The following is a 72,089-nucleotide window of genomic DNA, read 5'->3' on the forward strand; positions in this document are numbered from 1 at the left end:
GTGAGAGAGAGAGAGAGAGAGAGAGACAGAGAGAGAGAGAGAGAGAGAGAGAGAGAGAGAGAGAGAGAGAGAGAGAGAGAGAGTCTGTCTGTCTGTCTGTCTGTCTTTGGTCCTGCCTGATTTATATTTTGCTCTATGTGAATCTTCTCCTTCTCCCTTTCTCTTTCCTCTCTGAGTTTCAGTCCCTTATTCAGTCTCTGGTCGTGTGTCTTAGTATTCTGTTGTTGTTGTTTTGTTTTTTCTGTTGTTGTGATAAAACATGCTGACAAAAGGAACTTAAGAGAAAGGTTCCTTTAGCTCACATCATAGCAGAGAGGCCACAGTGGCTGGGGCTGCTTGCATTGCATCTGCAGTCAAGAAGCATAGGACAGAAATGCATGCGCAGCCCTTCTCCATGTTACAGTCCATCCAGCCCTGCCTGGGGAATGGTCCTGCCCACAATTAAGATGGATTTTTTACACATCAATTAACATAATCAAGATAATCCCTCACGACTACGACCAGGGGCCCATCTCCCAGATGACTCTAGATTCTGCCTAGTTGACAATAAACACTAGCCATCACATCAAATATCCTCCTATATCCTTGTACCTGCATTGTGCTTCCCAACACTGATCTCAGTCTGATACTCAGGCTCCTGACCTGCCAGCTCCCAGTGAGTGGCTCTGGACACTTCCTCGTGGTTTCTGTGTGAGCAGATCTGCTGCTCCCAGTTCTTCTGGTGTATGTATCCTCCTCACACTGGCAAAGCCTATAAATTTGGGTGGTCAGTAGTTTGTATGGCAATTCAGCACAGGAGCCCATTTTCTAATTGTGAGAGCAGTAACCACAAGCATACATGCCATATATTTGTGCTCAGATACAAACATGCATGCACACATGCATTTTGGTGGACATGTTGACAAATTACTGCTCTGCCTTCAAGACTGCCAGGATTGCCACAGTAGCCATAGAAGAAGACACTGAATTACCCTTCCTGGTGTTTCTCATATATAGGGAATGATTTACAGAGGATTAAAAAAGCTTCACCATCTCCACCCAGTTCCCAAAGAACATTCTAGTCCAACAGCTCCCTGTGGGCTTGGTCAAGTCCATTAAACCTTCCCGGCATCTAGGCAGCTTGCTCATTCTCTTTCTTTCTCTCGCCCCTCCCCCTCCCCCATACTTCTATTTCATTTTCTTCTTGTGCTGATGCTTAAACCCCGCCTTTCTCCTTGGATCTCTCCTTTGTAGTGTACCGAAGCCTTTATCCCTGGGCAACACATCATGCCTGTGTTTCTTGCCCCCACAGGCCCCAGCAGCCTGCTTTAGACCTTGTAATTGTCTCTCCAATTGTGCTAGAATCTTTGGCAGTTCCTTACTTCACGAATTCTTCATCAGCACAGTGAAAGAACATGGATTTAGGAGGGAGAGGCTCCCTTGTGAAAACCGTTCTCACACCTTGCAAGTCAGTTACCTGGTTTGGGAGGAAATTCCCCAGAAGACTACCCCACAGCAGGAGAGGTGGCGCTTGTGTTTCTGCCATGACACGCTGCAGAATTCGGAGTGCTTTTAAATCTATTAGGCAATTATTTACTCTCTCTTGCCTTTGTGCTTTTTGTTCTGTCGCTGGCTACTGCCTCTTCCTCCTCTTTCCCCCTTCATTTTCCTCCTTCTTCCTCTCCTCCTCTTCCTCCTACTGAACTCAAAAAGCTTCTATGCTGTTTCCTTAGCTGGTGGGTAGTAAGTAGACTAGAACTGAGTCCCCTAGAAAGTAATAAAATCATTGTCTCTCTCCCAGAATTTCCAGGAACCATACGTATGGATCAACACCATCCCATGGTGCTAGTTGTGGCATCCAATAGCCCATCCCTCCTTGGGCATGAACAAACCCGGGGTTGGAGCTTACACGCTGTGTGACCTTGGATAAATTCTCAACCTGCAGGATGGATTTCTGAGCCCCTCACTGGAGGCGAGGGCAAAAGAACAGTCTACCCAGGATGGTTGTGGGAATGAAATGAGGCATTCAAAAGACAAGCCAGGATGGGGGCTCTGTGAATAGTGGGAGTGCTGCTTTGTTTTGTGGTCTTTTGTAATGGAGAGATCTAATCCAGCTCTGTTTAACGGATTGGAGGACTTGTACAAATCTCTTAAGTGCAAGAGGCTTCCATTTCCTCCTGAGAAGAATAGCTCTTGATTTCTGAGTTCTTTTCTGCCTCTCAAATGCAGCTCTCACTGCAAGGCCAGCTAAGAGGTGCATGGAAAATAGCTTACTGCTCTGGACAACTGCAGCTAGTGCCCGAGGGTCCCGTGGGAGCCACTGGAGAGCATGGTTCAGAGTTGCCTCACCCGAAGGTTGAACGAGTCAGGCTTTGATGCACTGTTTTAGTTTGTTGTCTGTTACTACAATAAAATATGAGAGTCTGGGTAATTTATAAAGGAAAGGGATTTGTCTGGACTCTCAGTTATGGAGGTGAAATAGCACCAGGATCTTCTTGCTACCTAATTTCATGAGGCAAGCCGAGAGGCAAGATAGGTGCATACGGAAGGAGCATGTGTGCACGAGAGAGGGGAAGGGAGGAGACAAAGGAGAGTAAAGAAATAATCCTCCTAATAGATTTCCAAGCTTCACTTTGCAGCTTTGTGCTGTCAGAACAGTTCCCTTCCCATAGGATCTCTCCTAGTCCTCTGAGTATGATGGGAATCCCACTGTCTGCTCCAACACTTCTACGCAGGGTACCAAATTTCAGCATGAGTTTCGGCGTGGACAAACTGTTTTAAACCATCGCAGGCACCACCTTCCTGTCTGCCATTGGCGGAGAGCTGTTTTTCCCACTTCAATTGTTCAGGAGCCTGGCACCAAGCCACAGATCTCTCTCGCCCAGAGTCCTTGCCTGACCTCATTTGTGAGAGCATCCTCAGGGGCTGGGGCGAGGAGATGGCTCAGTGGGTACAGTGCTTGTTCTAAATTGAGTTCAGATCCCCAGAACCCACCTAAAAAGCTGGGTGTGGCAGCAGAGGACTCGAAGCTCTGGGGAGACAAAGACAGGAGGCTCCCGGAGGTTTTCTAGCCAGCAATCTGAGCCAGCACAGTCTTCAGGCTCCCACGCAGCTGGAAACAGCCGTGTGTGCTTGTGGCCTCTGAATCCCAGTAGTTCTGAACAGCAGGCAGTCAAGGAGAGCAAGGGAAGGCTTCAGTGTGAGCTGAGCGCGGCAGGCAGCTCCAGTTGTTACCTCCTAGGGGCTCTGGGGCAGGAGAAGCAGGCACTGCTGGGATCGAGAGGCCCTGCTCCCTGTGCTCTACCCTCTGCATGGAATTTGACAGGTGGTCTTGTTCACCCCCTCCCCCCCACACACACCTAGACGGTGATGGCGGCTCTCCCAAATGACCAGACAAACGACAGCACTCATCTCCTGCCTACAGTGTAATCTAGACACATGGGAGTGGGGAGGAGCACATGGGCAGCTGAGCTCTTATTCTAGCCAGTAGCATTTTCCTGACCTTGGTTCTTGTTTATCAAAGCTTGGCAGAGGAGGGGAGGGGAGGGGAGGGGAGGAGGAGGAGGGAGGGAAGGGGAGGGGAGGGGAGAAGAAATTAGATAGATAGACAGACAGACATATAGGTGATTGGTGATAGATAGATGATAGATAGATAGATAGATAGATAGATAGATAGATAGATAGATAGATAGATAGATGACAGACAGAGGAAGGAAGGAAAGAAAGAAGCAAGAGGAGGAAAAGGAAGAAGGACACAGAGCACACAGCCCTAAAGGATTGAGGGAGGATTAGTCTTCCTTGATTTAAAGGCAGGGCTGAGGAGAAGGGCAGACATAGTTCTCTTCCTGGCTCCCTGGCAGAGTCTCTCAGCTCTCTCTGATTCCTGTACCCCAAGGACATCTGAGAACAAGCCGGAGATGGTGGCTGCACGCGTAGCTGTAATAAGGACACTTGTGTATTTGGACAGAGGCAGAGGAAGCACAGAGTGCAGCCCTCTAGGTGTGCTCTATTGATAGATCTCAATCGAAAACAGAAAATGGCCCTAGCCACAAGGACACCATCAATACCAAGACAGCCATGGGACTTGGGGTGTGGTGTAACTGAGGACCACAGGACAGCTCGATGGCTCTCTTGGCAGACAGCAGAGAAGGCTGCCATCATCTCCGTTTCAAGCCTGCATTTGAGCAAAGAGCACTTCACCTTCCTTCTTAGTCTACTGACAGAATGGGAGTGGCTCTCTTCTGAGAGGCGGGGCTTAGGCCAAGCTCAGGGCTAGACACATAAATGTGTGGCTGAATGTGCCTGGGCACCCATCCTGGAGGCCTGTCTTGGTTTGTGTGGGTTGTTGTGCTATAAACACCATGACCAAAAGCCACTTGGGGAGGAAAGGGTTACAATTTGGAGTCTAACCTGAAGGGAGAGGGCAGGAACCTAGGGGCAGGAACTAAAGGATAGACTACAGAGGAGCACTGCTTACTGGCTTGCTCAGATTGCTTCCTCATACAACTCAGGGCCACTTGCCCAGGGATGATACCACCCAGAGTGGGCTGGGTGTCGCTGTGTTGATCATTAATCAAGAAAATGCCTTACAGACTTTTCTGAAGTCCAATCTTTTTTTTTCTTTTTTTGAGACGGGGTTTCTCTGTAGTTTTGGTGCCAGTCCTGGATCTTGTTCTGTAGACCAGGCTTCCCTCAAACTCACAGAGATCCGCCTGCCTCTGCCTCCCGAGTGCTGGGATTAAAGGCCTGCGTCACTACTGCCCGGCTCCTGAAGTCCAATCTTATCGAGGTGGATTTTTTGTTTGTTTGCTTGTTTTGATTGAGGTTTCCTCTTCCCAGATGACCGTAGTGTGTGTCGAGATGACAATAAAACTAACCAGCACATTGGCAAACAGCAATGTGTTCAGAGGAAGCAGCTCCTCAGAATAAAAAGAGTTTTACCATGTTGCTGTGATGTGCTTTTTAAATGTGGAGACAATCATCTACAAAGAAGAGGCGACTTGGTATCAACACTCAGAAGCCCATAAGATGTGTACTTCTAGCCTATGATGTCTTGGACACCACAGTGCTGTTTTAGGAGTCCTTAGTGAGAGATGGTCTACCACTAGACAAACGTTTAACAGGAGCAGGTTGAGACATTTTAGCAGTCACAGAGAGCCTGCAGTCTGTTGGGAACCAGCTGTTGGACATAAAAGTGTTGGAGATAGCCGTGGGGGGGGTGCTGGGGGCGGGGGAGGCCATGGCTACCTTGGACACAGTGATGGTTGGGAGCCAGTGGCTGTCTAATTGAGTGGAGGAAGTGGGGGTGTCTGATGGGGGTGTTCTGGGACCTACAGAAAAATGTCTGAACAGCTTCCCTTCCCACTCGTCTCCATGGCACAATGTATAAAATGTAAGGGAAATGCCTCACTTCAGCTTCGAAAGCAAAAGTACTCCTTTTATCCACCGAGTACTCCAGACCTGGAGGTGAGCATTTGTGCTAGAGCGTTGTTCACATTAGCTCCATGGGTATCTGGGTTCCCTCCAAGTACTCCATTTGCCGCTGAGGGACTATTTGGAATAACGAATACCATCAGGAGACATGTGGAGGTACTAGCCATTCTCTAGACCTCTTTCTGGAGATTCCGAGGTGGTGGGGGAGAACAGAGGGCTGGCTCCTACACTACAGGGAAGACAGTGGCCTTGGCCTTGGGTAGGATTTCCTCTGCTCTGATGTACCTGTAGAGGGTCTTTTGAAGGCTGTGCCAGGTGACTTCGCTTTTTTATGTTTTCAGACACAAATGACTCATGGTTTTTCGGTGTTGAAAGAAAGCAGGGCACTGGCTCCTGGCTGTTCTTCCAGGAAGGAGCATTCTCGTTTTCATGTCAGGTGCAGGGTGGAGACAGTTGTTTAGACAAAGGCTGTTTCCCTTTGTTCCTTGGTAACAGAACCATAGTTTGTTCAGTGGCAACGTATGCAGGCTCCAGGGATAAACTGTGCTCACACCAAGGCAACTAGAGCAATTCTGCTTTCCTTCCCAATTGACTGACACCTTGTGACATAGTTCCGAGCAAACAGATATAAGAAAATTGCGGTGGAGGGATACTGAGAAGTACTAGCTCCCGGAAAACAGAGGCCCACAGAAAAATATGGCCCGTTTTCCCTTGGCTGTTTCCAGTTTGGGACGTTGACAAGGACGGCTCCTCTCTGAGGCTGGAGATCATGGGGCAGCACACGTGAGGAGAAGGGGATTAGGTGAGGATTGTGTAATTGGAAAGTCTTCGCTGGTTTTGTCAAGCAGCTCAGTGGAGCCCACCTTCAGATTGCTTGTGAAATGAGAGAGAGGCATGTTCACAGCAAAGGCCACTGGTGGGTCGGCTTTTCTGTCCAACTCAACTATATCCCAAGTACTACTCCGTACTAGTGATGGAGACTGGGCGACAGCGAAGTGAACACGGTGAGCATGCATGCGACCAAGTCCAGCAGGTGGCAGAAACAAATGATGTGCCGGACGGAGCACTGAACTTGACTGCCACCACCCCTTTTTCTATACAGATTCATAACCCACTATGAGTGGTGTCCAGAGATGCTAGTTTGGGTCTTGACTCTGTGATCTGGGGCATCACTCGCCTCTCTTTATAGAGGAAACAAGAAAGATGAAAATAGACTCACGATCTTCTGACATTCAGTTGGCATTGGTTCAGGACAAAGATTTGGATTACCTTTCTTTTGCCACTGAAAAACCTTCATGTCTTAAAATCTATAAGACTATAAAATTCATTTTAAAATAAAATATCTTTAATGTGAGCTAATATTTTACTGTGGTGGGAAGAGAAATGAATGAGAGTTTTAAAAGGTTTCTACTGTTTATTAAGAAATTTTAATAAATGTATATTATATCTATATAATTTTAATTGATCCTTTGTGGACAATTTAGAGCTTCCCCCTCTAGCAGAGTTTGTGTTGAGAAACATGGAACTAGGTAGATCTTTAAGATCCCTCCCAGCACTAGCATTCTGATTCTAAGTAGAAAGGGTGTTGGAGTGTTTTGCCAATATAAAGAACAAAATGGCGGCCTCAGCGAGTAGTGTTCTCATCTCAGGGATCTCACATCAAGAATTGAGATGCCATGCTCTCCCGGCTTCCTGATTGTTGTTGAAGGCCACACACCGACTTTCCAGGTCATGGGGGCTATTTGCCAATGCCATGCTTCACTCATGACCCTCAATGAAAACCAGAACATGTTGTTCTTTGGGAATATAACAGAATGCTCCAACTGAAGAACCCCACGAGATCCTGGCCCTTGTCAAGTCTTTTCTGTGGCCTTTTCATTCTTGTTTCAGTAAGAGACTGAATGACTGAGAATCAGATTGTCCAGGGATAGAGAACTATTTAGCGAGTTCTGCTATGGTCTTAATGCTACATGGAGACATAGCCTTGTTTTTCTAGGATGTCTGTGTACCCACAGTGCAGAGTAGTTGTTATTACAATAGGCAAATGCCAGGCTCTTTTGGACAGGAGGAAAGCAGCTGACACACAAATACACAGACATAATTATTTTCCTCTGGAGTGGGACTGCTCTCTGATTTGATTAAAGCAGACATGATTAGCCCATCTCAATGACTGTTGAGGCCTCTCCCTTTCAGTGTGGCCTCGGAGAGCTTCTTAGATTGGATTGTCTTGACATAAAACCACAGCTAAGCTTTGGAAATGGAGCCCAACATCCCCAATGTATTTCAGTAAAAGCCTAGGAGTATCTTTTTTAAATATAGAAAGCCAAGAATTTAGCACATCATGACTTTTTACCACAGAGCCAGTCATCTGCAGCCAACCAATCTGGAGTTCCACTGAATGACCTGCTTGTTTAACCCAGAACAGCTACTCTGGAGAGGAGAAGTTGCCAGTTCTGCTCTTATTTAGGCTAGCAAAGGGTTTGGAGGTATCCTCCAAAGCTTCTGCAATAGTGACTTGGTCCTCAGTGTAATAATAGTGCTGGGCTGGTAGTTCCTGATGACATGATTAAGTAATGGGAAAACCACTCTCTGAAAGGGTTAATACAGTTCTCAAAAGACTGTGTTAATTCACTCACAAATGGATTACTCCAAAAGAATGAGCCGAACCTTCCTTGGACTCTTCCTTCCTCGCTCTCACACACACCCATTGGGCAGGAGGCCATCTTCCTTTCCACTTCTCTGCTGTGTTGTGACACAGCCAAGAGGGTCCTTGCCAAACATCTGCCAAGCTGTTTGGACTTTCCAGCCACCTGAATCACGAGCCAAACCAACTTCTTTTCTTCATGCATTACTCACGGACACAAATTTTGTTACAGCAACGTGATTAAACTAAGACATCTGGTCTGACTCTCGCTAAAGAGATGGAGCAAAAAGACAAGGCTGGCTGAATACACCTACAAGGGCTATCTTAAGAGGCAAAGGGAGCTGAAGAAGAAATAGAAGCAACCTCAAAGGCCACAGCACAGCACTCTTCTATGAAGGAAAAGACTGCCTGATACTGATGCTAATGCCAATGAAAACAAGATGGGAGAAAGGAGGCAGAGTCCCCCTAGGTTCACACAAAGCCTTATGTTTACAAGATCTATAAGCCACTAGACTGTAGTGGGTAGCTGTTCCAGCTTTGACCTGGAAGTACTACCCCTACTGAGACTTCTGGTAAATGCCACAGCTACTTATGACATGCCCCCAGGGTAGGGCTAGGACGGGAACCCTTAAGACCTGAGATTCGGATTTTGGGCCCTCTTGGTTCCTGGTGATCCTGGATGCTAGATGGCAGACTGAGCAGAGTTCTCCAGAGAACCCAACTGGACTACATACACTTCACCTCTCCCAGATCCTGTCACCAACCCATTTACTGGCTGTAAGTTACCCCAAAATAAACCTCCTTTTTAATTACGTGGAGTTGCCTTGTTAATCCCCACAATAATAGACTCCTCTTTTTCATTAAAAAAAAAATTACAAAGTCAAGTGGACCAGATATGGTCCTCAAAGTTCAGCTCCTTTCGCAAGAAGATAGGCAGCAAAGTAAACCCTAGAATTTTCAGGAAGTTCACTGAATCAAGAAATATAACAATTGGGCTCAGTGATAGAGAAACATACTGATAATAGTTAAAAGGTTGTAGAGGTACAGGGTGATTTGGAGTTTCTAAACCCTCATCAGCTCTCAAAAGCACACAATTTGTGCTTTAATGTGATCTCAGCCACAGAGCGCTATGGAACTGACAATTCAAACTCAAGTCTGAGTACTGTACGTTTATAAATGCAATCTATAATGGCATTACTTGGTGACAAGTGGTGTACCTTATTGTCACAAGTTTCCGTGGATTTGGTAGGTTGGTATTGTTGTTTTTAATCCTCTTCAAATTTATGTTTATTTATTTTGCATGTGACAGAGGGTACATGTGCCATTGTGTGTGTGTGTGTGTGTGTGTGTGTGTGTGTTTATAGAAGTCAGAGGACAACTTCTGGGAGAAATTGAGTCTTCTACTATGTGGGTTTCAGGGACCTAATATAGGTCATCAGGGTTGGTAAAAAATATCTTTACCTTCTTAGCCATCTAACCATTCTTTCTTTCTTTTATTTTATTTTTATAGCACTGGGGATGGAATTCAGGGCCTATGATAAGGGCCTATGCTACTGAGAACTGGGAATGGAACAAACCATCTGAATTCAAGGCTTACAAGCTGAGTACTACCCATTACCGATAGTTATTCATTCATTCATCTGTTCATCCTCCCTCCTTCCATCTCTAGCCTTTCTCTATTTTCCTTCCATAATGCTTATTTATCAGCCTATCTGCTCATTTAAGTTCATTTACTCAGTATTCATCAGGCTTCTTTTATATTACAATATTTTAGGTTCTTGAGATAACAACAACAACAACAAAACACAGCTTAGGCTTACCCAGGCTTTAGGGCAAATGAAGCACCTGAGAATTAATATCTGAGCTGAGGTACTCCCCACCTCCCCATAAAAATTCTCTCCAGAGAACCAGAACCAATGTGTGTGTGTGTGTGTGTGTGTGTGTGTGTGTGTGTGTGTGTGTGTGTGTGTGTGTAGATAGACATAAACAGAGATAAACTGATTTATTTTAAAGAATTTTCTTGAGTGACTAGGGAGTCTGAAAATCCCAAAATGTACAAAGTAGGTTGGCAAGCTGAAAACCCACAAGCTAGCTTATGTTCTGGAAAGAATTCCCTCTTGCTTGGTCACTGTTTTGTTCTATGTACAGCCTCAACTGATTGGATGAAGCCCATACATATAAGAGAGGGAAATCTGCTTTATATAGTGCCTATCTTCTCAAATGTTAATCCAATCCCCAAACACCTCCACAAAATAGATGAACCTATCAAAGTTGGCTAGAATCTATCATCTCAACGTTTAAGTCACAATCGTGCATTATTTCTAGAAATAATGTTACAAGATCACAAAGTTTTCTCCAGGTGTTTCTACGAATACTTAGAAAGTGTTGACTGTGTCTCGAAACACATACAATCAAGTTTTGTAACCTTGGCATCTTGGTGGAAGGACACCACCAGAAACTACCGGAAGAGCGAGTGATCTTTGTTCCAGGGCCTCACAGAAGTCATGGTTCCCTTGAGAGATGTGGTTACAGCCGCAGTTCTACCACAAAGCATTTGTTTCTTGGCAGTTTCAACTTTGAACTCCTAGGGTACCAAAATTGCCTTGAGCTCTGTGACAATGAAGACAAATGGAGAGACAGCTCCAGACGTGGGGACTGTTTTTCCCTTGGGTCTTGGGTAGCTCCACTTGCTGCCATCTTGCGTACCCTTGTCATAAAACCAGCTTGCCTCATGTGGGTCTTCATCCAAATGGACTGAAGGACTCGCTGAAAATATATCACCAAGAACATCAAAAAGGCAAGCTGGCCATATGGCAAGCCTTCCTTTGAGCTGGTTATCTGCCCTTGGACAAAGTGCTTTCACAATATCTCCTCTTTCCAAAAACTTATATTTCCTCCACTTCTTACCTGCAAGTGTATACCTTCATCAAGTTCTTTGTTAAGAAAGTGAAAACAATAACAGGGAATCCCATAGTTTTAAACACTAGACCAATATAGTTATTTGCCTTCTTTACTTCTGTGTCAGTACTGAGTTACACTGGACACTCCCAATGACTCATCTTCCTGGTTCTTGAAGAAACATTTGACACACTTAGTGCTTTCCTTGTTTTTGAAATGACTTTTGTACAGCACAGGGAACAAGTACCAGAGCGAAGAGAGAGCCTACAGAGAGAGAGAGAGAGAGAGAAAATGTTTGTCAGCGCGTGTCTGATGGGGTTAATTCAATACTTAGAATATATTAAAACTAAAAACATTAGACAACCCCAAATCAAATCATGTGATCAATAAGTAGGCAAATGAATCAGAATTTTTCATGTCAGAGAAATAGACATCAAAAGCACACCATGTTCCTGAGAGTCCATGTTCCTCCAGTCAGAATGGCCACCATCAAGGAAACAAACAAGCGATGGAGAAGGTGTAGGGAAAAAAAGCCCACATACACTGCTAGCCTCGAAGTAAACTAGTGCAGCCAGTATGGCAATCAGTACGGAGATTCCTCTAAGCCAAAAAGTGGAGCTGACACACAAGCCAGCTGTACTTGCCTTTGGTGTCTATCTATAGGACTTTAAGTCCTTGGACTGCAGAGATGCTTGTGTGTTAGTGTTTATTGCTGCACTAGTCATAATAGTGGAGACAGGCTACCAGCCTAGACAGCCTTCAACAGATGAATGCATAAGTAACGTATTGTAGTTTTAGTCAACAGAGTTTCATTTAGTCATTAAGAAAAAGGAAAGTGGCTCCAAAAAGCCCCCTCATGCACCAGGGATGGATCCTGATCCCACTGCCAGGGGCCCCTTAAGCAGACCAAGCTACACAACTGTCTCGTTTATGCAAAGGGCCTAGTCCAGTCCCATGCAGGTTCCACAGCTATTGGTCTAAAGTTCATGAGTTCCCACTAGCTTGGTTCTGTTGTCTCTGTAGATTTCCCCATCATGATCTTGACCCCCTTGCTCATAGAAGCCCTCTTCTCTCTCTTTAACCGGACTCCCGGAGCTTGGCCTGGTTCTTGGCTGTGGATCTCTGCATCTGCTTCCATCAGTTACTGGATGAAGGCTCTATGATGACAGTTAGGGTACTCACCAATCTGATTACCGGGGTAAGCCAGCTCAGAGCTGACTTTTTGCAGCCTATGGTGGGACACCTTGCACAGCTTTGATATGGGGGAAGGGCTTGGAGCTGCCTCAACTGAATGTACCAGGCTTTGCTGACTCCCTATGGGAGGCCTTACCTTTTTGGAGGCAGGGATTGGTGATGGGTTGGGGGGAGCAGAAGGAGGGATGAAAGGGGGATCTGTGGTTGGTGTGTAAAGTGCACAAAAAAATTCTGAATAAAGAAAAAAAGACAATTATGTCATCTGTAAGAAAATAGAACTGGAGATCATTATGTTAAACAAATAAGCTGGATTCATAAAGGCAAGTATCACATGTTTTCTTTGATATGTACACTCTACACTTACAAATGTGTATGAGATATGAGGGCAGAGGGAGGGCTCTTTAGGAAGAGAAAGGAAAATTGGGTGAATCTAAACCAAGTGTACAACAGACGTGTGTGTGTGTGTGTGTAAAGAGAACCTAACAATACTAACAGACAAACCTTTCACCTTTCTGCTACCACGCCCCCTTTTTCTCTGTGACCTCCATACAACTTCTATAAAGCAAACATCAATGTTTAGTCTCACAGAGTCTTCTAAATTTATTTGCACCCATATTTCTAGGTTCACAATACAGTTCAGATTTTTACCAACAACTCAACTCAGACTTGTCTCCTCGAACTAGGCTCGCTGTCTACTTCCTAGTGGTTCGTCGTCGTCTTAGGTCCTTTAGAAGCAGACTGAATTCTACATGCAGGGAGTTTCTTGGGGGGGAGCTCTCTGTGTAACAAGCAATCCGGGGGTGGGGGGAAGCACACAAGATGAGCCTCCAGACTGCAAAGGGAGCCTGACGCGATGGGAGGGGCAGTGCAGCAGGAGAAGGCTAAGGGATTTGGAAGAGTCTCAGACTGCAGCGCTGTTCAAGAAAATGTTCATGGCCTGGCTTCAGCAGAGGCCTGTGTTGATGTCCATGGCTCCTGTCACCATCAAAATCAGTGAGGACAGGCCTGCACAGAGTCGGCTCCACCCCTCACTGGCTGCAACACTAGAGAGAACTAGCCCTTCCCCTCACCAGCTGCAGAACTCAGAAGAGCAGGCCCTGTACCTCACCTGGGCAGCAATCGATGACCCTGTTGGCAGGGGCACAGGAGAGCTGGCCCTGAGGGGTTGAGGACAGGAAAGCTGCCCCCGCCCCCCTCGGATGCCATGTGGTGGCATGGGTGATTGAATTATGCCCTCCCCCCGACTCCTTGCCACCTGCAAGGAGGGAGAACTGGCCTCCAGGGAACGAGAATGGAAGAGCTGGCCCTGCATCTCACCAAGTGTGGCAATCCAGAGAGCGGGACCTTGCACCTCACCTGGGCAGAACAGTAAAGAGGGCCCTGGTGGTGTGAGTGCCAGTGAGCTGAACCTGAGGGCATGAAAGCAGAACTGGCCTCGATCTTTGCTGCCTGCTGCATTGGGTGAGCTAGCCAGGGCAGTGCTGAAGAATTAGCCCTGGTGGTGATGATTAGGGAAAGCTGACAGGCTGACCAACCCAGCTACCACCCAGACCCAGACCCAGGACTATGAGTTAGCCCACCACAAAATCTACCTCATCTAGGATGAAGGGGCCAAACCTGCAGATCCAAAGCTACAGGATCTCTATGACACAAGGCAACAACAGGATACCCAAGAGGAGTCCCAGTGAAGGCCAGTATCAATAGTGTAGCAGAAGTCAGAGGCCTCGAACCAGACCAATGACTTATTATAATGAACATTTACATTGTTTTTCTTTGGGGAGGAGGTTGCAAGAGCAGAGGGTGGAAGAGAGGGGATGGGGAGATGAGTGGGATCTGGGTGCATGATGTAAAATCCACAAAGGATCAATAAAAAGTTGAAAAAAAAAGAGAAAATGTTCATGCCTGTGCTAGGGAGTCCCTTAGCCAAAGTTATCTGTCAGAGGACTCCCCATATTTTATAGGAATGAGCCTGTGGAGTAATCGGGGTGCAGGAGAAGATTGTTGGTAATGTGGTTTCATTGTGAAGTGTAGAATCTTATTTCATAAATCTATTTTGCTTCTTACAGCAAGAGATCTTAATGATACATTGCATGACGTCAATATTAGCTAATGTCTGCTATTGACCATCTGATAGACAGGCCAAACTTAACACAATAGAACTCTATTGTCCATATCATGTAAGTGTTCTTAAGTTTGTTCTGTCTTGGCAAATGCCCTCACTTTCCTCCAGATGCTACATCCAAGAGCATAGAACTCATTCTAGAATTGACTCCCTACTACCTACATGCAGTCTACCAGTGAGTCCCACTGGCCTTAGAAAGCTCAAATCCATTTTCTTTTCTCCATTTTCACCATCAACATCTTATCCCAAGCCTCCTTGTTCTCATGTGCCCTCCTCATTGGCATCTCCATTGTCACTCTTGTCAACTTCTAGCTACCTTTGGGACACCTAAAGTATCCAACATAGACCTAGAAATGATAGTAGGAGCATATTGCCCATTTGTTGACTGCTAAGTGGGTGAATCTCTTTTTTCCACAAGGCCTCAGAACTGAACTAGCATGTGTTATTGGTGGCCATGTTAGATAGAAATATGTTTGCAGCACTTAATGGTGGCTTTGCCAAATTCTGATTTGTTCTTACTTTTGGTGGACCGAGAAATTCAGAAGTAGTTGGCCAGTGCAGGAATGTCTGGGATTCCACAATGCCACGGTGTCCAGAAGAGTCTCCTTTGTGTTTCCTTGGGTGCTCCTAAGCTCCCTATGGATGACTTCCATCCAGTTGCATTTATATTTTTATGGCTGCTTTGCCATCCATGCAACTAGTGTCTGCTCTTCAGGTAAGAAAAATGGAGATGCCAAAGACAGATGTTGTAAATTGAATGACTCTCCCTCTTTCAAGAGCTGTAGTGGCTTGGCTTCTCCAGTATTCAGACTCTTCAAAGAACATTAGTGTGTAGGAGGTAGGTGCTCTTAAGATGAAGGCCTGTAGAAGGGAGGGGAAGAAGTGTGATTGTGTAGAGGGGGAAGTAGGGCCATGAAGCCATTCCAACATCATTAAAAATCTAGAGTTTGGGTCGTCAGCTATATCTGCTCCATGCTGACAGGTCATTGGAGGCCAGTAAGAAGGTAATTGCTCTGTTGGAGACAACCATAAAGGTGTTGACACCCAAAGGCTGTCTGTCAGACGTATTCCCAACAGTTGAGGCAACAAGCTATTCATTCCTAAACCTCGGCATCACAGAAGCACCATACAGGCTTTCCTGAAGACCTCACATACCCAGACTCACTTGTGTCTTTTGATCGGAGCCATGACATGCAGCTGTCTTTAGCTATAAGACAGCTGGGATGTGTGCATTTTAGCTGGGCATACTGCCACTTAGAATAAAACAAAGTCTCCATTAATAAGAAAACGAGGTAGAATGTTTAGGGCATTCAGGCGGGCCACCAGCAGTCTTTGGCAGATCGCCTGTTCTTCACTTCCTTGTCTCTTTTCTCTTGACTCACCTCGTGCCTTAGCATTAAAATAAATTAAACAAGCAAACAAAGCAAACACATAAACAAAACAAACATGAATAAACCTCCTTACTCCTTCATTAGCCAATAAACAAAAGCTTATGAAAATCTCATTACAAAAGCACATACAAATTCATGCATATAGATCTTGTGCAGAAGATGGCTACCACCATGCTGAGCATATTTTGGTCTTCACTGGGCCTAAAAGAGCCAGTGTAGACATGTAGACTCTATCTTTTGGAAACGGACAAATAGAATAAGGAAACAGACTAATATAAAATAGCCTGATATAAAAGACCGAGGTGGGAAAGGGGGCTCTAAACAAAGGGTACTAAAGAGAAGCACTCTGGTCTGTGGCAAAGATTCATGGAAGGATGGAGAAACAAGGTACTGGAGACATCATATGGAAGTGAAAACACTAGATATTTTCTAGGAGCTGGATGGGCAGGGAGGTAATGACTCTGAACTTGAGGGCTGAGCACTGAACAGTCAGAATCTCAGTATGAAGGAGGCAGCTTGAGGGACAAGGCCAGGTAATTGCAGCAAAAATAGTTCTGGCAAAGGAGCCATAGTCCTTTAACTGGCTCTTGGCTCTCATTGCCCAGCCTAGAGGTGCTCTGCTGAGTTGGCCTCCATGCTAAGGTAAATAAGGGCCTCTGACAGGACTGCTGAAGAGAGAGAGAAAGCGAGGAGGCCTGGAGCCAGTGGCAGGTGAGCAATGCCTATGAATGAATTTCCATAAGCAGCCCTTTCATAATTGTCTAGACAGGAAATGGAGAGAGTGCTCAGTGGAAAACATCAATTGTGCCCACACAGTCAGCAGCTCTGGAAAGATGAAAGCTGCAGCCATGGAGATACTTACAGCAGCCATGGAGGGCAGAAACGGCACTGTGGCTGAGTCACAGCTGGAGCACTGACCCAAGGCACGGCCACTTCTTCTCCAAGCTTGCTTTCCTCGTCTTACTCATGGGACGCAGGGGATCTTGTCGCCTGCCTCTTCAGTAACTACTTATCTTCTTCATCCTTTCCTGAACCCCCTGATGGTATTATGGGCGGTCTCTCCCCTGTTCAGTGAGGGTACATACTGAAAGGAAGTAGGTCCCATTCCTGTGCTCACAAGGGGAGACACCTAGTGATTCCTGTGTGTTGACTGACCTGGCTCCATTCCCTTTGCTTAGTGATATGGGCATATGATTAAATTCTGGCCAATGCTATGACAAGACAGACCTTTGCAAGGCTTCTGAAAAAGACTTACACATTAAAAATGATGAGCAAAGATTTAAAGCCTCTCATATCTTCTGTTTGACTTTGTGTTATTTGCAGATGAATTTCATTCTGGCCACCATAAGACAATCTTGCCAAGGACAAGACAATACACCAGGAACACACAAGGAAAGACAGAAGGAAATGAGACATGGGCAGCAGGTATGAACGACTGAATTATCAACCCCAGCATAACTCCACTTTGAAACTCCTTATTACATAAGAAAACAAATCTTTTGTCATTTACATAAAGTTCATGGAGATTTTGTGTTATTTGCAGCTGTAGTAAATACAATTTATAAAGAACTCTTGACAAATCAGGGTCAAACACAATGACATGAGAAAGTACCAACATGAGTGGCCAATATACTAGGTTCTATGTCATAAATTTATATTTTCATAACACACACACACACACACACACATATTGGGGTTTCATTTTGTTATAATTTCTTTCATAATTCCACTATGCATGTAAAAAAAACTTAAACATTTTCCAATCTTTAGCTCTGTCTGGGGGTCATCACCAATCTGGGCATTTATTCAGCCAATTCAGTATTTGACCTGCTCCCTAATAACTTCCGACTGTTGGCCCCGAAGTACTCCCCAGAGCATGCATCCCAGCCGGAACCCACACTGTGGGGCTTGGAACATAAAGACTGAGCCTTCAATTTTGGCCTAAGAGTTATTCTTCCAGGAAAGGAGCAAGGCATCTTAAAGAATAACGTGCCTTTGTAGAAAATGGAGTTTAGGAAAATTGGGATTTACTTTGCTTAGGGGTTGGTTTCATGTCCATATTAGGGATCTCCAAAAGCAGCCGTGAATTTACAAGTTCAAGAATCTTGTATAGTTTGTCCAACTTGGAAATTAGTGCATGGACTCCAGATGAAACAATTGGACAACACAAAAGCAATGCACAGTATAAATATTCTTATTTCCTAACTACTTGTCAGCTATTTCCAGCGAGTAAATATTTACACGTTTCCTTCTCCCCCTGCGGAAAGCAGCACTCACATATATGGACATAAATATTTTGGTGTATGTAAATATTTACTTGCACGAGCAATATATTTCTTTTTCCAGTCTCCCTTGTAAGTTCTTTAATAACAGAACAATTCATGCTTACAAATAAGTTCGGATCTTGCAGTCCTCCTGGAATGCTGTGCAAAAGGGAGCCATTTTATGAGGATGGTAGATTGCTGCTTAGCCGGAATGACTGGGCTCAGGTTAGAACGTGGCATGCTACTAGTTGTGTGACCCAGAGCAAGTTGTTTAGTTCTTCTGAGCCCTGAATCTCTCCGGCTGTAAGTGAGGAGAACAGCAGCATCTACTGTGTAGCAACGCTGAGAAGATGCAATGATTTTGTGTATACAAAGTGCTTCCGACACAATCTAGCATATTGTCAACCTTAATAAATAATATTCAAATATTTTACTGTTGTCGGTCACTGGAAATAAGTATATCACTCTTTTCTAGATGGTATTGTGGATGCATCTTAATTCTATCTAAGTATCCCTTTTATATCATTCAAAAAATTCAAATGCTAACAATGCGAGCAAATTGCTTTAGACTGGCTTTTGATTATTCTCTACCCTGCACTGGTGAATGGCTATCATTTTTGAACATTTACTTTGTGCCAGGCATTTTGTGCTTCCAAAGATAATGTTGTATTTTGTCATTACAGTAACCTTATGAGGGAAATAATATTTGTGTCTTCATTTCTCAACTTGAAATTGAGGTTCGGTGTGGATAATTAACGTGTCTTTGGTTAAATAATGTGCATAGTTGAGTTGAGATTTGAACCCAGATATCTTGAACGTGAAAGGTCCTAAATCACTATGCCATTGTGGTGCTTCCAGTGTTTGCACAGATCCCATGCAGGCGAGGATCAGAGTCAATCAGCCTTTTCCCCTCTACTTTTTCTTCCCCTTCCCTGTTAGGAAAACAGATTAAACTCCATTTTACCTTCTGTCCCCTGGGGTAAATATGTCATCGGCAAACCAACATGTCCCACTTTAATCTTTATAAGTGCCATATTGTAAAAGGTGCTTGACTGGATAGTGCAGAGCACACCACACCCTATTGTTGGAATTTTAGCCTGGATTTATTTATTTATTTATTTATTTATTTATTTATTTATTTATTTATTTATTTATTTATTTATTTTTATTTTTTTTGGTTTTTCGAGTCAGGGTTTCTCTGTGTAGCTTTGCGCCTTTCCTGGAGCTCACTTGGTAGCCCAGGCTGGCCTCGAACTCACAGAGATCCGCCTGGCTCTGCCTCCCGAGTGCTGGGATTAAAGGCGTGCGCCACCTACGCCCGGCGTGGATTTATTTTTATTACTGATGTCTAGGTAGAGAGATTCCCTGCTCTGGATTTAGTATTGCATTCATGTTGTCCAACTTCTTCAGATGGTATGTTGAGTTGAAATCTTGGGTTACAAGTATATGGTTCCTGTTATCAGGACTCCCGCCCCCCAGACATCCTTAGAATGGCCTTCCTTGTTACATGAGGTTATCCCATCCTTCGGCCATACTGTTCCTTGTTTAAAACCTCCTCTTGTGCTTGGTTGCCAGGCCTCTCAACCATCATCAGACAAAGGGCAATGGTATTTTTCAGTCCTTCAGGATCTTGCAACATCTCTATATAGTTATAACGTAGAGATCAGAGAACTTTTGTTTTCACTGTGTATCCTATCACGTACATCCATAAAAACTAATAACTAAATGGACTGGAGGCCACTTGCTGCTAGCAGTCATGGCTAGTCTACCCGGCCATGTCAACTGACTTAGGCAGACGGACTCTGCCTCTCTATCTTCTTCCAAACCTCTCAGGATTGTAGCACATTGGCAGAAGCCTTGTTCTAAAGACATCTTCAAAATGCAGTTGGTAGCTTGTCAGTGTCTCCATGCAGAATTTTAGAAAAGCAAATCCAATTACCCAACACAATTCTCTCACACACAACTTCTCTGAACCATATTTACAATTTTTTACGTGAAAAACACACCTTCTTATTCTCTTGGGCTCTCTCTCTTAGATGAAACCTGTATTCCAGTTTGTGAACCAATTAGAAATGATGACTAATTGCTTCAGAAAGTATTTTGGAGTACCTACTGCCATCAGTACAGCATGCCAAACACAGAAAGAAGGCTTGGTTCAAGTTTGTGAAAAGTGTTCAGTCCTTACAGGCAAAGGAATGGGAATGTAAATGATGGAATCTAGAGTCAGAGATGGTGAAACAAATGTGTGTTTAGTATCTATGGGATCTGAGACAAGCCATCAAAAAGACAGGTTTCTAACCATGCTAAGAGAACTGGATTCATTACTTTCTGTAACAAAAATACCTTACAGAAGCAATGTAGGAGGAGAGGTTTATTCTGGCTTATGGTAGCAGAGTATATAGTCCATCATGGTGGGGACAGCATGGGAGAGTGCTTTGTTCTGTGGCAATAGGAGCTTATGGCACATTCACCTCATGACTAAACAGGAAACAGAGAACAAGGCTGGAAGTGGGGCTGGACCATAATCCCCAAGGCCTTCTTGCAGCTAAGCCCTATCTTCCAAGGTTCCACAACCTCCTCAAATAGCACCATCAGTTGGGGACCAAGTCTTCAAACGTGAGCTTATGGGCTCATTTCATATCCAAACCATAACTAGGATGATAAAGAGGTAGAGGGGAGAACAGATTACGTTTAAGGTTGGCATGAAACTTGAAGGACACTCCCTCATGTTTCTACTGTTACCTAACAAATCGCCCCAAATGTAGTGGCTTGAAACAACATTTTATTTGCTAATCCTTCTCCAGTCCAGGCTGAGATCAGCTGGGTGACTCTTCTGTGGGCCTTTCTGGTAATCCCTCTTGCAGCTAAATTCAGCTAGCAGTTTGGCTGGAGACTGGATGCAGCCGAGCTTTTCTCTCTCCAAGTGGTCTTGGAGTCTCTGTCTTTTCACATAGTTCTTCTTAAATGGGTGACTCAGGATCCCCAGAACACAGGAGCAGGAACTGTCAGGCGGTCTTATGCGTTAGGCCCAGAACTGTCCAATTGCCACTGTCATTGTGATCTGTTGATTGATCACAGCTGGGGAACCAGCCCAGAGTTCCAGGGTGCGACAAGAGCTTGACTAGCAGGAGGCTGGGTGGACTGGGGCGGACATATGGTGGACCCACTAAATGAAACTGGGAGAGGCCCTGGGTAAAAGAAGAAATATAAGAAAAAGGCACAGAAGCACGTGAACCCATGGCTTTGGGGAGAAAGTTTTGTGTGTTAACAGGTGGGAGGGTTGCGTGGGAACATGGACAGGCAACAGGAAGATCAACTGTGAACTTCTCTGAGTATGGTCTCTGTGGGGTCTTTTTTTTCTGACTTATCTTTCTTCTGTTGACTTTATGTCTGGAAATGCTTTCTGATTTGCTGAACTCCCATGTGATCCACCTCTTCTTTGATGTGTTAGGTTTTGGCCATTATGAGAAGATATTTGAGGTAATCAACTCAAAATGAGGGAAGACTTATTTTGGAATACTGTTTTAGAGAGACATGTCCAATTCTGGGCCCACAGGCCACATGTGCCCCAAGACAGCCATGAATGTTGCCCAACACATTTGCAGATGACACTACTGCAATGTCAAAAGGTTAGGTACCCCCAGTTTTAGAGAGATCAGCCAATGATTAGTGGCTCTCCTTGCTTTGGGACCGTGGCAAGACAGAGCAGCATGGGGCAGGGGAGTGTGTATTAAAGTAAACCTCATGAAAGTTGATAAGCAGGGGTGCTGGAGAGATGGCTCAGAGGTCAAGAGCACTGACTGCTCTTTCAAAGGTTCTGAGTTCAATTCCCAGCAACCACATGGTGGCTCACAACCACCTGTAATGAGATCTGGTGCCCTCTTCTGGCATGCAGGCATACATGTAGACAGAACATTGTATACATAATAAATAAATAAAATTTAAAAAAAAAAGAAAGTTGATAAGCAGGTGTGGGGTGGAGACTGCAGTTACAGCATCTCCTTGAAGGACATGACCTCAGTGACATAGCTTCTTCCCACTAGGCCCCATATTCTAAAGATCCCAGCACTTCCCAGTAGCACCACAGACTAGTGACCAAGCCATCAACATATGAGCCTTGAGGAGACAGTGACGATCCAAACTCCAACAACTGATCCTATGAATCTAAAGGTTATGTCAAGTTACTGTCTGGTCACCAAAGCCACTTTCTGTTTTGCCTGGTCACTAAGGTAGTCCACCATTCTCAGCTTCTTTTGCAGCTAAATGTGGCCACGACATTTGAGTTCTAGTGGAATGGTGATACACAGTAGCACAAGACTTTGTCCATATTCTGATGCTTGATCTTCCACAGCTTTACCCTTCTCCAATTTACTGAAAATAGAGAACTCCGGCAAGAATTTCCTGCTGAAGATGACAGTGGTTCACAATGGAGGGCATCTGGATTCTTGGATCACTGAATAAGCAGATGGATTCAAAACAATTAGGTTCATGGTGCCTGCTTGCCACATAAGAATGAAACGTTTTCATTATAAGCCCAGAGCTGTGAAGGTCTGTAAGTTACAGCAGCCAGCATTACCTTAACTAATATAATTAGGAACTGAGGAGGCAGAGAACTTATTAGCATCACCCTGAGGAGCTAGGAGATATGTGAGGGAGGAGATTGAGAAGAGGGGAGATCAGTAATTGAGGCTTAAGTAGGGCCATCCAAGTATGGGAAGAATTCTTTGAATGAGGTCATGATAATCTTCCTTTCCACGAGGCCAAATTTACCTGGAAGAACATCTGGACTCATTGACATACTCCCATCTCAAACTGTATTGTACTTTTAGTATTTTCAAGGGCCTTTGACAGCTTGTAGCCTTGGAAACACTCTATGAGAGTGTATTGACAGGAAAGCAATGTAGCAGCTTTTTGGACAAATGAAAGAACCAGGATTTCATATTAACATAAAACACTGTGTATTTGGTTCTCTGTTGTAATTTGATTGCTCAAACAATCCCTCAAAGTTTCATCGACAGGACCTTTTGTTTTCCTGAGTGGAAAAAACAGAGGCTGAGTTAACATAAAAGATCTTACAGTTAAGTACAAGATCCACATCTTCTAATTCTCGGCCATTTGTAAAGAAAATATATAGAACCTGTTGAGGCCACGCCCATATTCTACACAGCTACCCCGGTTCAAAGCTTCTCATTGGACAGTTCTGGAGGGCACTACATCTCCTCCCCTTCAAGAATCCATGTCTCTCAGCTTGCCCACTTGAGGGCTGGTTCCAGCACCCTGGAGCTTACTTAGCTCAACATCAGCACGATTTGGAAATGCAAGGAAGTCTATACAATAAGAAGAGGGGACAAGACAGGAGTAAATATTCTACTCTTCTATTGCCCTGCAGAAGCTTCCCAAGAGAACAAATGCCCGAGCCCCGGCAAATGTCTGCAGCTCCTTAGTGCACCCCAAATTGACTCTTCTCTCTGACCTGGCTCAGTCTCCAAGCAACCTCACCTCTGCTTTGCAGGATCCTCCCCCACAGCTAACCAGCTTCCCTTGTGCCTAGTTTCAGCCTGCTCCAGGCACTTGCCTTGGAGTAGGGGAGTAAGAAGCATGGGAGGGGGAGGAGGGGGCGGCAACTCTTTTTCTTTGGCTCTCCCCGAACTGGCCTCAGACAACCTGTCCTAGCAGTGAGCAAGGTGAAATGGTCATGTGATGTTCTTACCAGACACGGCCTGTCAGTGTCTCTGCCCTGTCCCAGGCAGTTGGTGGCCCCTGACAGTTTGGGCTCCCCTATGCATTGGCGACTTTGCTCGGCTGCCCAGCTGGCACCAGGAATGACAGTGAGCAGCTTTGGTTCCAAACAGCAGCAGAGGCTGCCAGCACACCAACTTCTGCCAGCAAATTGGGGGTGGGGTTGGGGCAGGAGAGTGCGATCACTTGCTCCAGCTGCCACAGTCCCCAGTGTCCCCTGTATCCTCTAGTCACCAGGGAGGCCGGGGTGATAGAGATGTTAGCTTAGCAGTAACTGCTTGTTGAGACAAGTTTAGTGTGGCATGGTGCCATGGGGAGGAGCAAGGGGACCTTCACCAGATGCCAAAGGGCCCATAGGCCCAGGCCTCATATGCTGAACCACAGTGGCCAGTTATGCAAAAATGCTCTTTCTCAGACCAGCTGTGTTTACTTATTCTGAAATCCATTCATTCACCCATGGAGTGATGCTCCTTATGTGTCTGGCCATGCAACAAGGAACAGTGACAATATGCTTTCCTCCTCCTTTGAACCAAACAGAGATAGATCTTGATCAAATCTCTACAAAGCTCAGTGTAGCCCTGGCTGGCCTGGAACTTGCTGTGTTGATCAGGGTGCCTCAAACCCACAGAGATCTATCTGCCTGTGTCTGCCTCCCAAGTGCTGGGATTAAGGCATGGGCCACCCACACCCGGCTTGATTAAACCTTGACCATCTGTAGTTATATGGCAGCAGGTGGCTTTCCTCTTACTCTAGCCGAATCCCAAGACTGTATCAAGACAGTGTGTTGTTGAGCACGGGCTTGCACTTGTAATTCTGGCACTTAGGAGGTAAAGGCAGGAGGATCAAGAGTTTAGGGTCATCCTCTAGTACATAATGAGTTCAAGGCTAGCCTGGGCTACGTACATAAGACCCCATTACAAAACGCCACAAAGTCAAACCAAAAGATAGTTTCCTTTAGCGTGGTAAAAGCTCCAGAATTATGAAGACACGGCCTTCGCTCATCAAGAAGAATACAACATTCGAAAATCCTGTCAGCTAGCCAAAGTCCAGCAGTTCTTCTCTGTAGGCCAAGGAGACATAGGTCAGCCTGTGGTGACTCATAGAGAGGCTGTGAGGGGATTTTCCTTGGGGAGGGGGGAGGGGCTCTTTGCGTCCCTAAGTTTACCTCCTCACAGTCTGACTGGCACTCCTGAGTACAGGCAGGCAGAGTTCTGCAGGTGCGCTTTCCTCCTTTGGAGGCAGGGAGGCATGGTATGGGGGCTCCTAACGCCTCTAGCATCTTCCATATGCTTCTTGCCTGGGCTGTCATGGATCCGGGAGAGCTGGGGCTGAGGCTGGGGCTTCCCGCTTGTCTAGGAAAGGGCCAGTCATTGTTGGTCTCCAGGGCTACTCCGGCTCTGGTTCTTGCAGATACTATTTGGAGCAGCTCCCAAGCCATTAAAGCCTTCCTCCTGGGGAACTCCACAGCTATGGGAGAGGAGGAGGAGAGGGGTGGAACAGCCAGTTCAGATTCACTTCAAAGCAGAAGTGGAACAATCCCCGTTACATTATTAATCCCCGGAGCCATGTCAAGTTTCATCTGTTTTCTCTCAACGAGTTTTTACAAGCTATATTTCCTAAAAGCTGCAAGACCTACAACCAAATGGTGTCTTTCACATGTGTGTGAAAATCTTGGGGTAACTCCTGCAGGGCCGAGGATGGGGCCACAGGTTCTAATCTTGCTTTTGACACAACAAGCCAGGTGTGTGAGACTGGGTGAGCCATGTTTCCTCTCTGGGCTGCCGGATCTGTGTTGGTTAGCTGTGGCATGTAAAAATGGTACCCAAAGTATCAGCAATATACAACAGTAACAAGTAACAGTAACACATCTGGTGGGCGGCAGGGATGGGGCTGAGTCTGGGCTTCGGACCTTTGGCTTCAGATCAGGGGCTTGGTTGAAACAATTCTGCTCTGCCTGTGCCTCTTCATGTTCCTCCTCAGACAAATAGGCAGGCAGGTGTTGTGACTTACATGTCCAGTCCTTCCCTAAATTCACATGCTAGACACTGCATCTCCTAAGCAGCAGTGCTGGGAGCTGGCAGCCCTCTGGGGAGTGTGTGCCTTACAAGGCTCGGCTTTCATAAGTGGACTGACTCATGTTGCTCTCGAAAGTGCTCATGGGAGTGATTGCACTGCTTTCTGCTATTCTGCCATATGAGGACAATTTGCCTCTCTTACCTTCCTTTTTTTTTTTTTTTTTCTGTCATGACAGGAGCACACAGCAGAGGTTAGAGTCTCTGTCTTGGACTCCTCGGTTTTCAGAGCTACCAGAGAACTAGATGCCCATTTTTCTACAAGACCCAGTCTCATGTATTCTGCTATAACAACACAAATGGCCTAAGACAACTGTCCTATGGAAAGTCAGAGGCACCATGAAGAAGGGGAAAAGCCCAAGGCTCCACCAACAGCAAAAGGAAGTTACACGGTCACACCTCTCCCAAAAGGCAGGGAATATACTCCAACTATGATGTGCCTTCACCCCAAAGTGGGGCGAAGGATGCGGAACCGTGATGTAATTGGCCATAGTCTCCTCACCTATAACACAAGGAAATGACCAGGTCACAAGTTCCCCTGGGGCCTCCTGGCTTAAGTATTCTGTAAGGATAAATACCGACCTGGAAGCAGAGAAGCGGAAAACATGCCAGTGAATGACAGCCAGCAAGCAATCAGTCTGTTGTGCCTTTATAAGATGTCTCTGACTGGAAGAGCCAATGGCAGCCCACAACAAAGATGCAGTTCTTGAAGACTGCTCACCTTCCCCACATAGGGCAACTGCTTTGCACAAGCTCAGCGTATGTGGACACTGAGATAGAAGCGCAGGTGAGCCCCTGCTCTGAATTCCCACACCTGTCCTGGCCTCCCTCCCTCGTGCCAAGGTGAGTGGACCTGCAGCAGGGGTTGAATGCTCCGCACTTCTCTCTGTGTACGTGTTTTCTGCTTTGGAGGCAAAAGGAGCGGCTTCCTGCCAGAGAATATGCAATTAAAAAAAAAAAACAAATTATATCAGCAGGACTCTCTTTGCTGGAAGTGTAAACTTGATAGAAATCAGAAATGCAAATGGTATTCAAGTGCGGTTAAAACTTCCGCTTTCCAAAAGGGGGAAAATTAATTGCTTTTATACTTACCGTAGTGATAAGCCGGAGGCACATGCTATACACAGAGAACGGCATCCAGAAACCTTCCAAAAGGAGGAGGGAAGGGAGGCAATAAATCTCCCCTAGAATGCCTCGTGTTCCTCGCTGCAGATGTGCACGGCATGTAATTTTCTAGCCATGCAGTTCAGGGACCTGCCAAAGAGCTGCAACTGACTTGCATGAGGAAGGCTTGGGAAGGTTTGGGAGAACATTTGCACATGACAGAGAGCCAAGACAGAGGGTAGTAGTAGCCAGTATCCCTTCTTTGCTATGGGTTTTAGCTGCCAGGGTATCTGAAGCCTTTGCACTTTTTAGAATGCATGTTCTTGCAAGAACACTTCAGATCCCCATATGTGAGCCATCCCCCTCCCCTCCATAGGTAGGCCTTACAGGAAATGGCCAGGGATACAGAGCATTAGGCCTCTCAGGAATGCAGAGACAGGTTGTCCTGGGACAGTCTGTGTTTCGTTTTGTTACTCTGATATGTAGTTTGCTAAGTAGGCAACATCACTGACTCTCCAAAGTGTCTCAGTGGTATATATTTGAACAAATTGTTTGCAAGCATCTCCGAGAGAGAAGACACGCATTCCCCTTGATCTAGCTATTCTACTCCTACGTCTCTACTCAAGCGAAATGCATGCCCAGGTTTGCTAAGAGAACACATATAAAAATAGTCATAATAGTAAAAAAGGAAAAAAAAAAGAAAATCCTGGAAACAATTCAAATGCCTATCTGCAGGAGAAGAGATAAATAAGGCATGTCATAGTCACACAATGGAACAGTATCAGCAATGGGAACCAACAACCTCCAATTAGATGCAACGATACAGATGACTCTCACAAACAGTGTGATCGAGAGCAGTCAGACGTGAAGGAGTATGTACTCTATGACTCACTGATGCAACATTCTGGATCCAGTAAAATTAGCATTATACTGTTAGAAGGCAGAACGTGGGCCACTGTTGGCCATAAGCTGTGAAAGGGAGAGAACGCAAGGCGATTTCTGGGACCGCGCTGCTTACCAATTGAATCCGAAGTGTCCCCCGAAGGCCTCTGTTAGGACTGCTTGGTCCACAGCTGGTAGTGCTCATTGTCAGATGCTCTGGAAACTTTAGGTGCCGAGGCCCAGCTAGAAGAAGCAGGACACTGGTGACAGGCCTTTGGAGGTTACAGCAGGTCCCCAGTCCCTTCCTCAGTCTCTGCTATGAGGGGAAGCAAGTCCATTGTCACATACTTCTGCTGTTAGACTCCTGAAGTGTAGGTGGGCAGGCGACCACAACAGAACCCCTTGACACAGAATAGCAAAAGTGCTTTTCCTTTATGCTGTTTACAGTGGGTCTTTTGTCACTGCAAAGTGAGAGTGGGTCACCTCCAAGTTCTTGGTCTATGTGCTGCGAGGTCAGGTGTGCTGTGTTTGTGAAATCTTACAACACTGTACATTGGTGATTGGTGCACTTTTCTGACTGTTCATCTCGATCTGGTAAAAAGACCAAATGATCTGGCCACAAAACACCTCGTCAACCCCCATTCCCTCTCCCATCCTTGGCTTTGTCTCTGTTTGATACCTTGAATTGGGTAGAAGGAGGCACATCACTGTCCAACTCTTGTGTGCATCTTTCTTCCTGTCCTAAAATGACAGATTCAATGAGCTCCTGAGGGTAGAGTTCTGCTGGTTAGCAGTACCCTTATAAGAGGAAAGCATGCTTGCCCACTGTCAACAAGGCCCGGGGGCCAGTCCCCAGCACCACAAGAAAATAAGGGAAAGGGAAGTCAGACTCTCTCTCTGTCTCTCTCTGTCTCCTGTCTCCATCTCTGTCTCTCTCTTTCTGCCCCTCCCCCACTCTGCTACAGCACATTAAACAAGAAGAAACTATCTGCAAATCAGGAAAAGTGTCCTCACCAAGAACCTGACCAAATTGGCACCCTGATCTTGGCTGCCTAGACTCTAGAAGCATAAGAAATAAATATTTATTCTTTAGCATTCCACTCTGAGATCATTTGCTCCAGTGGCCTGAACTAATAAGATACTTGCTCAGCTGAGGGTGGCCCACCTTTAGGTCAGTCCTCATAGAACTCTCCAGACACAGGCTATCTCTGGGTCTCTGCAGTTACAATAAGCCTGCTTTCAGATGCAAAAGGCCAACCAAGGCTGTCTAGTTAGGTCCTGACTTTGGCTCAGAGTTTGGTTGCAGAAGCTTTCAGAATGCCTTCAGTTTCCTTCCTGAATTGAGTTCTTGAGAAACTTAACGGTGCTTTACACATTAAAGTGAACCAACCTGGGCACGGACTTAATTCTGTAGCCTCTCTTTCCCTAGGCCCACACACACTCTTTCCTTCATCATCATCACAGCAAGGTCGTCTTTCACATCTGTGAATCCATTCAGTTGGCATTCCCCCATGGACCTGTGAACATTTTTGATTGCCTCTCTAAGAGCCTAGGAACCCATAAAGGCAGGATGTGTGTCTGACTTGAAGCCCTGGCCTTTCCCATCCTTGCTGTTCTTATAGTTGTTTCTCCTTTCCTGAGATCTGTTCTGCTGAGCAGTGTTGTCTCTAATATGTTCTAGGTAACTCTTCTCTCCCAGTTCTGCTATGGCCCTTCAAATACCCATCAGTTTTTTTAGCTACACCCTATCTCATCTTAAGGATGAATGAACATAACACCATTGATAATCTACCAGTCAGACAGTCTCAACAGAGGGTCATGCTATAACCAGAGATGTCTAGATTTCACTCCCTCAGATTCCATGAACTTTTTCACTAAAAAAAAAAAAGAAAAAAAGAAAAGCAAAAGAGAGATAATTTCACATGTAGGGGAAATCTTTACAAGTCAATCTTCTAGAATGAGAGAGGAGACAGTTACTAAAGGCTAGGAGGAGGAGGGTAAGGGGAATGAAAAGACATTGAGCAAAGGGTACAAAGTTTTAGTCAAACTGAAGGAATAGCTTTTGGTGATCTGTCACATTGCATCATGACTACAGTTAATAAAAACATTGTGTATTTCAAAATTATTAGAAGAGATGTTTGACATTTTCATCACAAAAGATGATAAATTGGCGGGGTGATAGATATGTTAATTAGCTTGATTAACTTTTTATACTATAGACATAGATCAAAACATCACCTTGTATCCCATAAACATACAAGATTATCTGACATTTAATAATAAATAATAAAAATGAGATACTTTATCAAGGTTTAAGGTTATCAAAGTCTAAGGTTCTACTTCAGAGACAGAAATATTCCTAAATGTGGAGATACCAGCTAAATATCCATCAAACACATTTTACTTTGTAGTCCTGGACACTCACCTGGACTACATTCCCCAGCTGCTCTTGGGGCCATTTAACTGATTTGTGACTGATTAGATAGAGTCAAATGTGATGTAAAGTACTTCCAGGTTTGTCTGATACTTACTTCTCACATGGTCTTTGGATCTCTTTCTTCCATTACTCATCCTGCTGGTTGGAAGTTAATGTAGAGAGCGATGTTGGAAGACTAAATATTCTCAGCATGGTTGCCCACTAGGGATTCCAGGAAAGCCTAAAACAAAATTCTATGCCCATATTCCATGCTCAGTCAACGAAATTAGAATTTCTACTGTTAAAGAGACAGAGCTGCCTATTGGTTTGAAACTCTCAATGACTACTTAAAGCTAAGTCCCTTCTTCTGCATGGTTTTAATCTGAAATGCCTCCCACAGGCTCATGTGTTGAATGTTTGGTCCCCAACTGGTTGATGATGCTACTTTGGGAGATTCTGGAAACTTTGGGAGCTAGGCTCTTGCTGGTTATTGGGGTCTTTGAAGATTATACCAGGCTCCCAGTACCTTTCCTCTGCTCTGCTTTCAGATTGGCATGAGTTGAAAAATCTCTTCCACCACACATTCATGCCAGCATGAAGTTCTTCCCAAGTGCATGGAGTCAAACAACCATGAACTCAACCATTTGAAACCGCGAGCCCAAAATTGTCTTTCTTTCCTTAAGTTGTTTCCTCAGATGCCTTGGTTACAGTTGTGCAAAGTAACAAACACCTGCTTTAAACTGGACTTTCCTGGAAAAGAAATAAAATTCCACTCTAGGACACTAGAGTTAGCTTTACTGAAACTAATACCTGGGCAGCTCTGTTCCTGCCAACAGACTACTCATATCCTAACTCTTCTTGGCTGACAAGAGACTGTTGATAGGAAGTGAGTAATGAGGTTTACAACAGGACAAGGAACACGGACCTCTATCTGAGCATCTAGGAAGTGCTTGGGGTTCTAGGTTTAGGAAAAGAAAGTGAGACAGCGGTGTAGTGAGGAAAACAGAAAAATGCAGAAGAGCAGCATGAAGACCTATGTAAGTCTGATATGAGAGAGCAGGCAGTTGTACGTACGATGGGCAGTTTGTCTGGGTGGGCTGATGCACACCCAGTGCAGACTAAATCTGGAATCCTGACTTTGGAATCTGGCCACTTGGATTGTAGTGCCCTTCAACTGGATATCCTTCAACCTTGGACTTAACGTGGCCCTGCTCCTGCATGTGGAGACATGTTTCACTTGAATGATGGAATTTGGCCTGCTACAAAGGTTTTGTATTCTTGTGGGTTAAACAAGAATCACTGTTTAAGGATAACTATAAGGGAAGCCTATGAACTGAATGCTCTTGGCTTAGCTAATGACTTTTAATTCATAACAGTCATCACCTTCTTTTCCTGTTTTCTTCCTTTTATCTCCAGCCCCCATTTTCCCTTCCCTTTCCCTATTAATGTCTCCCCTTTCTTCTCCTCACCTTCTTCCCCCATCTCCCTTTGACCTTCCCCTCCCTGTTCCTTTCCCAATTCTTGTTTCTACACATATCTTCTTTCTCTTGTCTCTCCCCTTCCCTCAACGGTTCTTCCCACCCTTCCTCTACTGCTCAAATTCTTCAACAAAAGTAGCTTTCCACTCCTGACCTACCTCTAGAAATTGGGAGCATCCAAGCTACGGGGCGATGGTGGATTGGCTCATCATTCATTCGTTTAACACTGTTAGCATGGTGGAGAAGATCAGGCAATGGGCTACAAGTAGGAGCACAGAAGCAAATAAGATGGTATTTGTAGTGGAAATGCTGCCTCATCAAGGATGGATGCCGAGAGTTGTGCTGTCAGCATCCAGGGATGAAGATGGTGAAATCTTGAAGAGTTAGCAGCTGCTTCATGTCTAGCAGAGAGCGCCTAATATCCCCAGGGAGCAGATATTTTTTGTCTGTGAGGAAATCGTCACTGAAGCCAGACATTTTAGTTTTGTGGCTCTGAGATAAATCGGGCCCTGTGCTGTGGAGAGGGCTCAGCAAAGACTGCCCATCGCTGAGGACCAGAGAGGAACAACTTGATGTTCTCTAGGGGAAGCATGGCAAATGTCCATTGGGAGCAAGAGATCACAAAGGAGAACAGAGACTGTAACTTTGACTCTTCTCTTTGAGGGGGCTGGATGATTTTCGAGCACCCTGGTAGACTGAGGGCATAATTAGATTCAGAAGGCACTCAAGGACCCAGTGTTGGTCCATGAAGAGGAAAATAGGGGACTGAAATGCTGAGCTGAGTTGGACACTTCACTTAGGCAGCACTCTGACACTGCAGGTGTGTTGGGGACATTGCCTGCCTATGTGTTTATCTACCGTAACTGATGTTTTCAAAAGTGAGTTTCAGGACTGGAGAGAAAGCTCAGCCAGTAAAGTGCTCGCTACATAAGCATAAAAGCCCGAGTTCAGCTCCCCAGCACCCAGTAGAAAGCTTGGGATATCAATCCATGTCCAGAATCTTTGTGTTGGGGAAGTTTTGAAGCTCTCTGGCCTGCTCCCCTGGACGAATCAGTGACTTAGGGTTCAGTAGAAAGTTTGTCTCAAATAATTCACCTGGAGAGTGACTGAGGAAGACACCCAACATTGACATCTGCTCTCCACACCCATGCACACACACCTGCATGTTCAGGTCTACATACACACATGAACATGCATGAAAACATACACCTCCCCTCCAACACACATACAAAATAAAGTGTACTAAGGAATCATGGCTTTCTGTAGTCTTGGATCACTGTGGACAAATGAAACTCCTGAGTTATTTTCCTGGTCCCCAAAGCATGTCTTAGACCAGGCAATCCCAGCATTTTCCTTTCTTCTGAGTGATGATATTACTGACCACACACACACACACACACACACACACACACACACACACACACACGCATGCATGCACACATGTACCTGTGTGGAAAACACACATAAAGAAAGATGATGCATAGTCCATGAATGGTTAGCTCAGGGAATTACTACAGAGCAAGCAGCACTCAGGTGAAGACCTGTCTTTGAAGCACCAAGGCCTCCTTCATGCCTTCTACTCACAGCCCTTCCTTGAATCCTGCACAGCTTTTCCTAACACCACATTTCCTCTTTGTCTGCTTCTGAAACGTGTGCATGAATAGATGCCTGTGGACTCTTTGATATCTGGCTTCTTTTACTCAGCATGATGTGTGTGAGACAGATCCATGCTGTTTCTCCCCTCTTATGCCTTGTATATGTGTATACCCTGGTTCTTCTCTCTACTTTGCTCTCCGTGACATAGGTTTCTTCTGCTTTGGCTGCTCCAAATCTGAGTATTCTGGAACACGTTTCTCAGAGCATTTGAGAACTGTTTGTTGAGTGATGGGACCCGACCATGACTGGATGAGAGTTCCTTGGATTTGCAAGCTCCTTTACCAAGTGATCTCAGATCCTGCTTTGACTTATTATGGGATAAAGGCAGACAGGAAAGCGAAGTAGCAGGTGCTAGAGAAGATACGTTGCAAGATGGAAGATGGCAATCAAAATAAGTTGAACATTGACAGAGACATACTTCAGACTAGCTGTCAAATCATATATTTTGTCCCCTACTGTGCTGGGGTATGAATAAGAAAAGGCTGAATTCCATACATACATGAAATTGTCGAAGATCAAAGGTGATGGGAAACAGAAAAGGCTCTCAGAAACAGGGTCAAGCTTAGTCATTTGCTCGGGTCCCTTCAGAGAGCTTGATGGAACTCTGCTTTGCAGTTTGCCTTGTATGAACTTGCCCAGGCCCGACTTCCATGTCTCTTGTTGAGTCACGGCTATGCTCCACCCACTCATCCACTGAGGAACAGTTTGCTCCTCTCAGCTCAGACTCCTCTCTCCCTACAGCTAATGACTCGCTTCTGCTTCCTGTGGTTACTCATAGATGGTTACATGGTGACCCACTCACTGGCTTTGCTTGATGCTGCTTTCAGCTCTCTCTTCTAGCTTTCATTCATCCATTTAACACATGCTTATGACAGGCACTCAGGGAAAGGACTGGCACTAGCTTCCTAGCCAGAACCTAAGAGGAAATTTTGGCCCTGAGATGCCCTTGTATTCCCCACTATACATTGTGGTTCTGATGCAAACTTCCCTTCTGAAAGGCTCCCCAGGCATTCCCTTTCTCCACTCTGGAGATCCTCTTTGAAAACTAGGGCAGGAAAAGTCCATTTAGAGGCAGTGAACCTCACAGTGCTGGACCACTGACAGTTACATCCCTCCTGGTAGAAGAAGGTGGCCTAGCTTTCTTCCTTCATCCATCAGCCGAAGAAGAGATCTTTAAGCAGCTCCAGAAGAACAGTAAGTGTTCTGTTCTCTTTGTTGTTCCCCTCCCAGGGGTTCTGCGATTGTGCCAGAATGCTGGAATCTCAAACATGGCCAATGAGAGAGGTGGGAGGGGTTCCAATTAGCTTAAACCAATGTAGATGCAGCCCAGACTCTGACATCATACTGGTTTACCCAGAGCCTGGCTGTGGAGGAGACATTGTTCTCCACGTGGAAGTCAGGGGTCCTTTTGACCCACGGAAGACAGACAGCACAAATGTCCACAGGAAATGGTTTGCATGACCTGATCTGGGGGTGTGGAGGAAGGGCAGAAAAGAATGACAGTCCCTGGCATTCCTTTTTCCTCTGTGTGCCCACCCCCAGGCCACCCCCAGCCTAGCCAACTCCAACTCAGGCTCCACTGGGAAAGCCTTCTCTCACCTCGTGTGTTTCTGGTAGAAGGTAGCAAGAAAAGTTGGGGTGTTAGTTTCTCCTCTCCACAACAAACAGTTTAGATAAAACTTAAAGGGAAGAATTATTTTGGCTCACAGTTTGCGAGGCTCACAGTTTCACAGTCCTGACTCCATTGCTTCTGGGTATGGTGAAGCAGAGCAGAATGGTGGAAAGACATGGAAGAGCATGTATACTCATTTCAGGGTTACCAGGGTGAGTGACACAAGATGCAGTCCCTAAGGACATGCCTCCAGTAATTCACGTCCACCAGCTAGGCCGTAGTTCTTAAAGCTTCCAGAACCCCCGTAACAGCACCTCCAGCTGGGAAGCAAGCACCCCACTACATAAGTCTTTTTCGCAGTGCTCATGTCTAAAACATAGCTCTATGTGTGAATGATGAATGCCTATGTGTTCATGTGCAGGCCTACATTGGTGTTTACTCAGAGGGACTGAACAGTAGAGGAGGCAAGTTACTGAGTCCAACTCCCTTGTTTCTCTGAGGTAAATTGATGTCCAGAGAGGAGATGTGGACTGCTTAGTCACTTAAGTCCTTATATTAGTAATGCTCAACCTTGCTTGTTAAAATTATCTGGAAGAGCTTTTAGGAAGTCAAGAAGTCTGGGTCCCTTATTTAGGGACTGTCATTGCAGATCTCAGCTTCCACAGTCAAGGCCGGGGATTGATGACCATGAGGCTGAAGCCCAGGGTGCCTCCTAATCATGGAGAGTGGAGACACAAAATTTGTAAGCTGGATTCAAAGTGTCACAGTCCCTCCCGTTCCCACTCAGAAAAGCTTGGCTCCCGGAGCCCAGTGGATATCCTGGACTGCTCCAGGAAACTCCGAGAAAACCCATTAACATGTCTCACTCAGAAGCCATCTTTTGGAGGGTGCGACAGCCCTGGGAGTTGGGGAGGTAGCAACATGGGATGTGGGACTAGAGAGGGAAGGGCATTAGAAAGGTGCTTCTTTCCAACTGGGTCCTAAAGAAAAGACACAGGACACAGGGCCGGGGTCAAGGAAAGGGCAAGTGCATTTACTGACCACCTCACCCATGGATTAAAGTTCATTGCTTCTGGCTCAATCTTTTGGGACAAGGAGACTTCAAAGGCAGTAGCCCTCCTGTCCTTCTAGGTTGGACGTGACAATAAGCCTGGACAGTTGTCCAATGCCCCCTTCTCTGCTGCTGTCTTGCCTGCTACCTTTCTTGGCGCTTGTCCGATCTGGTTCTTCTCACATTCTCGCTCTCAGACTCCGGACAGTATACAGGTTGTGCATGGTGCAACCCCTCCACCTCCTCCCAATCCCAGCTCCCCCTCCCCCACAGATCTCTTCTCTTTACTAAATTTCCTGCAAGTCCCCGTATCCCTGACTGCCTCCAGAGAGAAGAAACCTGGCCTCTGTAGGTTCTGACCCACATCCATCACCCTTGGCAGGGTGGGGCAGGGCCAAGGCCAGGTGTCTACTTCTCATGAGAGGCAAGGGGCCCCCTTTCCAAGTGAGCTGCCCGAAAGAGTTCACAAGCCCCCAATCTCTTGCTCACCACAGTTTTGCCTTGCCAGATGGAAATTGTTCTCTAGGTTCACCAAAAGGCCAGAGACGCGGTTTCATAAATAAGCTTAGCTCTACTTTTGTGTATTTCCTTTAACTTGGCAGGCTCCCCTCCCCCAGTACCATTTTCCTGGCACTTCATAAATACCTCCTTATGGCACCCTTCCACAGCTCACAGCCTCAAGCACTTTTTAAAAAGCAAACTTCTGGGCTCCCCATCCCCCACCCCATATCAATCCTATGCTATGTGCAGTGGCCACTTCTGTGAGAAAGAAAATTGAGGCTTGGGGAAGAGGTCTGCGGCAGAATCAGATTTGAGTTGAGGTCTGTGGGTCCCTCGCCAGTGTGGTGCTCCTGGATCTTTCCTCTCATAGAGCTCTCCCAGCCTCTTCTAGTCATCTGCTCCTTTCAGCATCTGCATCAAGGCTTGTTGTATTTGCCCTAGGGGAGTGCTTGCCTGGCATACCTGCCTTCCCTCTTGGACCTCACCTCACATTGGTCCCCTGGACTCTTTCCAAGCTACTCTTCATCTCACGGTGCTGCCTGGCCCAGCACAGCCTGGGCACCTGCAGTGATGGAATATGTCCACGTTAGCATTCTCCATGGCTTTGCCCTACATCTATCTCACTGGCAGGACCTGGCCATGCAGCATCTTCTCCTTTCTTCCTGCTTCTGTCAGGCCCCATCATTCAGAAACCCACTTGATATAGGCTACAACGTCCCATTTAGGTACAGACTAGCTCCCATTTAGTTACCCACCAGCCATTGGCCGCACTATACCCTCTAGCTTGAGCAGGGCCTTAACAAAATAGCCTCATCAACAATGCAAGACCTAGTGGCTACTGGCCTCCTCTCCATCTCCGGCCTCCACCCTCCCCCCTCCTCCCTCAGCCCTCAGGGACAGCGATGAGGAAATTGTCCTGTAATCGCATTTTACATGCACGTGGATCGAGTCGCTTCTCTCATCTGGTTATCTTTGGAAACACTGGGAGGGAAGAGGATATTAAAGAAATCCTCCTCTGCTCCATCTTGGGGGGAAAAAAAAGGCAGCACATTTTGAGTCACTACCTTATCTTTAAAGAAACCCGACATGGAAAAGGCAGGGTGATACGATCTATGACTTCATCAGCTTGTTCTCTGAAGTTGTTTTAAGCTTTCCCATCCCCCTACAGGCCCCTTCATTTCCTGTTTTCAGTCTCTAATGGCAAGGAATACACAGGCTCTCAGAGCTAAGTGAGCCTTGGGGGGGGGGGGGTGGCGGGGAGCTCAGTGCAGGAAGCTGACCAGAGAGGAAGCTTTTAAGGTCCAAACTGGAATCTGGCCACAAGTTAGGAAATCTTTTGAATTCTTATTTTATTTTTACCTTCACTTTGTGGTCAGTGGTTCTGGGTGCTTTGTGGTCTTGGAAGAGTGGCTGATTGGAAAGACTACAGGTTTTAAGTGAGAAGGAAAGGAGACTTTCTGATTTCATAACAGGAATTTTCAGCGGCTTCTTTCAAGATGCTCCAAATGCCTCCCAGACGTTCTTGCGTCAGCTCTTGTCTCCTCCCACGGTGGAGGCCATGGAACTGGTACCATCTGAATCATTCCATGCAGGGGAAAACAGAGACACCCACTTGTTCCTGCTTACCCAGCAAGTCGGCACAACATTGTGACAGTTGTTTTCCCAGGCCCAACCAGCTTCGGGTGGTGTGTGTGTGTGTGTGTGTGTGTGTGTGTGTGTGTGTGTGTGCCACCCGAGCATTTGTGTGAGTACATGCATAGGCTATGGCTCATATTTACAATGTCAAGAGTAAGGAAACCCTTTGACTCCAGTTGCCTTCTGAGCAGGTGGAGTTCCTGAGTTCTGGTTTGTGCTCCATCTTTTTTTGTCAGTAGAAGGGTCTTCGGGTGGGCTTTTATTGGTTGCCATGGTAATCGTACCAGCCATTCTCTTGTCAGAGTGGCATCCTCTGCAGGGGCATCACACAGAGACGTTCCCATCTGCCAAGCTCATTTGAGGGGCTGAGCACATGGTGCCTTCCTTGAAAACCAATTCTCTGGGGGCCCAAGCTCTTTCTCAACCCTCGGCTGGCCTTCTCAGTTCTCATCTTCACTACGTCCGTGGGGGCCTGAGCACACACAGACAGATCTCAGGTTAGAGAGCAAAGCTGCCACCTGCTGCTGAAGAGGAGACTTCTCGGGCGTGCATCTGAGGCCAAAGTTTAAGTCTTGTTGCCTGGAAGGCAGACATGGGACAGGACTGGTCCCTTGTTCTAGGGACTGTTGTAGGTCTTGTCAGTGTCCTACTTATATGCTCTTGCCCTTCCCATTTTAGTGAAATTTGAGGAGAGGAGGAGGAGAGAGGGGAGAAGCCAAAAGATCAAGAGCAGTGACCAAGAGGCCAAGAGGCCCAAAGGGCCACATAGCTAAAATGTCCGGGTTATATTGGAATCAGAGAAGCTGGGGGAAGGGAAAGTCCAGCCCAGCTCCTGGGCTGGAGAAGTTTAGGTTAGGGGGCAGGGTGTGCCAGCCAGGAAGACCCTGTAACAGGTAGGGACTGAGGGATGCTGGGAGAACCTGGTGGCCAGCATCTGCTTTGATATGCTAATAGGCACCTCAGCTAGCTATTTGAGACCTAACAGTGAATGCTTTATGCAGTAGTTTGGATGAGTGCCCCTTAAGGTCCATAAGGAAAAGCTTGGTTTCCAGAGTGGAGATACTGGGAGGTGTTGTGCACCTTTAAGAGGTGAAGCCTAACGGGGGAGTCTTTTTGTTATTGGGATCATACCCTCAATGGTTGGAGACACGAGCACCTCCTTGGACAGACCTACCTGCTATGATGTGTCTGCTTCCCCCACCGTTGGCCAAACCAATGGGGCCGCCCAATTGTAGACACAAACACCTACAACCATCAGTCCAAATGAACCTCTCTGTTCTAGTTTGCTTTCTATTACAGTGATAAACACCATGACCAATGGCAATCTGGAGAGGAAAGAATTTATTTTAGCTATCACTGAGGGAAGTCAGGGCAGGAGCCTGGAGGCAGGAACTGAAGCAGAGACCATGGAGGAATATGACTTACTGGCTTCCTTTTCATGCCTTCCTTAGTTTGCTTACTTAATCAACCCACTACGACCACATGCCCACAGTAGGATGGACCCCGCCACATCAACCATCATTCAGATATGCCCACAGACCAATCTAATGGAAGCGATTCCTCAGTTAAGGTTTCCTCTCTCCTAGTGTCTCTAGTTTGTGTCAATTTGAACAAAACTAAACAATACACTATTTCATAAACAGTCTTTACTAATTTTTCTTTTTTATGTGTATGTGTCTGCATACATGTTCACATATGTGTGGGTACATATGTGGGTACAAATGTGCATACACATGTGCATGCTTGTGGATAGAGGCCAGATGTTGATGGAAGTGAATGACAGTCTGTCTACCTTATCCTTTGAGGCAAGTTCTCTCAGTCAGACTCAGATCTCACTGACGTGGTTAGTCTCACTTGTCAGCTTGTTCCAGAGACCCCTTGTCTCTGCCTTCTGAGGTTGGACTTACCCACGGTGGCCATACCTACCCAGCACCCTCGTGAGTCTGGGGGAGTCCAGACTGCAGGCTTTCTGTCGGCTTAGCAAGTGAGTTAGCTTTTGTTTGGAGCCATGTCCTCAGCCATGCCAGGTCTTCTGTTGTAGTGACATGAAGCTGACACATCATTCAACTCCCAGCCAACAGTCCCTCTACTCCTTTGCCTCAGGGCTTTCTGAGGAAGTGAAGTGTGCCAGTGTCGTTGCTCAGGACCAGAGTGCCAGGGGGTAATGCTATCCCCAATTCAGCAGAGGAACCCTCAGCTACTGACCCACAGACTCTCTAAGCCTCAGGTGGCCCCGAAGGATTCAGCCCTTGGGGCTCACAGGAGCAAGTGACTTGGCATGCTCCCTACTAATGTTTTCTGGGATTACTTCCCAAATCAACTATGTGTGCTTCTAGAAGCTCAGACTTTCTTTTGCCACCACAGCCACGGAGGAGTAACTTCTAAGCCTATGGCCAAGTTTCTAGAAATTGTCCTCTGCCCAAGGGCTAAGGCTGATAGCACCTGTGACATCTTACTAGCCTTTTCCATATCTTTTTCCATTATTGCATAATTTTTACAGTCTTGTACCCAGCCCCTTACTTAAGTGCACAGTGCCAAATGGGCTGGTACAGTGACTTCTTACAGTTTGCAGAAGAAAATCTATGGTGCAGAGCTTTGCAGAAGTTCAGTTGAATTCATCTGATCTTAAGGTAAAGTAGGGACCAGAGTGCATGTGTCTGGATTCCTGTTCCAAAGTACTTTCAAGTACAAATGTGTATGTACAAATGTGTGTCACAGGCTTTTTCCTCCTCAACTTTTTTTTTTATTAATACAAAGAGTCGGATACCAAAAGAAGTGTCCTTCGAGGTGACTACAGCCTGCATCACTCATGCATACCAGTAAATGTGTGTCAGGTTGTCTACTGAGCCTGAGATATATGTGGGTCAGCGCCTTCAAGGACAGAACCCCACAGAGGCCTATTGCTGAAGCCCAAGGGAAGAGCTGGCTGCCTCAAGGCAGAGACAAGTGGTCATGTGAACCAGGTTTGGTCGGCAGCAAGGCAGCTAAAGCAGGTAACAGGGACCTCTTCCGACCGGGGCAGGGCGTTCATCTTCACTCTTCTCTCCCTCCGAAGAGTCACATGGCTCCGTTCCTCACTTGCTTCTAGCAGGAGCTCAATGGCCCCCTCATGCAGGCCTCCCCCAAGCACTGTGGAAATATAACCTCCTTCACCTCATTTTCTTTTCCCTGTAACCTTTATCCCTGCTGCTGTGGAACAGCTCTGCTTAGTCTGCCCTTCACTCCCTCCACTAGAGCACGCACCAATGAGGAGAAGGACTTCTGATTTATCACTCTATCCTTAGTGCCTAAAACAACGTTGGTACTTTCCAGAACCTTGATAAATACTGAGTGGATTAATGAAGCAGTGAATCACTGACAGGAAACTATGGCTCTGACGGGGCAGATTCCTTACCTGAGCCGAGGAAGTATCGCAGCAAAGTGGGACAGAGCTGGGAAGGATCCCCAAGCTAGCTCAACTCTGAGGCCTCTGGCCCATTTCTCTGCTCCATGCTGTGCTCATTAAATCTCCAAGTAACATGGGACTCATAAAGCAGAAAACAAGGAGAAGAGAGATGGATTCTCAGTGGAGATAGGACATCTCCCCCCTCCCCCCTGCCTCCTTCCTCCTTCCTGTTGTATTCCAAGAAGCTCCTTCGAAAGAAAGCCTTTGCAGGCTCTCCCAGAAACCGCTCTCGGAATACTCGGATGCACAATCAACCAATTGTTAAGTCCTCGACAATACCTCATCAGCGAGCACAGCACTATAATTAAAAGTAAATCCAGCTCAAGCTCTTTAAAATAGGATCTAATTTAATTGGTGCGTTTAATCTATCACTGTCACTCCAAGCCAACCGGGGGAGAATCTCATCACAGCGGTAGGTGACAGGAAGACTTAAGCGGCCCCTCTGCAGGGTCTCCCTGTCGCCCCAGGCCTTGTGAGCAGCTGGGAACGGACAGGCCTCAGTAATTCTGGAAAAGGGAGAGCCTACAGAAACTGGGGACTCCATCAGTGCCCAGTGAAAGTCGGGTGTGGCTGCCATGGGTCTCTGTCTGGATTTTCAACCATGCTTCCAGTAGGAAGTAGGAGTTTCAGGCAGTAACCTTGCCCTGCCACCTGCCTCACCTTAAAACAACAACAGCACCACTTTGAACACCACACAGAGAAGCTCTGAAAGAAGTAAACTTTCTTCACAAGGCTGGCACCACGGGATGAAAGCTTTAGGTCAGAGTCACTGTGTGTCTCCCCTTTATGTTAACATTAGCTTGGGACCCAACTTAGAAGCAAAGTCCTATCTCTTAAGAGTAAGATAAGAGAATGTACTAGTAAGGTAGTATCTAATTTTGTGGTTAAGGAAAACTGGCTTAAAATCATTTAACAACAGGTTCAGATCCTGGATAAGCCATTTAGTAATTTATAAATTTGAGGATGTTTTTAAACATCATCCCCCCCCCAAAAAAAGGAAAAACCTACTGTCTTTGTCAAAAAGAAAGGGATATATTAGGTACTTCATGGACTTTCTGGTGAGTTTCAAGTACCACATCTGGGGCCATTAGGACTCTGAGTGGTTTGTTCATATCCCTGTACTTCCCCTACAAATTAACTGCAATCAGTCAGTTCTCATCCTGTACCTTTCTGATGGGCCCTGCTCTTTAGCCAGAGCAATTTTTTATCCACTGGAAGGAAGGAATGATAGAATAAAAAGCCCCATAGATTCTGCGTGTGCGTGTGCTTGTGTGCGTGTGCTTGTGCTTGTGTGCGTGTGCTTGTGCGTGTGCGTGTGCGTGTGCGTGTGCGTGTGCGTGTGCGTGTGTGTGTGTGTGTGTGTGTGTGTGTGTGTGTATGCACATGTGCTTGTGGGTGAGGAGGCCAAAGGTCTGGTGTCTTCCTCAGTCACTCTCCACCTCATTGGTGTTTGAGGCGAAGTCTCTAATGTGAACCTGGCTAGGCTGGATGACTGGAGAGATGCAGAGGTCTGTCCTCTCCCGTCGCCCCAGCACTGGGAAGGGATTGCAGGTGCATACTGCCGATGCGATGCCCAGCTCTCTTATATGCGGGCTGGGGATCCAACTTGCGGTCCGCATGCTTGCTCGGCAGGCACTTCACTGATGGGGCATCTCCCTGGCCTCTAAAACCTCAGGAGTGACACTGAGGCACGTTTATATTCCACCCATGGCTCCTAGACCTCCTCCATGACTGTGCACAGTGCAGTGACAAGTTCCACTAGTTTTCTTCCGCTGTAAATAATTCAATCCTCCTCACTCCAGCCCTAGGTCACCCCTGAACTGATGATGGCATCTTCATCTTGGGTTTGCCATAATGAGGGACTTAAACTCACATGTTTATTGGAGTCTGGTAGTCTTAATATAGTATGTCATCATGGTGATTTCCAGGTATCCCAAGTTCAATAGTGAATCTGTGGGCCACCATTTTGTGTCTATTTTTAAAATTACCTTAAGATCATTGAGGAAGGACTCCTCTCTCTGTGGACTGGTGTCTGCCCTACACTCTGCAATATTTGGGAGGGTTGCTCTGCTAATTACTTAAACCATGGGGCTGCCAACTCTAGCCCACAGGCCCATGCAAAGATTGATCTAGGAAGAGAAGAGCACATCCCTTCCATGGGAGTGCTGGGAAACACTGCAAACTGAATAACATCATCTTCCCTCCCCCAAATACAGCCTCGTCTTGGATTCCTTAAAATGTGGTCTTATTTGAAGCAAGGAGTTTTTAGATGATCAAGTTGAATCCATTAGTGTGGTCCCTGATCCAACATGACTGATATTCTTATAAAAGAGAAGATTTAGAACTGAGGAGAGAGCTTAGCTAGTGACGCATTTGCTTTACGTCTTAGCTACTTTTCTATTGCTGTGATAAAACACCATGGACCAAGGCACCTTACAAAAGAAACTAATTTGGGGCTCACAGTTGTAGAGGGTTAGAGTCCTTGCCCATCATGTCAGGAAGTGTGGCACCAGGCAAGTAGATGGCATGGTGCTGGAGCAGTAGCTGAGATCTTACATCTTGATCTGCAAGCACAAGATGGAAACAGTTTACTGAGAATGGTGTGGGCTTTTTGAATCTTTGAAGCCTGCCCCCAGTGACATGCCTCCTCCAATAAGGCCACCTCTCCTAATCCTTCCCAAAGGGTTTCAACAATGGGGGACTAAGCATTTAAATATATGACTCTCTGGGGGCCATTCTCATTCACCATACCTTGCAAACATGAGGATATGAATTTGGTCCCTAGAACTTACACATTAAAAAGCTAGGCATAGTGGCACATACTTGTAAACCCAGCATGAGTAAGCAGAGACAATCAGATCCCTAGGGCTCTCTAACCATCCAGCTTAGCCTACTAGGTTCAGGCCAATGAAAGAACTTGTCTTAGATAATAAGCTGGAAAATGTCAGCAAAAAAAAAAATGATTATTGTAGTTATCCTCTGGCTTCCACATGCATGGGTGTACACACATACCTACACACACACACACACACACACACACACACACACACACACACCTATATAATAGCATGCACAAAACCAGAAAGTCAGTGGGGGTGAAGTCACACAATAAATTATTAACGGGAGCCAAAGAACTATCAGAAGCCAGGAAAGAGGCTTAGAATGATTGTCCTTAGTGCCACCAGAGGCTACATGGTCTTTATAACATCTCAATTGGGGGCGTCTTGTCCTCCAGGACCATGTAGCCATGAGTGTCCTTTTGCTTAAGCCACTTAGAGAGCTGTCTTCATGTAATGCTTATACATGGCAGGAAGAACTGTGAATACACAACAGCAACATTGAAGCTAATCCTCTTGGATATATGTGATCAGGCCTTGGCATAGGCAGCCAAGGCTAGACTTTTCCCTCTAGCATCCACAAGCATGTGATAGAGAGCCCTAACTGAGAATGGCGAGGGCCATTTGGAACTTCTCTCTAGAATTCACAGTGAAAGAAAGCAACACTTCCTTTTCTTAGCCTTTGTCTCCACAGGTGTTCTCTCTGCCCTTCCCTCTAGTGGCTTCCTGCCTACAGCATCCTGTCATGGCCCCATGAAGACTTAGACCTCACCTTTCTCCCCAAGACCCTTTTCCCCAAAGAATCATTCAAGCTTTGCTCTTGCTTTCCACCAACGACCTATTTAGTGGTGAAGTTAAAAGCTGATGACAGACAAAACTTTACCTCTTGCTATGAGCTGACTAGAGCATTATCCCTTCAAAATCCGCATTGGGATTTGGTTCCTAATATGAAGGTATTGGGAAGTGGGGTCTTTAAGAAGTGACAGTCATTTTGGCTGAATAAGTTACTGCAAGAGCCAGTTGCCCTACACCAAAGTTGTCCTTCATGTATCTTTAAAAACCGTTCATTCCGGTTTTAATTGTGTGCATGTATACATGTCTCTATGTGGGTATATGCATCTGAGTCCAGGTGTCTGAGGAGGCCACAAGATGGCTTCAGATTCCTGGGAGCTAGAGTTACAGACAGTTAGCAGGAGCTTGTGACTCTCCTGATGTGTGTGCTGGGGACCAAACTTTGATCTTTCAAAAGAGCAATACATATTCTTAACTGATAAGCCATCTCTCCAGTCCCCTGTCCTTCATATTTTATCTCATCTGCACCTAACCGCCCTTCCAAATAGCATGAGACCCTTTCCAGATACAGTCACTTGGTCTTGGATTTCGAGCCTCCACATTGTGAAGTAAATTTTATACATATAGTAAGTGGTGAAATTATGTATATATATATGCATATGTATATATATATATATAATTACTCCATCTCAGACATTCTATTATAGCCACAGAAAATAAACTAAGAGACCCTTTCAGAAAGATATGCTCATTAGAACATGACAAATACCCAAAAAACTATCCTCCAATGGTATTTAAGCATGATTTCAGATCACTCCCCATCTGCATCAGCTAGGTCCTCAGGCTCTTCTAACTCCATGGTCTGAACACAGAATTTGCCTGCTGTCATCTCTGGCCTTGCCAATCACAGCAGCCCTCCCCTTCCTAGGCTTTTATGTTTCTCTACCCTTCTCTGAGCTCCAGAAAGCCTGGCCATTGCGGGATGTATCAACTGGGAAGCCCTGCCATCTGGCTTCTGAGTAAATTTGACCAATGAGAATTTCTGGCAGGAGTTGAGAGAGTGGAAAGGCAGAAAGGTCAGGGTGTTTGTTCCTGTGTAGGTTGAGGTTGCTTCTGGCTGGTTTCCTCTACCCAAGGCCCCAGGTCCTGTTGAGTAATCCTCTCTTCAAACCATGGGACTCTCTGATGTCGGGGAACCCTTCCATTCCTTTTAAGAGTGCCATCTGTTTCCTGACCAGAGACTGACTGGCATACCTCCTAATCATGATTCTTGGGCTCCAATCTCACCACTGACCATCCAACCCTCCCTATAAGCTATGCTGAGTGAGCTTTCTAAAGCTCAGAACATGTCACTGTTGAGACACTGATGGGTCCCCATTTCATCCTCACGCACAATATAGTTACAGTTAACATGCTGTGCACTCTCCTACTGCTCCCTAGAAAAGAGCCAATGCTTTGGCTACACCAGGCAGCCTGTGCTCTACTACACATGCCTGGCATGCTGAGAGCTCACCGTCTGTGGTCCCCAAAGTTCATCGGTCCTTTTCCTGTGTGTAAGAAATATATATCCTTTGAGGATCAGCCCAGATCTCTGGGAGTCTGTCACTCATCTACCTTTCCCATCTTAGTCTGAATTCAGGGCCCCGTGCAGGCTGAGAGTAACCCAGAACCAAGACTTAGCCTATCGTTTGATGGTGAGGTTCCTGGCCAGTTGTCTTCCCCCATGTGACACTGACCTCTCCAAGGGCACAGGCACTGTGACTAATTCATCTCTCCATCTGTTGCAGACTCCATCGGCATAACCTGAGCTCATACCTCCTTAGCCCACTCTAGTTAACTAAAATCCCAAGTGCTGCTTCGGAGCACTCTGACAACTTCCAACCTCAACAGATTGCCTCTCACAGCTTCTGTGCCTCAGGGCTTTCTCGGAACCTTAGGAGCTTAGCTTCAAGTAGACATAATTCTGAAGTGCAGTGGAGTTAATACCTCTGGGGCCAAAAGAGTTAATGTCCTTAGGGATGAGAGTCAGTAGATTGATGCCCCGGGCTTTCAGTCTTCTGTTGAGAGGATTCCCAGCATGTTCTACATGGTGCCTTGGAGTGTCCTTAGGGAGATTCTGCCCCAGTTGCTCATAGCAGTAACCTGCTCATTAAAGTGCCTGCCATTGGCTTTTCTTCCTTCCCTGAATCACTTTCCTCAGTTCTTCATGTGTGTCTCCTAGGTATTCTTAATCAACTATCTAGGTCTTAGGCCTTGTCTATAGAACCTGCTTTTAAAGGTAGCCAAACTAAGACAGTGACCTCAGCACTCTTACAAAACGTGCTACATAGTAAGTGCCCAATAAATGAAACAGGAATGAATGGCTGAGGAGAACAAAGCCTGCTCACCCAATTGAGCCATATGGGGATCTTACTGGTATTCAGAGACGGTGTTGTTTTGAGCAGTCATGTGCCCCCCCATCACAGAAGTTGCCATTCACTTTTAACCTGGTAACCTGAACCTTCTCCATAATAAGCTGCCTCCTGGGAAGACTAGTGCAGACAGGCAATTCTGATTATGTATGCAAATGAAGGTCTGGCCCCACAGCTTACTGGAGAGCCACACAGCTCAACTAAGCCACCCCGGAGAAAGAATCTTACAAAGAATACTAAGGAGCATCCAAGTGTGAAGAATGAAACACACGTGAGTTTTCTTTTTAAGAAATGGAAATCAAATTGTACTTTCCTTTTTGCTTTCTCACAAGTCAACAGTCTACAAATAAGCCTTTAAAGGATGTTCTCCAGGTTCCTGGCCTGGATTTAGATCAAGCATCACTCTCATTAGAATGAACCTCACAGAATATTATAACTATTCCTGGAGATCAGCCTCAAGAGGATGAGAAAGAGGCCAGCTGGTAGGATCTGGCTCTTATCTACTGTCAAGGGGAGCATATGAAGTCCAGGCATGGTCCAGAGAAGCCAAAATGACTTGCTAACACAACCAAAGACCTGGAAATAATGACTACAGGGACTAGGGATGGCATTTCAAGTAGAAAGAACAACATGTGTGGCATCATAGGGAGTTGGAGGAGCAGCAGTTTACTTAGCTACTGTGTGAAGTGTGTAAAGGGAGCAGAAGCAAAAGACGAGTGGGAGGCCAACAAGGACTCAATCCCCAAAGACATGTGCATCTTGCCAGGGATAGTCCACAGAAGTCCCTGGCACACTGGTCAAGAGGGCTGTGCTATGAGTCTGGCAATCGTCTGCAGTTGCCGGAGTGCAAGAAGGTAGCACGTAAATGCAACCAACAGAGATGGGTTTAAGGTGGTGGCATTTGCAGGGGGTTAAATGGAAAGGGCTGGGAAGTAACAGTGTTAAACCAGGTGGAAAATGGGACCCTTCAGTGAGTTCTTGTATCTAAGGGAGAGAAACTAAATAGACTCTTTTGATGGCCATGCTGTTCTGGTTTTCTCTTTCTTTCTTTCTTTCTTTCTTTCTTTCTTTCTTTCTTTCTTTCTTTCTTTCTTTCTTTCTTTCTTTCTTTTTCTTTCTTTCTTTCTTTTAGCTCTGATGAAACCCTCCAAATGAAGGTATCTTGGGGACAGTGAGATGACTGCTTTAACTGGAGGTGGGAAGGGAGCAGGCTGGGGATGTGGCTCAGTTAGTAGAAGGTTTGCCTAATAAGCAAGAAGCCCTGAGTTTGAGCCTCAGAAGCATGTAAACTAGGTGTAGTCCGTACACTGGAACCCCGACACTTAGGAAGTGGAAGCAGGAGGATCAGGAGTTCAAGGTCAATCTCAGCTACATAGGAAGTTTGGAGCCAGCCTGGGCTACATTAGACACTGTACAAGATATGAAAAACAAGGAAAAGAAGAGGAGATGGCAACACACAGATGGTAACTGAAGCCACGGGCCCATGAGAGCTCACTAGGGAAAGCCACAGGGGGAGAAACAAGGGAAGCTAATGAACAAAACCCAAGAAAAAGAAACGTGGAAGGAGCAGAGACAAGAAAGGGGGTGAGGAATGAGAGCAGAGCTTAGAGGACAGCAGGAACAGCAAGGAGGCAAGTCCAGGGAGCAGGAAGGTTCTTAGATCGGGCAACAGTGTCAGATGAGGCCGGAAACTCGAGAACAGGATGACCAACAGGTGTTCTCTGGGGCCTTCTACTATCTCAGTGGGTTCTTGATTTGGTGCCAGCTGCTGGGAGAAGTGGGTTTATTAATCTGTTTGTGGGCCACCCAGCCTAATTGACTCCTCTTCTTCAAGTTCACTGTGTTCACCTGAAGAAGGGAAACAAGCTTTCTCCAGGTGATAGCATGACAATCTCCCCATTCTTTGGACAGTCGTAACAGAGGAAATAATTTGAATAACGTTGTTTTCTCTCTGCTGTCATTGGATGGCCCATGAATGTCGTCTGTCAAGCTAAGGCTGGTGCTCCTTTCAAATCAGCCATTTCCTTATCCCCCTTGACTATATACATAAAATAAATATCTCATGGGTTAAAGAAAATTTGAAAAGAGGTATGTGATAGGAAAACCAGAAGCAAATAGTATTTAGAAGGCCTCTTGGAGGAAGAATAACTTTCTACATGATGAAATAACAGAAAACACAAGAAAAGATAAACAAGTTTACTTTAGTTTTTCACATTAACATACATGTGTGAACATGTACATGTTTGTTTGTGTGTGTGTGTGTGTGTGTGTGTGTGTGTGTGTGTGTGTGCGTGTACATATGTACACAGGTATATGGAAGCCAGGATTAGTGTCTGATGTCTTTCCTAGTTGCTCTGTACCTTATTTTTTGAGACAGAGTTTCTCTCAACCTGGAGTTCTCAGTTTGGATGGATTGGCTGGCCAGCAAGCCCTGGGAACCCTCTGGTCTCTGATTCCCAGTTGCTGGGGCTACTGATATGAATTGGTTTTTAATGTGGTTTTTGGGGATCTGATCTCAGATCCTCATTTATGGGTATCAGGAATTTACCAAGCCCTGATCAGTAAGTTGAATTTTGTAGCTATCTGTAGTTTAAAATATTTGCATACATTTATGATGGATATGTGCACAATCTTTTTAAAGCCCTCTTAGCCAGTATCTTTCTCCTACAGGGACTAGCAAATGGAGGAAAGCAAAAGTAGTTGATTGCTAATATTCCAATGGGCAAAGAGCAAGAGCAAATAATTCACCAAAGAGAAAGCACAACCAGTTCGCAAACATTCAGAAGAATGTCATGCCTCATTAGTAAGAAAATAATTGCAAATTAAAGTAATGAGGTGCCATTTCCCCCAATAAAATCACCTAAAAAAAAACTTACCTAGTGCTGCTGGGGGCGTGGTGAAATTATTACTTACAACGATGTCAATTAATACAGCTATGTTGGGAAAGCACTTGGTAAATACAAATTAAGATCCATAAAAATGTTCATTGGCTAGACTCAGCAATTCCACTTCTATCCAAAGAAATCTAGTCTAAAGACATGATCATAAATCTGACAAACACTGTATGCATGACAATGTCAGAGCAGCAGCGTGGCAAATACCCAAATCTAGACTTTCAGCTACAAGGGACTGATAGAATAAATTGTGGCATATTTACTAGATGAAACCTTATGAATCTTTTCAACATAATGATTGGGAAGACTGGATAGCACTAGGGTAGAGGAAAGCTGTATAATGCTAACAGGAAAGGGGAGGAAAATTTGCTCAAAGCAATATGTGATAATTATATACATTCATACTCACAACACACACACACAAATTAAAACACGACAAGAGGCAAGAGGAAACATATCCAAACACCGTGTCACAACGCTGCTTTGGGGGAATTTTTCTTCTTTTCCAAATTTCCTCATGCTGCTCTGATAATGAACATGGATTTAGAGAACCGAATAATCTTGGGTTCAAACTCTCATATTATCACTTACTGTGTAATCTTGTAATCTAGTCTTTAAGATTCCCCTGATAAATGAGAATTACATCACTTATATCACAGAAATGGTATAAGGAATAAATGGGAAAGTGTGCAAATACTACCATTGTGCCCAAAACATAGTAAGTGCTCAATAAGTGAGCACTTTCATGATTGTAGTTATTACTCACATAACACAAAGAATCTACTTTCAGGCAGTCATTGAGCTCCATGGGTCATGAAGAATGCTCTGAATCCAGGTGATGTTGTCTTCCCCTTCCTGCTCTCTCTTCTTCCATCAACCAACGACAAAGATCAGCCGAGTTCATTTTAGTGGGGGAGATGGTGGCTTTTCTTAATGAATGTGAGCTTCCTCACTTTTCTGGTTTGTTTTGCTTTCAGGTTGTTTTTATATCGAGACCACCCAGGCAAGAGATGCCAGGTGACAAGACTGTGGGAAATGTCACATGGAAATAACTCTCCCCATGTCACACATTGAGATGTGAGATCCTAGAGGCACCAAGGGTCCCAGAGTTACTCAAAGGCCCAGTGTTTCTTGGTACCTCAAGCGTGGGTCTCTCTTTGATTGCCTTCCACACTCTTTCTAGTCCTTCTCTTTCTATAGCAATGCAAAGATTAGAGGACTCTAGTAAGGCCGTGTGTGTGTGTGTGTGTGTGTGTGTGTGTGTGTGTGTGTGTGTGTGCGCGCGCGTGCGCGCTTCCCCATCTGTCTCTTTGTGCACACACAGATGCCAAAAGCTTTATGGAAAATGCAAGTTATGAGGTAGGTAAAGGTAGAACTCTAAAGGATAATCAAGGTTCACTTTTTCTCCAGTCAGGTTCTGTGTGAGTGAATGGCTGTGAGCTCAGAAACATTCTTTTCAGATCGCCAGACTCTGTCATCTTCCTCTTTCACTCTTGAATGTAAGCCAGTGCTTCTCAACCTTCCTAATGTTGTGACCCTTCAATACAGTTCCTTATATTGTGGTGACTCCCAACCATAAAATGACGTTCATTGCTACTTCGTAAACATAATCTTGCTACCATTATGAATCATGATGTAAATATCTTATACACAGGATATCTGATAGGCAGCCCCCGAAGGGGTTGCCACTCACAGGTTGAGACCTGCTGAAGCTGTGTCTACCAGGCCCTTGGCACTCCCTTTACTCTCAGCGAAAGTTGTCTTTTCTCTCTACTTACACAGGCTTGGACCACACCAAAAGTCATGAGCTTCATGGCCTTCTCAGTATCTTTAGTAGTTTGCCCACCAGACCTCCACTTCCTGCTTCTGGATGCCCAACCACCCTGCTAAAGGAGAGCTCAGTATTGTACCTGTGGTAGTCAGTTTTGTTAACACGGTGACAAAATCCCCGAGGAGGAAGGTTTTATGTCCTCCATGGTTTCAGAGGGAGGAGCTCACGTTAGAGTGGCCAGGAAGCTGAGAGAATACTTGCATTTGCTGGCTTTCTCCTTCCCTTTTTAATTCTGAGCCTTCAGCCCACAGGCAAGTGCCATCTACACCTCAGGTGGGTCTTTCCCTCTTAGTTAAGGGTCTCTGAAAATGCCCTCCCTCAAAGTCACACCCAGAACTATGTCATACTAATTTCATAGGGACTTTCCTACCCAATCAGATAGACAATCAGGATACAAGAAAGGGAACTCAAGTCATCTCAGCAGGACAATTGCCAAGGAGTGGCCTCCTCTAGTCCTTCCTCAGATTCCCCCTGCTCTGAGCCACACATCCCTTCCCACGACCTTCCTTTTCTTGAAATGCCCATTGCTGAACTCCTTCCCTCCCAAGCAGCCCTTTCCATCATGAAAGGTGCCCTAGTCTCCTAGTAACTCAAAGGAAAAACTGAGACAAGATAATGTACAAGTTCTCCAGATTGTGTCTTCCCTTGAAGCTTTACATTTTCCCATTTTCCATCCTGCTCGGAAGAAAATAGCCCCTTTTCTTGACAAGAACATCTCTTTTCCATATTCAGATTAGCACTTCCCTTTCTGACTGTTAGTTACGTGCAGCTAACATGCCCAAGCAATTTCCTCTCTACAAGCTGCAGCTCCAATATCTTCATTTATTTAAGACCCAAACAACTCTAAATGATTTTCTGGGTAGCTTCTTTCATTATTTGAACTGGGGAAACTGAGATAGAAAGAAGTAACTTGCTCAAGGCCACTCACGGATTTGATCCCAGACTGTCTGGCTCCAGGGCCTGTTGCTTTAGTACTTTTGTGATACAGTCCCTCTTGGTTTTCTTAGGGAACTTGCTTCATCAGTTACTTCTTTCCTTAATCTCTTCACTCTAACCTTCTCTACACACTCAAACTCTCTCTCCAAAATAAAGTCTCTTCCTATACTCCCTTTTCCATGTTCTGTGTCCTTCTAATGCCAACTTACCTGCAAAAACCTGCAGCATGTTTTCTCTGTTTCCCTGTTGTTCTTGATCTGTGGTCTTCTTAGTATGACTTCCCTGCCACTGTATGCCTGAAGCCTGAAGACTTTGTCGATTGACAGCCACGCGATCCCTATCCCACCTGCTCTTCTTATAATGGACACTCCCTCCATCAAGATGGGACTAACATCCTCTCCTCTTGAATGCCAGAAGCCTTAATATGTAACTTCTGGGGCCAGTTCATTAAGGATGATGCAGCTTCCACACTCCGGGATACTAACTTTTAGAATTGAGCTGTGATGCTTTGAGAAAACCCAGGAGCCACACAGAGAATCCACAGGTAGGGACCTGGCGAAGAGCTCAACAAAGCTCTCAGCCAAGACATAGCATATACTGCCAGACACGAAAGTGAAAATGTTTCTGGGTGATTCTACACCCAGAGTCTTAACCTTTCTGTTGAAACACAGAGATGGTAGAGTGGACACAAGTTATTTCTGATGCGCCATGTTCTAAACAGGGAGAGACAATGATTATTGGGGTTTTGTGTGTGTGTTTTGGTTTTTTGAGACAGTTTCTTTGTGTAGTCTTGGATTTCCTGGAACTCACTTTGTAGACCAGGTTGGCCTCAAACTCGGAGATTTGCCTGCCTCTGCCTCCCGAGTACTGGGATTAAAGGAGCGCACCACCACCGCTCAGTCTTTAAGGCACTAAGTGTTGGGTCAATTCACTATGCAACAAGAATAACTGCAACACACCCCAGCAATTAAAAAGCTAATGGCATTTGGATGCATGCCCCTGCCTTGTCTACATCTGTTGGTTTGGGACATTCATTTCTTTTCTAATTTTTCTTATCATTCATTAGAGGAGACTAAGGAGACATGGCCAGATACAACACAGGGGCAAGGACTAGATCCCGGGCCAGCTGTAAAGGGACACCTGGAGAAAATTTGACCTTGTTAAGGGGATCAGCTTGGTCAGCAGAGTTGCACTGATATTATTTTTCTGGTTCTAGGAAGTGCACCAAGCTTATGTGAGTCATTAAAATTGTGGAAAGCAGCATGAGGGAACATGGGGATGGGGAGTTTTGAAACTTTTTATTAAATCAAAACTAATTTCAAACCAGAAAGTTAAACGCCAACAAGAATTGTGCACACAATAGGGGTAATATTTATGAAAACCACTTCTTTTTACTTGTTGACATCTGGGAACTCCAGCGATCATGTCCTTGCTGTTTTGGATTGTGCTTTCTCAGTTTCATTGGTGAATATTCTCTGTTGCTACCCCAAGGGCTCTTGTTACTCACCATTCTCTTTTGTCCTCCCCTATGTTCTGCATCCCTTTATTGCTTATATACACACTCATACAATTGAATGGTTCTTCTGAGATTTGCACCAAATACCCACCTGCTCCCATTTTTCTTGATCCACCTGAGTGTCACTCAGGCAATATTACATGATCGCTTTTCTTTGAATCTCCTGTCCTCTGGCTGCATCATCTAATTCTAACTCAGGTCCCCATCTCAGCAAGTACCCTCATTGTCAATCCTGAGGCCCCACTAATGTAAATGACTCAACCATCTAAATCATTTTCAAATTTTGTCATCTCTTTTCTAACCTCATAGCCAGATCCCTGTCATCTCTTATCTAGAGTAATTCAATAGCCTTCTAACTGGTTTTTCTGCCTCTGGTCCTCTTCCTCTGTCTCAGCTTAATGACTGGTGCCAGAGATTATTCCAAAGCACAAATCACGATGACGGCACTTTAATAACTCTGGCTTTTGAAGGAAGTCTAACCTCCATAACATGGGACTAAAGATCTTTTTCAAAGCTAGTCCCAGATAACCCATTCAGTCTTATCTGCACCAGACTATCTGCTATTTCCGACATCATAGGTACTGGACGTTCATGACTACTTCCTAAATACAAAAGTACTCCTTCACACCAGCAAGTCCTCATGTAAGTTGTTGTCTCTGCCAAAAAATAACTGACATATTCTAGATGCAGGTAAAAGGTGCTCTTTCTTTGCCAATCCTTCTCCAATGCCACAAGATAGTTAATCATTAATTATTCCTGTTCTATTTCGCTAGTAAAGCAATTATAAAATGCTATTATTGTCATATATTAAATTGTTAATAGTGAGAGGCTATAGACTAGGACCTATTATTACTCTATATCTCAATAAAGGACAAAAATAAAGAATCTAAATGATATATAAATAGGTGGATGGGTGCTAAGAAGGTGGTATGTGGAAGGAAGCATGGGTTAGGTGGTGGGAAGGACACATTGGTCAGTGGGAAGATCAGTGTCTCAAATTTGATTTCTATTGCTGTGATACACACCATGACCAAAAGCAACTTGGGGAGGAGCAGGTTTATTTGGCCAACATTTCCACATTGCCATACATCATGATGGAAAAGCAAGGCTGGAATCCATGGCAGGACTCTGGTGGCCAGAGCCACACCACAGACTCTGGAGGCATCTTGCTCACTCATTTGCTCTTCTTAAGTTGCTCAGTCAGCTTTCTTATACAACCCAGGATGTCCTGTCCATGGGCTGAACTCTGTCACATCAGTCATTAATCAAGAACATGCTCCCACAGACTTGCCTGTAGAACAATTTGATGGGGGGAATTTTCTCAATTAAAGTTCCTTCTTCCCAGATGACTCTAGATTGTGTCAAGATTACAAGAACCTAACCAACACAATGAGCATGCTGATGAGTTCGAGGCTTGTTGGATGGTGGGTGGGAGGGATGGATGGTTGGTGGCTAGTGATCAGAGAGTAACACGTCAATGGATATAGAATGGAAATAGAAGGCAAGCAGGAGGGGGAGATGTATGAAGATGGATAAATAAGGATGAACAAGTACGTGGATGGATGGTAGCGGACCTTGAATGTGAAATATCTCCTACAAAGTCTCAAGTGCTGAAAGCTTAGTCCCCTCTTGGTAAGACTATTAATAAATGATTGTATTACGAGGTTGCTAATAAAGGATGGATTAATCTATTGATGAGTTTGTAGCTTTTTGGGTTTTTAGGACATGGGGCCTGATTGGAGGAAGTAGTTCACTTAGAGTATTCCTTCCAGGAGCCTATCTTGTTCCTGACCCCTTCCTTTCTCCCTACTTCATGACCACCATATGGTGAGCAAGTTTCCTCTGCTGTGCTCTTTAACCAAAATGACTGTGCCTAAAAGCAGTGGTGCATCTAAGCATGGGTTGAAATCTCTGAAACCAGGAGCACAAATAAACCTTTTCCCTGTAAGTTGATTTTATCAGATAGTTTGTCACTATATAAATAGTAGATTGGTTAGAGCACCCATTGTAACACACAAAAAGGATGTGGATGAAAGGTAAGTGATGGGGAGGTGAATGCGTGAGTGAAGAGTGGAACTTTGACTTGATATCAAGAAAAATCTTAGAAGAAAGTAGAAAGCCCCACAAAAGAGTCTTGGGTCCTGAGTCATTTGGTGGGAGGTAGGTTCAATGCCAACTCAAGCTCCAGCTTCCCAGATGTGCTATTTATTTTTTGTCAACTTGACAGAAACTGGAGTCACCTGGGAAGAAGGAACATCATCAATTGAAGAATTGCCCCATCAGGCATGTCTATGGGACATTTTTTTGATTAATGATTGACACAGCACTGTGGGTGTTGACACTGCTGGGAAGGGGATCTTGGGCTATATATAAATAAGCAAGCACATGATCAGCATTCCTATGTGGTCTCTGCTTTAGTTCCTGCCTCGAGGTTCCTGCCTTGACTTCCATCAATGATGGATTGTGACCAGCAAGATGAAATGAACCATTTGCATCCCAAACTGATTTTGGTTAGTGTTTCATCACATAACACCAGCCTACACTAGGAGTTTTGGAAGTAGGGACCTGTGCTGATCATCAGTATCTTCTAGAGTCGACCATAGATCCTCCCTCACCCAAAGCAGAGGTTTGATTGATGCTTATTGAATGGAATTCAGTTATTCTCAACCCGATTCCTCCAGCTATTAGAATCACTGACCTTAAAGAGATGTCCTTTGCTGGGTGGTGGTAGTACATGCCCTTAATCCCAGCCCTTGGGAGGCAGAAGCAGGCAGATCTCTGTGAGTTGGAAGCCTAGCCTGATCTACATAGTGAGTTCCAGGACAGTCAGGGCTAAACAGAGAAACTCTGTCTCAAAAAAAAAACCAAACAAACAAAAAAAAAAAAAACAAAGATGGGGGGGTCCCTCATGTCCTCTCCCTTTCCAGAGCTCAAACTTTGTTATATGTAAACGTGTTTCATATTAAGTCAGCTATGCTAGCTGACATCTCTTGACCCAAAATACTGAAGAGTAAGTATTGGGAATTTGTCAGCTGATGTCAGTATTTCCACAATATGAATGGGAACTGCATATTTATCTTTAGGAAATCTACCAGGCTGCTCACAAGTCAAATATCACGGCTTTGAGCTAAAATTACATTCTCTTTGGCAAAAACAGGGGAAAAACTTCAGGCCGTGCTGATTACAAGCCCCAATGCATAGTTTTACAGTTCTTTGTTGAATAAAAGTGGGAAAGGAAACAAATCATTTGGTAATAGCTGTAGCTTGGTTAAAAACCTTTCCCAATATGTTGATCACATGGGAAACATCTATCTTCTTACAGTCCCTGAATTCAGCTGGCCCACCCTCATTGCCTAGACCACCCACCCATTTCAGGTCATGGGTGGGTGGCCTGTTCTACTACATCCAGCTCTGCTGCGGGACCTTACTGACTCACCAGTCAGTGTCTACACCTGATTTGAGTCTGTGGTGTTTGGGAACCTCCATGTTCTCTTCTTTTATTCTCATGCATTACTCTTTACAACTTCCTCAGCTGAGAGATGATGTCCTTCCCTCCTTGCCTCTGTCCCTCTCTGCCCTCTCTCTCATCTCCATCCTGTATCAAAGATAGATCTGATAGTGATCCAAAGACTGGGTAGACTCTTGAGGTCCCCAAAGTGTGAGGACCTTCCTGTGTCAGAGAACACTGGTAGCCAGTGAGAGCTGAACAACTGGAATCATCCCAAATTCAAAGCATATTGTCTAGGCTTTTGCTCCTGTAAGGGGCACCTGGGTTAGTAGCATCAGTATGTGCTGCTGCTGATTAGAACTGTAGATTGTTGGGCTTTATCTAGACCTCCTAGATGGAAATCTATATTCTAACAAGATCCTCAGAGTATTCATCTGCCCTACAAAATATGTGAAGACCCAGGGCAGGTGACTTAGCCAGTGAGTCAAAGTTCTTAGCAGCTAGTTCTACAGTTCTACATCTTGCTACCAACAAGTTACTCCATACTCCATTAAACTTCCACCCACCCCAAGAAGTGTCTTTATTGTAAAGTAGCGAACGAAACAATACAAAAGCCTCTATGTAGTTTACTCATGCATTTGTACCTTCATATTGTTGAGTTTGAAGCCATAAGCAAAGCAGACATGCAGCATAGCTAACACTGAGGAGATGGGATGATAACAAGATCAACTTTAATAGGGCTAAAAGGAGGAAATGGATGAGTGTCTGGCTGGGAGGTGGGAGGGATGGAATGAAACAAGGAAAGACAGCTGAGAGGGTATGAACAGGCCCAGTGGGAAGAAATAAGGGCACCCCCCACAACTCATGTTGAAAGACTAACCTCCAGTACCTTAGAATATGACTGTCTTGGTACATAGAGACTTTAAAGATATGAGTAAATGAAGACGAGAGGGTGCTAATGATGGTCCAAAAGCCAAAAGAGGAAGTTCGGACATACAGCAAGGCACTATAGATGTGCATGCTAACAAAAGATCACGCAAGGACTCTGGAAGAAGGTGGTTACCTGCAAGCCAAGGAGAGAGGCCTTTGGCTCACATCTTGACCTTGAACTTCTAATGTCCAGCCCTGTGGGAAAATCCATTTCTGTTGTGTAAGCTTCTGGTCAGTAGTACTTTGTTACGGTGTATCCAGAAGAGCAATTTGCCACCTTTGTGCACTCCGCTGTTTTACTTAGAGATAACCACCAGGAAGCATGGCACTCCTGTTCCTGGGTGTTTCCTCCTCCACACAGGAAGCCTGCGTTCCCTCACAATGAGTCTTGAGAAGCAACGTAGGACTGGCTGAACCCAGAACAAAAGCCTCCCGCTCCTCAACATTCTCTCTCACACGCTTTTGCACACGCCCCATAAAATTGCCTCCACTGTTATTACCAACTGCACGGGTCCTGTAAACGGGGGAAAGTCAAAGTGCTTCACAATAAAAATACCTCACACTTCCACAACACCTACTTTGTTCTGACACTGCTTTGAGCACTGTATGTGCATTAAGCCGCCTAAGCTTGTGAAGTAGGGCCCTGCATCGATTTTCTGCCATAAGAACTGTATTGTCTCCCCCAGTTTAGGAATGAAACATTTCTCCTTCCCTTCTCTACCCACCTCCTTCAAGGGCTGCTTGCAGATGGCCCCAGGCTCCAGGTCTCTTCAGGAATGGCTCAATTCAAGAGTCAAGAACACAATGACTGATCAAGACAAGGCTACCCCTGGAACCCCAACTCTGTAATCCCAGTGTCAGGAGGGAGTTCTGCTGAAGTTTTGGTTGAGATTCAAGCACAATCCACCTTTTTCCCTTGGTGAGGCTTGCGTTTGTTGTTACGGGAGCATTGATCCTAGGAACACACGGCCTGACAGCCTTCCTGGCTGCTTTTCTCCAGCTCAGTTAGCGACCTGAGCAGAGGAGCCTTCCACACTCCACTTAAAATGAAGGGGTCCAGAGAGAGACTACATAATTGGCTCAAGGTCACACCATTAGCAAGTAACAAAGCTGAGACCTGAGCCTGGCAGCCTCTTCCCAGAATCCATACTTTGAATCGCAAACTGTTGCCCACTAGATAGCTGAATGCCCAAGTAGTCTTTGGTGAAGTGTGACTCAGAGGAGGGACAATCTGGTCTGCTCTTCCTGTCTCCCTGCACGCCTGTTCGGAACCAGGGAAATGGACTTCCTCAGGGGTCCAGCAGGGCACTGCTTTCCTAGGAGGCTGTCATAGGGACCACCTATGGAGGCTTGCCTAGGTGGCTCTTTCTGGGCCAGAAGATGGGAAGGTGGTCCCCCTTCTCTAGTCTAGCCATCCCTGCTGCTGCTGCCCATCTCATGTAGGAACACAGAATAATTGCTCTTCTGTAGAAATGACTCGAATCAGCATCCCTCTGCTGAGAGTGTCAGTGACAGGTGATTGCATCAGGACAGTAAAGCGGCAGCCAGGGCCCGGGTGCCTATGTTATTTACTGGTCTATCATGTATAATTTCCAGGTTTAATTTTATCTTCACAAACTTACAGGTGCAAAATGCAGGATAAAGTTCTTTAAGGGGCCCCTGTGAGAAGGAAGGTTCCACGTGTCCTCCCTCCTCACACCCCCAAGAGCTCTCAGGGTGGCTCACTCAAATTAAATCATTATTGAGGAGGAATAATCCTGGTAGGTTCAGAAAATCAGTTTTAAATTCAGCCTGCTAGCAAAATTCTGAATGTATTTACTTTCTAGATTTCATTTCTCCATCCATATTAAAGCTCCGTGGCATTATCAATTATGGGTTTATTGCAAAGCACAATAGGATTCAATCTGGAAGATGCCTCGGGGTATGTCTTAGGAGGACGATAAAGCTAATAGTAACGGGTCTACAACTTCTAAGGCTAATTTCCACAGTTACAAATTTCATAAATAAATAGAAGGCATGTCAGTTTTCAGTCACCCAGCTTGAGGTCGCTCCGACTGATAACAGGGCCTGCCATCAAACTCAGATCCGAGCTCCTGTTAGAAAGTTGGAATGGTCTGATGTTGCTTGGATCACCCAGAGAAGCAGGAAGATGGGTAGTCCAGATGGGGCCCTCCTGAGCGAGCCCCCCTTCCTGTTCCTTTCATCTGGCTGTGAGTTGGTTTGGGTGAGAAGAGATGCAGAAGCACAGCTCTCCATCTGAGTATGCGACAGTTCAGAGTCCAGCCAAGCTGTGACACGGTCGGTTGACTGTCATGTGTTAACGCTGCTGTGCTGAAGCCAGGGCTTGGAGCTGTGTGTGGTACAGGCTGGGGCCTCTCCTGTCATTTAGGAACCGGTCATTAGGCGTTTCAGTAAAGGAGGTGGTGGTAGATGAGGACAGGTTTTTTTTTTCTTTGCTAACTCCCTGGCTACTTCCATCAGGTGCATGCATGTCTCTTGCATGCCTCCTCCCCCTCCAGTGCTGCTGCTGGTGCTCATTATCTCCCACCTCACCTTCTCTGTGCTCTCTGACACCCAGGGGCAACGTTGCCTGCTCAAGTACACTTTGGATAGGGGTTTTGTTTCCTTTAAGCTCATGTGTACTTGGAGCTGGCAGCCAGCTCATGTGTGGACCTTTCTACTTTCCACCTCGGACCTCTCTGGAAAGGCAGCATCTGCCTTGGCCACAGTAGAACTATGATTTAGAAATGCCAAATTGGCACCTACAGGTGCATTCTTTAACCAGTGAAGACAGGAAGCAGGGCTAAATGTGCCTGGCCCCCTTCTTTCAGGTGGGCAAATCTGGAAGCCTTCTCTATACTTTGCACAGTGTCCAAGCAGAGTAAGCCCAATTTGCCTATGGCGATGCCCTTCTACTCACGCTAGCTTTCCCTTTCCTTTCTCCCTCTCCCTGGTCCCGCCCCCCCCAGGTTCCAGGGACCACTTGTCAACTGAAAGCCCTGTGCCCAAGTCTTAGACTTAGGTTCTGCTTCCCGAAGAAAGAAACTAAGACAAATGTACACCATGGGATTTGTTCCTTTGAGTAAGGTAAAGGCAGGGCATCTTCCAATAGCTCTTGTTAAAATGCACACATATAACTTGGTGGGGGAGCACAAGTCCTTTCTTCTTTCCTATTCCCGTGGAAGCTCCACCAGGGGAGTTATTTGTCACCTGGGAAGGCAGAGAGAGAGAGGAAAGCCAAGGGATAGAAGATTATTGATGGTGGGTAGAGGGGGTAGCTGGGAACAGGGCCAAAGAGACCCTGGGGGACCAGGACTCAACAGGAGTGACAGGAGCAAGGGCAGACAGCAGGCAGCACGCCCCAAGTTCTGTGAGTGAGTGGGGGGGGGAGAGTGGGAGTGTTCACTGGTATAGAGGAACCCAGCTCCCAGGCAGCATGAAGATGCATGCTCCAACAGGAAGGGCTGGGGTTCTATTTGAGGGCAGCAGGCTGGCATGGAAGCTCAGTGACAACTACTGTGCCTGGGACTTGATTTTCACTGGATACAGCTTCTGTCCTCCAACGTGACCTCTGAATACTAGCAGGGCCCGAGAGACTGTGCAATCACTGCTTTCCCAGTTGGGACAGATAAACACCAAAGCTGAATCAGAGAACAGCCATTAGATACCTTAGGAGCCTTTCAAAAGTCAACTCTGTCTGAAAACGGCACCTCTTAATAATGGCTGACATTTCTTAAGAGCATAGAGCACGTCCGGAACTGTTCCAAATTCTTTGCTTTGCATTTCATTCCCTTGACAACCTTCTGTGGTAGGTAGCGTTGTTCTCCCTGTGTATAAATGGGAGAAGTGAGGTATAATGTGGTCGAATTGGTTAAAGGCATACAACTAGTAAGTACTACACCAGGACCTGGTACCATGTAAAATATGAACATGACAGGGTGTTTGGTTGGTGTTTTAGAGATGGAGATGTCATATGAGACACATTTCTGGCATTCAAGGATTGTAACATTTATTGAGGGAGACAGACATTTACACACATAACAAAAATATGAAGCCAAAGGAAATAAAGCCCATAATAGCCTCTAAGGCACCATCTTCTGCTAAACAGTCGTTGATTCTATGGCTTATGCCTCATTCCAGCTTTTACAGGAACAGGTACTTGGAGGCTCCAGGGTAGAGGTACTTGGGGTCTCCAAGAGTGGATGGGGTTAGGTGAGATCATAATTCAGTCAAAGTCATGCCTTATCAATCCTGATGGGAATTTGTCTGTAATTCTCATTTAGGACTTCATGCTGAATCATCCCTCACCATTCTTGCTTCTCTTGTAGATATGTTCATTCTTTCATTCATTGTTCATTCTCTAAGTCCATGTTTTCCCCCAACTCATATCTACATTAGATAGATCAGGTAGGTGATCTGGCCATGCCTACTTGCTAGGGTCCCACTATGCCTACATCATGCCAAGTCAGCAGCAGGCTGAGGAACCCTGCCTACCTTCCAGCTTAAGGTTGAATAGATCATCTGCCTTAAAGTGGTGAGGTAAACCTCATAGGTCTTCCATAAGCTGTGCTGGACCAATCAGAGCCCTTCTTTAGGAAATCTGAAACAAAAGGAGTAGTTTTGTTCCCATCAACAAAGAAATTTGCCAGGGACATGTAGATTTGGAATTGAGTGTTTCTGATAGGCTATACAAATCCTGTCTCTTCTGGAGGAGGCAATTGGAGAATCTTGAAGTAAAGAAGTCATGTGTCTCCTATATTAGTTATTTTTCTGTTGCTGTGGTAAAATACCATGACCAAAGCAACCTAAGGATAAAATACCATGACATAGACAACTTAGCCATTTTGGCTTATGGTTCCTGAGGAATAAAACTCCATAATGACAGAGCAGAGGCAAGGCAGCTGGACTAGGAAGCTGCGAGCTCATATCCTCAAATCATAAGCACTAGGCAGAGAACACAAAGAGCAAATAGGATGAGGCCTTGAACTCTCAATGCTCACCCCTAGTGATGTACTTCCTCCAGAAAGGCCACATCTCATGCACTTCCCTAAAGAGCATCACCAACCGTGGGCCAATTGTTCAAATGCATGGACCTGTGCATAGGGCACATTCTCATTCAAACCACCACAATCCCTGAGAGAGTGAGTTCCTCTGTTTCTCAGTTTTCATTCTGGGTTCCACATTCCCTGCTCTTTTCATGACAGAAAGAGAGATCTATGTATGCACAAAACAGGACCTAGTTCAAGTAGGTTTCTTTTCTTTACAGATAAAATTACATAGTATTATTTTTAGACTAAACAAAATAAACTGTTATGTTCTGATATGCAAACAAATTATAAGAAAACATATTAAAGAAGAAGACAAAGGAATGTGCATAGTAAATATGTGGATGGGATGTTTTCTTCTAATGTACAAAGAATAGATACAAACATAGAAAGTCAACAAAGAGACTCTGATACAACAGGTCAAGGGGCATTAATGACAACATTTCATACAAGGAAACACTAATTAGAAAGTCATGCCTAGGAAAACATTAAACTTCACAATTACAATTGAATTTAATCACTTAAACATGTAAAAATATTGACTGAGTACCTACTATCTGCAAGATTTGGGGACTATGGAATTGAATCTGTCATAGATGATGCCCCTAAAGTGCTTAAGGCCGAGACATGGGGAGAATAAATTAAGCAGACAATAACAATAACACCTAGACATTGGGGTAAATGTAGCAATATAATATTACAAAAATTAGAACTAGCTGAAAATGAAACTCCTGAGGTGCCAGAATCAAATAAAAAAGTTAAACCAGAATAATAAACACATGAACTGATACTGATTTATCCAGGGAGTCTATCAGAAAGACTACAGGCCTTAGGCAGTTGAGATCAGCATATAAGCAGGGGTGTAGAGTCAGAAAGTGCTCCTGGCCCTCATCAAAATGGAAGGATCAAACTTAAGTTTGCATGAGGTTTGAGATGGGGCCAGGTGGGAGGTCTTCCGGTTTTTACAGGATGGAGGCTGCCTTGGGAGGGAATTGTGACATCTAGTTTCTTGATATCCCCCGTCTCTCTCTTTTCCCTGTGTGTTATATGCACGTTACCTGTGGGAGGTGGGATGGAGTGTGGAGGCCAGAGGTCTGTCAGGCATTTTCCATGATCATTTCATGCTTCGGTTTGTGAGACAGTGTCCTTTACTGACCCTGGAGCTCATAATTTGCTAGGCTGGCTGGTCAGTGACCCAAGGATCCTACTGTCTCTGCCTTCGCCCTGCCAGGCTATTATGAGGAATCTGAACTCAGGTTCCCACGCTTGCACAGCTAGCAGTTTACCAAAGCAGCCATCTCACCACCCCTCTTCCTCTTTTTCTTTGCATCCCCACCACGAGTTGAGCATCTTAGCTCTGTCAGAAGTTCCTCACTATGATGTGCTTTTGGTCCTCAAACAATGAGGTCATCTAGTCACGGACTGCAACTTCCAAAACAGTGAGCTAAAACAGATCTTTTTCCTTTATTAGTATATTATCACAGACATTTGTTACAGTAACAGAATGCTCACCAACACATTTTAGAAGTGTAACCAAAGGTTAGCTTTAATCCAAGGGCTTGTCATCAGCCTGAGATAGCGGCTTTTGCTATTCCTAGGGCTATAGAGAGTAAGAAAAAAGCCTCTGTAAGAATTCCAAACCTTGTGGAATGTGAATTCACACCAGCTTTATAATAAAGGAATTGCTTAAGCCACAAAATGCCTACATTTGTTATGAAATAGACAACATTACCTGTGAAGTACAGTTTTCAAATGTGTTTAAGATGGAAAGAAAATAATAGGGGAACGTTTCTGGGTTCTGTGTGATTTAACAGAAATAAGCAAAAGCAGTATGTGGTCCTTGGACTGAGTTCTGATTTGAACAAAAACTCAAAAAAAAAACCTTTGGAAAAATTTGGGTATTATGTTAAGGAATTAGTCTTAATTTTGTTAATTTGTGTGATAATTGCCATTATATTTCCAATTTTCCTATTCCGTTTTTATTTTGTAAAAAAAAAATCACACACCAAAAGTTTTAAAATTCTTTTAAGAGATACACATTGAAGGAGAGTCATGTGCCACTTAATGATGGGTATATAATCTGGAAAGCAGATTGTTAGGTGATTTTACCATTGTACAAACAACATGGAGTGTATCCACACAAACCTAGATCATACAGTACAATCACTGGATGCATGTGACCTTTTGATGCAATCAAGAGATTCAGTAAACACAAGATGTATGAGGCTGTTGCCAGAGTAACAAGACATCTGGTTTTTCAGCAAACTTTCTTTTTACAAAGAGAAGTGCACCTTAAGTTAATGAAAGAAATAATTACATAGTAAATACATAATCCACTAATGTAGCTATTTGTTTCAACAGTAAATATTCTGCACTGAGTTGTATGTGCTATATTTTTGTGTGGCTAGCAGTGCAGCAGGCCTGTTCGCTGAAATGTCTCCACAAACATGATCAATAAATTGTATGACATTATGATGGGGAAGACATTGGTAGGTAATAGAAGTTAATTTTTGGCTTTTTAAATTATATTATATTTTTAAAAGATATATTTATTTTACATGTATGAGTGTTTGTCAGCATGCAGAAGTGTGCACCACGTCAATGCCTGGTGTCCATGGAGGTCAGAAGAAGTCAGGGCTCCTGGAACTGGAGCTAGAAATAGTTGTGAGCTGTCATGAGTGTGCTGAGAATTGAACCTGGGTCCTCTGGAAGAGCATCAAGCTCTCTTAACAGCTGATTCATGTTTCCAGCCCCTTGTTAGGATATATTACTTGCACAAAATTATGTGTCCCATCATGGCATTAATATACATACATACACACACACACACATACACACACACACACACACACACACACACACATATATATATATATATATATATATATATATATATATATGATACACTTTGATTATATTCACCTCCTAATACCCTGGTATTTCTCCATCTCTTGCTGATCCTCCTCTTTCTGAGTTAGTTCCCTTCTACTTAAAAAAAAATCCAGATTGCATCTATGAAAGAAAACATGTGTATTTGTTTTCTGATTCTGACTTATTTCTATTAACAAGGTGGTCTGCAGTTCTGTCTCTTTCTCAAAAGCATGGTTTCTTTCTTCTTTATGGTTGAATAATTTTCCAGTTTTCTGATCCATATATCCACTGAAGGACACCTTGGCTAACTCTGAAACTTGGCTACTGTGAATAGTGCCACAATAAAAATGAATGTTCAGGTATCTATATTATAAAAAATTTCACCTCCATTATAATCTTCTGGGACCATAGTATATGTGGTGCGCTGTTGGCAAAAAAAATGTTGCATGATATATGACTGTACTTAAGAGTGTATACAATTCTGGGCCAGGTGAGATGCTACAGGACACTTTAATAAGGGAGACTATTTATAGAGCATAGTCAGACGGTAGGGAAAACAATAAAGTATTTTGGAGCACATCAGAGCTGCATGAGTTTCCAGTCACTGGGGTCTTAAAGGACAGAGGATGGCGCAGTTATTGGGACTTGAAGGGTGGTGTCTACAGCTACAGGTGTCCTGACTACGGGCTTGGGTGGGAAAACCCAGTTACTGCCAGCTCTTGACTCCTTTGATCTTCTGGTAGACTGTCCCATTGTCCACGAGAGCCAGAGATTTCACCTTCTCAAGGAAATAGAAGTGTAGGGAAAGTGACAGGGCCGAAAGAAAACTATTCTGCACAGGATAAAATACAAGGATGCCTGGAGTCTATTTTAAAGTACCTTAGGAAAAAAACAGATGAGGCGAACACGACATATGTTAACAATTGTTCCATCCAGATGGAGAATATGCACATTCACTATATTAGTTTTTCTACTTTTCTTTATATTTGAATTTTCATAACAAAAGTAAAAAGAAAGTGAGAGTAAAATAAATATAGACATTTTAAAACAAAGTCTGAAAGAATTTACACTTATGATCCTAACTGAAAGAATTACTAGAGGATTTACTTCAGAGATGAAGCCTAGAAATGAAAGCCAGAAGGCAGCGGTAGGAGACGAAAAGCAATGATGAGTGATGAACCTGGGTAAACATGTGAGTAAATCCAAATGAGCATTAGCCATAAAAATAGCTCGAGATTACAGATCGGTGTGGAAGGCTCCACTGTCGATGAAGACGCAGAAAAGAGGACGGCAGATGAAGGGAGGGGAGGAAGGCTTCCAGAGAGAGGGGGAATGGAGGAGCTGAAATTTAAAGGTCAGAAAGGAGTTATTGAAGAGGAATCTGAGGGAAAACTCAGGCAGAAGGTGCAGCAGCAGGCAGAGATAATTCCAAGACTATACTGCTTTTGATACATCTGGCAGTGGGAGGTCCCTTTGAGGGGGATGGAGAAAGTAAACACATAGGAGCCATAACCTAAAGTGTCTGTGAAAAGACAGGTCTGAAGGGTGTCAAGTTCAAGGCTGGAAGACAATGCACGGTTTTATGCAGAGAAATGACCAGATCAGATTTGCATTTTAGAAATGAAACTCGGGCTCACATTTGGAGGACTGATTGAAGAGTTCAGAGGGGAGGCAGCTGGCAGACAGGACGCCTTGCAGCAATCAAGGTGAGGCAAGAGCAGATCTGATCTAAGACAGCAGTGCTGAAGATGGAGAGGAACCTGATTCAAGAGCTAGCTAAGAAGTCAACTGATGAAGACTCAGTGATTGATTGGAGGTGGGGTGCTGAAGGATGGGTGGTGAAGGATGGATGCTGGCTTTGCTTGGATGTAGGTAGAATCATGGGACTGGTAACCTGCGGAAGGAGAAGATTTGGAGAGAAGACGACGGAGACGCAGTTTTGTTCAGACCTAAATGCCAGGGTCTGAAGCTATGAATTAGGGTGGGAGCCATACACATCAAGCCTGCATTCGGACATGGAGAAAACAAGAGGAGGGCCAGGCAAACCTTGCCTAAACTCATATGAGGAAAGAAAAACAAAACATTTCCAGAGCATTCCCCATCGAAGTCTTCCATCTCCCTGTCTGGAATGAATCAGGTCCTAGTGACAGTCAAGACTTGGAGGCTGGGGAAAATGGAGAAGAAAATTGTTGTAATTGCCTTAGGTACATTCTTGTCCAATTCCTGAGGATGGTGCCCTGCTCCCAGACAAAACTGGGTTTCTGTTGGTAGGGAAAGGGCAGGGAGAGGTGAGCTAGACTAACAACAAAGCACGCTGTTACGACATGGTTTCACAAAGCAGGGCTGTGGTCTGCCTCCTGTCAGGTGTTCAACCTGAGGCCTAGAGGGCAGAACCGGGAGGCTTCCTCCCTCCTGGCCAGCCTGATGAAGGTCCAGGGACTGATTCCACACCAGGACACATGTGATTGCAAAATAAAAGCCAAGAGCAATGGAAAGCCTCTGGCCTCAACAGATGGTTTTGGGACCCAGGACCATGCTCAATGTGCAGATGGGGACCTGATGGGCTTCACTGGACAGATTTGGGGAGGCAGAGGAAATCAGTGAAAGGAAACCAGGTCAACATTAGGACTTCTTAGATGTGTCTAAAAGAAATTCTTTTTCTAAAGGAGGAAGAACTTAATTTCACTCATGGTTTCAGAGGACTTGGGTCCATCATGGTAGGGAAGGCATATCTGTGAAAGTGGTTTGGTACCTATTGGTGAGAATGTGTGACAGTTGGTCACATCATGACAGGTGGGAAGTAGAGAACTCAGGCCAGAATCAGGAGACTCATGTCTGGTAACCCACTTTGCTAATGAAGGTCCTGTCTCCCAAAGCCTCCATAACTCCCAAACAGTGCCCCCAGGTAGGGACAAGCTCTTCAAATACATGAGTTTGTTGGAGATACTTCACACACACACACACACACACACACACACACACACACACACACACACACACACGAATCTTATATGTTATGTGTAGGTGCTAAGGACTCTCTAGCTACCATGTGGCTGTATAGCATATGGGGAAATTCTCACGAAACAATTATTCTGATATTTAAAGAGAAAATAGAATATTGCTTAAACACCCAGAAACAACCTTAACTGAGGACAGGCCTTGGTGTCTTCTATTTTTCTCCTTAACTGGCTTGAGTTGAGTTTCTGTCACTTGAAACCAGAATATTCTTGACTCATAAATGTAAATGTCTAGTATCCTTTGGGTTAGGAGGGAGTTGTAATGCATGCTAAGACATCATTCCTGAAGGATGCAGTGCTTTCCAGCTTTAGCTTTGCTCTGAATGTCAATTTCAGTGACTCACCCTGTCCCCAGGTTCTCACCCTCATCCCTGGAAGCCTTTGGTCTTTCTTGTATTTGCTCATCCAGGACAAGAGTCTGATCCCCAACCCAAGCCAGATGCCTGCTGTTACTCTTTCTGAGAATCAGGTTCATGGCTGCTACCTCCCTTCCTTGATCACTCTGTACGGCTGTCTCCAAGTCCCTCACAGCACTGGCTGGCTGGTCTTCATTATAGCAGAAATTCCTTGAGGAAGAGTGAAGATTGTATCTTTCCAATTTCTAGAATGCTTTGTATAAAGTTCCCCTCAAAGTATTTGTTAGTTTCAAGTCTATTAACTTGAGGAGGAATATAATTTAATGGTTAAGAGAATAGCCTCCAGAGTGAGACTTCTCAGGTTCAAGTCCCAGCTCTCCAACTATTATCTCTATGACCTTGGGCAAGTGATGCTCGACATCTTTTAAGGGGATAATTATAGTGCTTACCACCCTAAAGATTGCTTTGAGGATACAAAACTCTTAAATTGATGCCTGCCTTCCAGATAGCACTAGGTACTTGTTCTTTGTATTTGACTTGAGATAGTTAAGATGGCCCCTGTGGAAAGCAGGCCTAGTTTGTCTTTGTTCCTCCATATCACCCTTTATTTCTTTGTTTCTTTCCATGGAAACCATCTTTCTCATTTCCTGTGTCCTCACCTTGGTTTCCCACCTTGCTTTGCCTTCTGTGTCTGTTCTACATCTGTCCCTCCTTCCACATCATCTTCCAAATCCCTTGCTCTAATTCTTTGACACGGATGCAAGAACTCTGGTCTATCCTGCTCTGCAGTAGTTACACTGAGTACCAACTTAATGCTCCCTTCTCATCTACAGTTAATGTTTTCATATTAATACAGCAAAACTCAACACAATAGGCCAGGGAGGGTCATTTTAGAAAGTGAATATCTGGAGGGAGGTCCTTCCAAGTGCCCTGACATTATTACTACCTAAGTCATTGATTATATCTATTGGAAGCTGACAGTGAGGTACCAGGCTAGAATACCGGTATCTACAGGAATTCAGAAATACAGGTCAGTGTGGATCCTGATGACCGTACCCCATTTTTCTCTTACTGGAACTGAGGGTCCCAACAACTGCTTCTGTTGTGGATCAGTCTTACATCCTCAGAGATGTCTTCATGGGAAAACAGTTCCAGGAGCAGAGGAGGAAGGAATGCTGGTGGCTAAATTCATGCAAGGATACCAAAGGAGAGAGATCCCGAGATCCCTTCAAGACTGTCTAGGAGAGGATAGAGGCAGGGCTCCTCCCTCTCCTCCTCTATGCCCTTTCCTCACACAGGGTTCACAGAACTCAAAATGATGTCATAGCACTACTATAGAAGAGGAGGACAATAGGCATGTGTCTTAATTTGGGCTGCTATAACAAAATTTTATAGACTGGTTAACCTATAAGCAATAAGAATCTCTTTTTCCCAGTGCTGGAAATTAGGAAATCCATGATCAAGGTAGCAGCAGGGTCAAGTTCCTAGGGAGGACTAATTTACAGATTGTAGTCAGCCAATGTTTTGTATTCTTACTTAATGGAAAGAGAATGAGAGATTTCTGAGTTTTTTCCTTTTTCTCAAGGTCTGACCATTTACTTGTTACTCTTAAAAACTTATTTTTTTTATTAGACTCAGACTTAGAAGTAGAAGCTCTCAGTGAGGACAGCCTGTGTCTCTTGGCAATCT

The sequence above is a fragment of the Peromyscus maniculatus genome, chromosome X (genome assembly GCF_049852395.1).
Source record: "Peromyscus maniculatus bairdii isolate BWxNUB_F1_BW_parent chromosome X, HU_Pman_BW_mat_3.1, whole genome shotgun sequence".
Taxonomy (NCBI): Eukaryota; Metazoa; Chordata; class Mammalia; order Rodentia; family Cricetidae; genus Peromyscus; species Peromyscus maniculatus.